This window comes from Phaethon aethereus (assembly GCF_964289735.1).
Source record: "Phaethon aethereus genome assembly, chromosome: 2".
NCBI classification, from domain to species: Eukaryota; Metazoa; Chordata; class Aves; order Phaethontiformes; family Phaethontidae; genus Phaethon; species Phaethon aethereus.
Window position 1 is genome coordinate 124,574,504 of NC_138582.1, and position 65,900 is coordinate 124,640,403.

Below are 65,900 nucleotides of genomic sequence, written 5' to 3' on the forward strand. Positions count from 1 at the left end.
GCAGTATCTTTAACACGCTGGAGAAATAAGTTGACTAATATATGTTTTGATTAAACCTGGTAATGCAACAAAGTATTCCTGATTATTCCTGGTAGGCTCTAATCCTGCAGGATTTTAGCACTAGCGGATCTTACCACCTTACACTACTTCTTCCACATAAAGTAGGAACATCTTTTATATGCTAGTTAGTATAAATGTGAATTAATGGTGCATATGGAATGCAATTATGTGAATGAACTGAAACTAAGTATTTCTTTGCATTCGTGGGGAAGCTGCCTGCTGGCTATGGTGAGGTTAGCAGTTCAAGACAGCTTTAGTTTCTGATGGTTTCTTCTGTTCAGTGACTTCATCCATTTCAGTGGTTTGACTTTGCTTAAAACTTCAGCAGCAAGCATGGCCTGCTTATGACTTTTCCCATCATTAGAATTGCTCTAGGAATAATAGTAATGACTTAAATGGATTCAGTTAGATTGTCATAATTTCAACTATAGTTTTTTTTAAATAAAAAGATTTTGTTTCAAAGAGGGCAGATTCAGTCACTTGCTTCTCCATCTTGGATACCTTCAAATCCAATTGCAGCAGTGCCCAAGCTGGTGATTCAAATTTCAGTCATGTGCAGAAAAGCTTCCACCCACCTCTGCCCTTGTTCCACCCTGGAAGGCTGACCAGCCCTACCAGCAGGCACAGCTTGGGTCACTCCAGCTAAACCACAGGCACGCTCACCTCGGGGCAAAACGTGTCCCAGTCCCCTAAGGAGAGTCACACGTTCGTGAGAGTGCGCAGCACGCCCCTCTCTTGTTCCACTAAAGCATCCCCCTCCTGTCATAAGTCTTGGCTGAACCATTTCTGTTGAGAAGGCAGACTGATAGGAAAATGTTTCTTTTCGTCAGCATTGCTTGGAATAGCTTAGAGCCTAACTGTGGGTAGTACGACTATTTTGAAAAACCTATGCCTAAATTGGTTTGCACAGTTTGCTTTATTATAGACTAGCTATATGCCTGTTTATAGCTATGTATGGAGACAGTTCGCTGTGCAAAGCTTTATAGTCTTTTTTTCCTCCTTCAAAGTCCATTTATCTGAACAAAAAAAAAACGCATGTCTTCTATTTTTAAATTATTTTTTTTTTTTAATCTCAAAACTAAGAGAAATGTAGCCTGGAATTACTTGTAATGAAGAATGCTTATTTTCAGTAATTGCCCGTGCTTCATTGTTCAGCGTGTTATCAGTTTCCTGCTGGCTGCTGAGTCGGAGAGATCCTGTGGGCACACAGCTGCCAAGCACTGGGCATCTTGATGGGATGAAGGCTTCTCCTGGTAACTCTGAGGATTTCGGGTTCAGCTCTGAATGATGAATGCTGAATCTCCCTCGTTATTTACTGGTTTTTATACACACACAAATACAGGTACTATCAAAGGGGGGGGAAAAAAAAAGCATTGCTGATTCTTGCCTTAAAAACAAAAGCTGCTATGTTGGGGAATCGTTGGGACAGACATGTGAGTTTAAAGTAGTTGATTGTTATGTATATCATACACCCAAACCCTGTTCTCAAAAGATAAGCTGATTAATGAACTAATCCTTAGTTAGCCGATAACTACCTGGTTTATGTAAGAAGGGTGTGTATATAAATTGAAAGGTATCTGTTTAGCCACTTCTTCCTATTGCCACTGCTTACACTCTCTTCCTTTCTTTCCTTCGTAATTCCATTATTTCTAGCACATGAATACTTTCTGCTGCCAATGTCCCGCAGGAATTTACGGGGAAGGGGGTGGGTGTTGCAATGTTACAAATGCACTGGCTGTATTCACCCTTGCTCTAAACTTAACTGTAAATGACAAAGACCTCGCGAATGGACCCATCTTCCTCCCTCTCCTTGGCTTTGCCTTTACCGGGACTAAACACGGTTCCCTTGGACAGCAAAAAAACAAGTGGCGAGATGTGAGAGGGTGAAATACCTCAAGCTGCTGCTGTGTACGTTGAGGGTGCTCTCTCACAAAGCCATGGCCTGAGCTGGTCCGACTTCATCTCGCAGCATCGTTGTAAATAAAACAGAAAATTCATTGCTACCATTGCCCTGTGGCTGGGAGAAAAAGTGAGTTAACAGTATCTTGCTAAAAGGATTTGTGCAAGACTTTTGGTGAGATGTTTGGCCCTGCTTAAGTTTCATTTAGCTCTGCCCATGAGTTTGTGTGTGCTGTGCCTAGTGCGGGAATCCCTGTCTCCCTGACTTTTTGGGCAGATGCTGGTGGAAGCAGGGGCTGGAGCGAGGCTGATGTGCTGTTGGATTTAGTTGAACCATGTGTTTTAAAAATGGCCCTGACAGGCTAAATGAGACAACTGATGGGATATCTTGGAAGGAATCGTGTGAATTTGACTTGAAATTCCCCAGAATCCATAGGTTCTGGTACATCTGCCACTGATTTTAATTCTTCCCAACTTTTGTAAAAAACAGGGCTTTCTGAGGGGCAGAGTATAAAAATGCACTAAACATCATGTTGAAAGTTTTGCATGAAAATTTTGACCTGCATTTCTTCCCAGACCAGCCAGTTCTGTTGTAAAACCCTGTGTGAAAACCTTTGAGGCACACTTGTACAGGGCCTGGTCTGAAGGAAAATATTCCCTGTGTGTTGCAAGTAAGGTATAATTTCTACTTCTCTGCAACTCCAGCCAGCCCATAAATTCTGCCATCACCCTTTCGTAACTTGGGAGTTGGCTTTTTCCTCCGTAGCTCTGCTACGTCCTTAACGTTTTCCTACTGCCAGGCATTAGAATTACTAACAAAAATAAGCAAGCATCTAGCTCAGGAAAACAGCTATCAAATACTTCAGTGAGCATCACGGGTTTTACTCCAATGCTTCAAATAAGACTCGAGATTGTGATAGACTGCTAGGAACACAGAGCCTGTCATATGAGACCTGGACACTCATCACACGTTACAAAGGTGGCCAAAACTTCGTAAGCGTATGGGACGCGTACCAAAATTTTCAATGTCGGCAGAGCCACAGGCTGTGCCCCAGGTGCGTTGGGAAGCTGAATGGGAGGTTTGGGAGTGGTTTGCACAGAGGAGATGACAGCAGGGCCGTTGACGGGACTGAGGCAGAGGGGACACGAAGGTGAGTGTCCATCCAGTGATGCCAGCCACAGGGTCCCATCAGCCGGGTCACCCTGTAGCCCCAAAGCAGCAGCCCAGCACAATCAACGTGAGAGGTCACCAGCATGGGGGAGAGGCTTTGAATGCCCCAAGAGATGCTGGTGGTTCTCACCCTCTCCTTCACGATGTCAGAAGTGTATTTAGGACCGCAGTCATTGCGTAATTAGGGAAGAGAGCTGATCGCTTGGGTCTGGATGGTGGAGCGCAAAGGCGGAAGGGAAGGGTAGGGCTGGGGACCACACAGCAGCAGCAGGCTCTGGTGTTCCCTGCTCTTTTTCAAGGGGAGCTAGTGTGTCTTAAGACAAGGGAGATCACCAGTTCCCACCGGGAGAAAAGATAGTGATTCAACCTGACTCCCAGACGTGAGCGGGCACTTCCAAAAACCAGCTCTGTGGTGACCCTGTCTTACTCCAAATGAATCCTTTCGGGCTTATGCAAAAGACTAAGCTGCTTTACCTCAGGAATGGAGCCAGGCTTTTCTTCCCTGCTACTGAGGCTGGACTCAGCATCATAAACAAACTGGTCTAAACGAGAAAATAAAGCCCCCGATAAAACATTAGCCAGCCAAGATACCAGGTTTGGTGGTTAGTTAATCCAGCCTGTGAACTCGCTTTCCAGATGCCATCAAGAGATTTTAGGGTGCAGTAAATACACTGTAGCTGTGTCTACACTGGCCAGTAGTACAGCCCAGGAGCAGATCCGTAAGGCAAAAGCGTGCTGAGATTGCAATGTGTGCACCGTCCACCTTTCATCTGGGAGGAACCCACCTCGTGTGCCCTCACCATGATGCAAACCACAGCAGGGTAAGTGGGGAGGGTTGGGGCATTCACTTCGTAAGCACTCTCCTGACCTGAGCTAACCACTAATGTGTAGGCTCCTTGCATGAACTGGCCCTGTTCCAGCTTCTCTGCAAAAATACTAGGATAAGAAACACATTAAGAAATATCGCTTAATCCCAGAAGCATAATATTAGGCTTTATAGAGACACTCTCAGTATAGTATTAATATATGAATCACGCTGAATAATAACATGCGATAGAATAGCTGGGACTTAACCATTAAAAAAAAAAAAAAAAAAAATCTCTTTTTCCACAGGAGAAACTCCTGTTTTCACAAGCTTTAAGGCACAAACAGCATTCCTATGTAATACACACAAATCTCCATCTTATGAGGTGCTAAGTGACTATGCCAAACCTAAAAGAAGGCTGTCAGCAGCAGAGCTAGGACCAGGCTGCAGATTTTCTCATCTCATCCTAACAGCAGCCTCGTGCCCGCAACACCAACGCAGGGCTTGCCTGTGCAGGAAGGTATCTCAACAGACTGAAGTTCGGAACCAGTCTGACTTTCAGAGGAGAGCTTTTAATTGCAGATGAATGATCAATGCTTAGAAGCTTAGGCTAAATTTAGGAAGGTGGGGGGGAGCTTCCTTTGCCATGGGGTGTTGACCTGGCCAATGTCATTGCTGTTGCTGCCTGTGCTTGGTTTTTCGTCGCTCTCCCCCTAAAGCAAGTGAGTGTAACAGAAATAAATGATGCTCCGACATGATGTTGGAAGTGTGGACCTACTGACAGAGCAATTGCAACAGAAGTTAGGGCAAGGTCTGGGCCAGTGTCTGGGCTTGGGAAAAGGCCCTCAGGGTACGACGTGCCAGATACTGTCCTATCTGTGTCAGTTCACACCAGTGCTTGTACCAGTATCTTTTTTGTCTCCGCAGACAATACAGTCAATTTTCCTCTGCTTCTCCCAGCCGTTAGAAGGAAAATAAATCACTGTAGTTAAAATCACAAGTCCTCGTAAAAACCCGCTTGTGCCCAGAAAGCTAAGTATCAGAGCTTGCCTGAAGCTTAGGAAGAAGTGGCATCTTTTTCAATAAATTTACATCTCTAAATAGATGATAAGTGTTGAATCAATTTCCATATGTTTAAAATAGTAGAGCATTAAGGATTCTGGCACTTCAAGCAATCAACTAATTTGGGACTATTATGAGAATATCTTTCATACTAGTATGAAAATTATTATGAGAATATCTTTCATACTAGTATGAAAATCAGGAACAGTCTGCAGCTCTGTGCCCTTTCAATATCATAAAGGATCGCAAATTGACAAAAAATCCTGTTTGTTTGCCTGAAGAGATTATGGTGCCTTATGACATTCAGGTCTTTGCAAAATCACCTTTCAGCTCTTAATAAGACAATTCATAATATATGCCCCCACTTGGCTTGCCTGGCCCATTGGTCTGCTCATGGCTACACTGATCCAACAATAAATAAGAGTGCTGGCAGGTATTTCCTGGTGAAAAAGGCAGGAACTGGGGTGTACCAACCTCTATGTCCAAGAAAGATGCAAGGCTAGAAGCTGTCCAGTGCTCCCAGTTTCTCCCATCCCCGTAACCAGCCTGGCCTCACCTCTGGCCACGTCTGGCTGGCTGCTTGTTGACCCTCAGCTGGCCGGCCCTAAACAAAGTTCACAATTCTGCATTCCTACCATAGTGTCTATGTTTGACATCAGTCATACCGCTTTCAAAAGGGCACTGAATATTAAATGCGTACGCAGACTGCGCTTCAGAAAGTTTCAAGGAAAATCAACTTCTTTCAAAATCAGCTGGTCTTGTTTTTAACCTGTGTGCAGTAGGATGAAGACTTTGTGCTGGGCTTTGAGGGTCAGAATAAAGGGCGGATGGATGGAAATATCTACAGAGCTTCGGGTGAAGAGATCCAGGGTGAATCCAGCCTCTTGTGTCACCCTCAGTTTGCTGACATTGTATTTCAGTGCACTGCTCACAAATGTCATGTGCCATGGCTTTAACAAATGCATAGCACTATCAAGCCCGGAGATACTCCACTGTTACTGCACAGCACCCAGCAATGTGGTGTGATACCACTGGTCTGGGTGTCAAGAGCAATAAAGACTTCAAAACTGCCTGTCTGCAGGACCAGGAAGATGACAGGGCAGCAGTATATTCTCCCTCACATTTAGCACATGATCTTCCAATTCCTTTTAAAAAGCAGGGACTTGGAAGAGGACAGATTTGGGGGCTGTTTGATGACTTTTTAAAAATTTAAGTTAAGATTTTGGAGCAGGCAATGCCACCAGGGAAAGCTGCTAATTATCAAGTGGATTTTGCATAGCCCAGACCTTCATCACTATTTATGTGCTTGATTTCTTACTGCCAAAGTAATAGGATGTTCAACCGTTGACTTCAAAAGGAGTACGTCAGGATTTGTGGGAGCAGCAGGATCTTTATTCTGTATAAATTTTTAACTAACATTTTTGGTAGTTTAAAACATAATTGAGAAACTGTGCATTTCTAATTCGCCTTCCCTCTACAACATCTTCTTGGTTTGCATCATTCTTCACAGTTTTCTTGCTCTTTCCTCAACTCCATTTACCATGGCAATGGCTTAAAAAAAAGCAACTGAACGCAAAGAGGACAGCCACAGCTGCATTCCTTATTAAAGGCAAGAAAAACACAAATTGCTGTCTAGAATCTCTGGAAAGCTGAGTATCCTCAGGAGTGGGGAAGCCAGGTGGGGAACAATTTGCATGATAGCAGTGCGCTGGCTCCTGGACTCCTCAGGGGATGATGTGGTTGGGGTTGCACGCTGGGAGAGGATGCAGCACCCGATGGGTGGGTTGAAAATACCATAGCAGCCAGGAATTATTCACTTTTTAGTAACCTCAGTGTAGATGCTCAGCAGTTGAAAACTGATCTGCTGGGCAACAGTCACCCAGCTTGGGTCCCTGGAAGAACCCACCGCTGCTGGGCTGCAGCAGGTCGTTTAATGCTGGTACAGCCTCAGTGAAAATGTGTGTAGAGCTGTGCTGGTGCAAGCACCGTTGAAAGCCCTGCATAGACCAGGCTCTTGCAGGGACAGCTGTTTCAGCACCTCTCTCAAGCAAGTGCAATACTCAAGGCTCTGGACATGTGAAATGCATCTTGTGAATGAGCCGGTACTGATAAGAGTAAGAAATACTTTCTTTTTCAAGGCCCATGGTGTAAAGAAGGTCTCTGAGGGGTTGGCCATGATGGGATCAGCGGCCCTCACCCATTTTTCCCCTGCCTAGGATTTCTTGATCCTTTTCTCTTCCAGAGCAAGGGAACCAGTCTTTCCTTAGGAGATCAAACTGCAGAGACAGCGTAGCAATGCAAGCGAACAAGCCGACGCAGCACAGCAATTAAGGGGTATCTCTAATAATTTACTGGAGCTCACCCTCTTGACCTTTCTGTATTTACATCAGCAGGAAGGGTGCGTAATGAGGGCCGCGGGAGGGCAACCGGCTTCTTACAGCTGGTCAGGCAAATTAATGCAAATTGCTTGGCAGTTCACCAAAAGCAGACCGACGAGGGCTCTTCATAAGGAAAAAAGAGAAAAAAAAATCTTGAAGGTGGCCAGTCCATGGGCTGGATTTGTCCGATTTCTAACCTGTGGTAGAGGAGAAGAGTGGTTTGGTGTTTCAGACACCACAGACATGGGCAAGCTGCCTTTGTCTGACACATTCCAGACACCCTTTTGCTCCTCCGCCTTCCACATCTTCTTGCTCCCCCTCCCCTGCATCCCTTTTCCCCACATCATTTAATGTCGCTGTGTCCTGGGGGAGTAAGGAGTAAACACCTAGTGAGGTGCTCTCCCCTCCCTCGCTTGAGTGCAGGGCTGTCAAGTTTCCAGCCTTCAAGACCACGCTCCTCACCAGGCATCTCAGAGGCAAGAGCTTTTGTAGAAGTAACTCCTGGGAGCCAGGTACCTCGTACTTTAAAAACTTTCCCCTCCACACCTCCTCCCATCCATGCAAATGGCAGAAAATTGGTTTACCCACTCAGCCCTCACGCTGACCATTCACCTTTGACCTGACAATTTCATTTCTGGGAAGGTGGAGAACCTGCATAAAACCAGAAGTCACTTATAAAATGATGATATTTATATTTCTGATTCAACTAGCATGGCTATGGCAGGGCACGTGCTCTCCCTTCCAAACGCTCTCCATATGCTCTTCAAAGTGAGATGCCGTTGCCAAGTAGGCGATGGTTACTGGCTAGCGGCATCCCCCTGAAATGATCTAGCAACATTTCCCTGACCTCACCGCAGCCTGGATCGGGGCGATGGAAAACACTGGAGCTGCTGTGTCCTGGAGGGAGGTGGAAATGGAAGTGTATCCCCACAGGGTAGGGGAAAATACCTTCCCTCTGCTGCAGTTTCCCTTCTGTCCCATCCTTGCCACAGCAGACACCTTCTTCACCTCCCCTCTCCTCTGAAGAAGACAGCTGCTCCCCTTATGTGGCCATCCTTCGGGGCACAGATGCTTATGGGTATTTGGAGCAAGTCAGAAGCAAAACCATGCGCGTGATTTATACAGTGTTTTGGAAAAGCTGAGGCATAGTACAGCACCGCTGGCCATCTACCGGTCTACTCAAACGAGCAGAGAGAGCTTCTGCTTTTGACTTGCAGAGAGGCACTTCTGCAGCTTGCTTTCTAGCATTGCCAAAATCACCATCCTTTACCAGGTTGTTTTTATAATCTGCTTTTGGGGTACAGGTGTAAGGGCAAAGAGACTCGTCACATGTAAATAAACAAATAAGCACGGCTGTCTGGTTTGAACGGCTATGCTGTCAGGCGCGACAAAGGATTTTGCAGCGCGTGCTGCAATGAGATATTTAAAATCTCATTTGAAACCTGTCAGCTTCCCTACCCCACAGACGGGAGATAGCAAGCAGCACATACTTCAAAGCGACGTTTTAAGGACTAAAAAGACATTCACGTGGGGCTTTGAAAATGCACATAACTCATAGGTGTTAACACCAAGACCTCATTTATTTGAAATTGTGGCTGCTTGCAATGCAGCCTTGACCGCTCCTTGCTGCGATGGGCCAGGGAGCTGCCCGCCTCCGGTGGCCCCAAACCTGGGTGCCAAACCTCGTGCACGGTCCCACCAGTGAGAGGGAAGGCCAAAGTTTCGCTCCAACCGCCGCATCCGTACCCAACACCAACACCGTCTTTGGAGAGGCAGGAAAACAAGGCTGGATCTCGGGGAAGCGCCAAGAGATGGTGGGATTGGGCTTGACCTTGGCAGCTGAGTGCTGTGGCAAGCCGACAACGTCATGTTTTAGGAGAAAGGCTGTATTTTTCCATGTCCTATTTTCATGCTAATTATGTAAATACATTTGGGGGTAAAAAAACCCCCAACACTCAACACTGAAAGAGTGTTGGAAGTTGCACAGGACTCGCCGCCCTCGCCAAGTCCCCGGAGCCCCGACAGCCTGTGGTCACATCTGGGTTTCTGCAGGACCCCTGCCTCCTTCGGGAAATGGCAAGTGGTTCAGGATTTCCTTTCTAGCTGTTCAGGACTCACCGCTCAGGCCCTGGATTCCATGCAAAGCCACGGATCTTGCATGGGTGCCCCCATGGAGCTCCCCTGCCACCGAGCGCTTTGCAGGTGCTACTGAACCCACCTCCCTCAGGCCAGTGCGGTAGGTAGGAGGCTGATGTTACCGGCCTCATTTCTCCCCCGGCAAAGGCAGGTGTGGTGGTACCAGCGTAAGTACCTACAAGGTACCCCTGGATTCTGGGATTTGAGGCACTGGGTCAGGAGTTTTGCAACATTTGGCATTTTTACTGCCCTTTGCATGGTCAGAGCATTGCTCCAAGCACAGTGAGGGCTGCTCAGCACTCGTCGCTCTAACAGCACCCTGGGAACGGGGGCAATAATATCCGCGTGGAATAAACGAAACGTCCTCTGGTGGAAAAACCAGCAGGCAATCGCATCCAGCGTGCACAAAGGGGCTGAGTTACAGCTGCACGAGCACTCACGTCGCTGGTACTTCCTGATACCTCAGTGCTTGGCTGCAACGCCAGTGGAGGTTTTTCTCTGTGGTATCGTTAGCACCGAGCTCAGCTGTGCTCAGCGCAGCTGGGCAAAGCTGGAGGGGCAGGAGCCGATGATGGCGAGGCCCAGCGCGGCAGCGTGGGTGCTTGGAGCACGGCCCAGGCAGGGTGAGTGCCTCCGCGCCACGGCCTTGCTGGCGTTGCCCCGCTCAGCCTCATCCGCTTCACAGCTCACGACCCCACCGGTTACCTCATCTGCGCTTGGATGATTTACGTGCCAACTAATAGGTATGACGGGAGCGTATGATACGTAAAACAGACCCCATCAGCTGGGCATTTGGTACCCGTGGTGGGAATGCCGTTCAACACCGCTCCGGAGAGACGGAACAGCTGCTGGGCCCTCTTTGGAGGGCGGTGTCGCCTTAGTCCGTGCAGACACTTCTACCTGCTGTCACGTACAGGCTCTGTGCTTCCTGGCACCTCCGGGAGACCCCGGGCTTCCAGCCAAAATCCCACCCAGGTCTGGGGGGATTTGTTTTCCCTCGTGGCGCAGCAGACACCGATGCAAAGCCCTTGAAAAAGGCAGATCAGCTCTCCTGTTTCATACATGTACAGATCCTCCCTCGCGACATGCTGGGAAAGGGGTAAGACGAACTTGACTGCAAACCCAACGGTCCTCGGCGTCGCCGACACAAACCGTAAAGCTTTCCAACGCCACGGGGCGGACCCGCCGGTGCTGAGGCAGCCCAACGCCTCGCATTCGGGCGGCTTGCGCGGAACTGTGTGCCCGGGGCACCGATGTCTTCAGCGTGAAAGGGCGTCGCCAGGCGGGCGCTCTCGTCGCTCAGCGACGCCGCTCGGGGCCGGTGCTGGACGCAGAGCAAGGCGGAAGCGCAGCGACGCCCGCCCTCGCTGGCAGCGCCGTCCCCCCTGGGCGCCCGCGCCCTGACGCCCCTTTCCCTCGCCCGGCGCGCGAGGCGCGGGGCGCGAGGCGCGGGGGGCGGGGCGCGGGGCGGGGCTCAGGGGGCGGGGCGGGGGGGCGCGGGCGGGCACGGGTCGCGGCGGCGGCGGCGGCGGCGGCGGCGGCGGAGGCGATGGCTTTCGAGGCGCTGGCGGAGGCGGCGGAGCGGTGGTGCGCTCGTACGCCCTTCCAGCTCATCGCCGCCGAGGAGACGGAGCGGCGCATGGACTTCTACGCCGAACCCGGCGTCTCCTTCTACGTCCTCTGCCCGGAGGCCGCCTGCGGCGACAATTTCGTGAGTGCCCCGGGAGGGGGCCGGGGGTGGGGGTCACGGGCGTGCGTGGGGATGTGTGCGTGCACGGGCGGGCAGCCCCTGCAACCGCTGTGGGACATCCCCCTCCTCCGTCCGTGCAGGTCCCCGGTGCTTGGGAGAGCAACCCGAAAGGGAAGCGCCGGGAGGGGGGGCGGAGGACGGGGCCGTGCCCCGGAGGTGGCGGGGGGATGCGGGGTTGGAGGGCGGCGGTGCCGAGGGCTGCGGGGGCGCCCGGCGTGTGGGCCGGGGGTGGTGGGTACGGGGCGGGGGGGATCCTCCCCAGCGCGCACCACAGTCTGCAAAATGGAGTCCGCTGCCGGTGGGGGGCGGCCCCGCGGGCAGGGCTGCGGGCAGCTCTCCCCCCACCTCCCCCATCACCCCGGCCCGGGGAGGCTGCGGGCTCGGGGGACGGGGGCGGTAGAAGGGGTGCGAGCCCCCCCCCCGCCCCTCCAGCGCCCCGCGGGGGCTGCACCCCCTCCGTCCTCCCGGGGTGCCGGGGCCCGGCGCAGGGACGGGCGGGGGCTGGCAGGGCTGTCACGGCAAATGGAGAACGGGCAGGAATAAAATGGAGTCAGGATGACAAGAGGGCCGCGCCCCCCCCCCCCCGCCCGCTGCCGGTCCCCCGGGGCCGGGGGGGCCGGGCAGGTGCCGGCCTGGCGCCGCCGCCTCCCCTCCCGCCCTTGGCAGAGTTCGGCGGCAAGTTTGTGCAGAAATGGCAGCGGCAAGCCACCCGCGGCTGTGGGATGGAGCGGTGGGTTGTTGCCCGCCCCGCCCGCCCTCCCCGCCGCGCTCCCGGTGGTGAGCAGAAGTGCAAGAAGAGTTACCGAAAAGCCGCACCTCGCCACCGGGTTTGTAACCTGCAAAGCGCCAGCTGACTGCAATGAAATGATTTATTTTATTTAAAACACAAAAAATAGCTCCTAGCACAGACCGTTATTGCAGGAATGTTGCAGGTCCTTCCCTTCCCGGAGCAACTTTCATCCCTTGACGCGCTTGACAAATGTTAATTAATTCCCTTTCCAGCAGGTAGGTGCAGTATGAGCCCGTTTGACAGATGGGTTCGTGGAAACAAAGAGCAGTGAAGTGACTTCTCCAGGACCACAAATCCCAGCGAGCGGGACTTTTATGTGTTGTGCCGGGCAGATGGTCATGCTGAATTATGAAAAACGTTACCTGGAGATTAGTTATGCATCTGTCCAGGGGTACGTGAGACCTCCGGCCATGGCAGTGGAGCGTCTCTGGGTGCGGATTCTCCCGGTCCATGGTGGGACCAACCCTGCACACCCATCTTCCTAGCACCTATGAGCCTGTCAAACCCCGGCACTCGTTCCCTTCTAGAGATGCCCGTGCCCAAAAGGGGCCGTGCCTGCTGGACTCTAAAGCGGGGCTTACGTATGAATCTGATGCAGGACTAGGCTTAAAGCTGTGAATGGATGCTAATGATAGCAGAAATTGCAAAGAAAGCTCATTATTTTTCTTAGATGTATATTGTCTCTTTATAGGCTGCTCAATAATTGAGCAAACTCTTTCAAAACAAAATCTAGTCAACTTTAAAAAAAAATCTTAAGCAGTTTCAGCCCCTATTCCCATGCTTCCAACACTGGCCAATTTTTGTGGGTTTGCAGCCACATTTTTCCTTTTTTTCTTTTTGGCAAATATTTTCATTCCAGGGTTGCTGTGGGAAGGACTCCTCGCCCAGAGCCGCCAGTAGTAGAGCTGAGCAGAAGGGCCAACTCCTGTCAAATGCAGAACATAAACAGTGGAAAACTAGAAGCAGTGTTTTCTTCTGGCTTTTTTTGGCGTTATTACTTGAGGCACTTTTTTAAATAATAATACTTAAGACAAGGCAGATAGGTGTCATTCTTTTTTCCTGTTGATGGTGTCTCTTTAATACGATTAAGAACCACTAATAAGCTGATTCACCAGCATCGCGTTTTCTGCCCCTAGTGCGCTGTGGGACCTCATTTCTCCTCCAGCTTGGCTATCTTGGTTTTTTTTCAGTCATTTGCTTTTTTTATGTTCCAGAAGAGAAGTTTCCTTTCTACATGCAACTACAGGCTGAAGTTTATTTTAAGGAGACTTAATACAAGCCAGGGGACTGATTCTCATTTGCACTTGAGCCTTGTTGCATGGCTCCAGTAACACAATGGAGTGTGAAAGTGAGTAAATATAAACAATTAACAGTAACACACTTTCTGGCCTTTTTTGCACCCTGTGACTCTTAGAAAGGAACCTCACATTTAAGAAGCATCTGGTGCCCGGTATTCTAGTTCTCTTTCTTTACGTCTTCATTTTGTAATAACGCAACTTTTAAAAAGCTGTGCAGGAGGTGCCAGAAAAGTCCGTGATAACCCACTTGTAAGGAGGAAATGATGGGCATGGTGAACTTAACAGGGAGGAGGAGAAAAACATGGAAAGATTGCCAAGGTGCAATCTGGGGGAGAATAACTCTGAATTTTGTATAAAATCAGAGATTCCAGATCACAACAATCATATAATTTTAATTTCCTGAAAAGGTATCTTTAGGCTAGGTTTTCAACATGGTAGGGCTGCAGAAGACCCATCTAGATGCCTATTGGCATTTTCAGTACCACTTGGACACTAAAACTCTCTGAATCAGCATTTTTGATAGCCGTTAGCTCCTGAGGTTTGTGGTGTTCTCAAAAAATTCATCGAGCTTGTATAGCCATAACCAATGAGGGTGAGGGTTGCGATGCTATTCCTTATAGTTTGTCATTTGTTTTCCCGCTGTGTTATTGCTAGCAACCGATAAAGCAAATAAAAATATGATGCCACCTTGATGCATGATTTCCTGTAAAATATTTTAGAACAGAGTCAGCGAGTCTGAATATTTTCTGCAAGTTGAATTATCCCCACAAACAAAAAGTTTTGCTGCCATGCTCAACAGGTAGGCTGGTTAGAAAAAGGTGGTTGAGCAAGTGACTCTCATCCAGCAACACTGAATAGTCTAAAAGCGTGAGGGAAAGCAAACCCCTCCATTGCCTTAGCTATGTGCTGTGTGTAGATGCTGAACTAAATAATTCAGCCATGATTCTAGGTCAGCTGAGGTGGATATTAGTGGCTCTGTGCTTTTGTAGTGACACAAAGCAACTGTGAGCAAAACTGGGCAAGCTTGGAAAACACATACTCAGATGATGAGGTTAATATTTTTTTAATTGCGCAGCCACGGCTGAGCACTGCGGTCCACCGGTTTGCCAGCAGCCTGCTTCTCCCGCTGCAAAGAGATCCTCGAGCCTGGGGGGGTCCAGGAAAAGCATCTCCAGTTGTGCAGTGTCACTGATTGCTCTAACTTTCTAAGCAGGAGCTGAACCTTGAAATTACGTTTGTGTTTGTTTTGAGAGGCCGAAATGCCCTTTGCAGGTGGTTCTTCTGGAGATGCGTGAGTCAGTGGTGAGACTCAGTTCCTGCACTGCCTCGGTGCAGCGCTGAACGTCCCCAGAGGTGCACCTGAACTTACAGGTGTTATAACCCTCATCTGTCTGTATTACGGTTGAGTTTTCTTGGGGGGAGGGAAGATGAAATCAAGCCATTTCCGAATGAGATGCATGCACTCATGGCACGTGAGACCTTTCGTAGTGCATTTGTGGCTACAGCCAAAGTTTTAAATCTTCTGCAGATGTGGAAATTGTTGGAAGCCTTACTTGCTTATTGCCTTATGGTGCTATGCAAGAAAGTCTCTTCAAAGGCTTAATGATCAAGTTACTCACTTAGGTTTTCCTCCCGTACTAGATCATCTTACTTGGCGCTACTGCTGACAAATTTACGCTGGAGTCTAAAACATGGTACAGCTTGAAAAGAGACTGTAAAAACATGGTAGGACAACACGGGGTTAAGTTTCCCTGGGGAACAAACTAGCTATTATTTATAAAAGGGCAGGGCCTGATTTTCATTTATGTGGAAGCTCCTGTATATAGCTCTGGTAGTCAAAAGAAGCCACAATTTAAACAAGAATCAGAATGTTAGCAGCCATAATAGTTTTATACATACAAACAATTACAACAGGTTTAGCACAAGCCATGAATTGCCAAGCTGCAACACCCAGCTCTTAAGGTTGATGCAAAGTTTAGAAGTAACTGAACGGTTATTGCTAACCGCAAGTATTAAGGAATCTTGGGCCAGACCTCCAAAATCTCGAGGCTGTAAAATGTTGTGATTTGAGTGTGTTCATTTGATATTATAAAGAGGGTTCCTCTGAGTTCACTTCATGTACCTTCTGCCTTTTTAAGCCATAGAAATCACGAAGTGCAGACATCTTAATTTTTTTGTTTTTTTGGTAAACAGAAGCTGAGCTTTGGTTGTATATTTATAGGACTACAAGGCCCATGACTCTAAGATGGCATGAAGTATCATGAGACTTGTGGTATGTGCCTTTGAGAGTTGGCAAGACTGTAAGGAACTTATTTTTATTGCCAGACTGGTTAAGAGATGACTCTGGTTATATGGAAAGAGCAGAACCTACTCACTAAGGCAGGGCTCTCTTCATAACAAAACATTTCACTATGTTTATGCTTGTAAAATGGAATAAGCAGCAAAGAAAATGTAGGTCAAGTGAGGCTCATAGCAAGGCACTTACAGATGTAGCTTAGGTGATGTTAAGCAGTGTTTTCTTTCGATAAGTGTAAAACTGTGTCCCTGGCAGGTATTGACCACTGAACAGGAAGGCGACCTGCAAGCCTCATGTTAGGGATTGAAACATCGGTTGTTCTTACTCTTCCCCTGAATCTTAGTTAAGCTTTAGAGAGACCCTCCTCTTCCCTTGTTTAAGCGTAACTCACTGTTTATAGCACAGTAAAAAGCTGCACAGCACTTTGGGGAAAAGAGCCGCTGTGCAAAAACAGGGGTATAAGACTCGCAAACCAATTTTGCAGTATTGCACTTCTCTGTGTAGCAGACTGCCTAAAACAGTCCTGTGCACAAAGTCTTCAAAAAGAAGGTCTTTAAAAGTATGCATTAGCTTGTGCTGCGTGCTGCTCTTGTCTGCAAGAGCCTGAGTGCTTCCACCGTCGCTGTTTCAAACAACCTCGTAGCAGCAGAATAAGCATCGATCTTGGGAGAGGCTTCACAGAGCCAGGCTGGGTAACCAGCATCTCCGATGCGAGAGCGAGACGAGAGGAATATCCCAAATAGGCTTATATGTGCCTGCCCAGGAAGAGAAGATTTGGGTCTAGGAGGAGTAAACTTCAAAACAGGGAGGGAGGCATAAAGTGTCAGGATGTTGTGAGTGTCCAAATGTCTCCCTTTGGCTCTGTGTCTCACCTGCGGGTATATTTTGCATCTTTTCTTCTGCATTGTCAAGAGAATTACACATCAAGTTCCACCTCCAGGGTCTCATCATGCTTGCACTAGCGCCAGGAAGACAAAGAGATGCTTTAGCTCTTGCTGAGGGCTTCATTGCAGCGGATGATGCAGAAGAAGAGAAAACCCGACGTGACTTCCAGGGCTAAGCAGGGCTGATGTCAAACGAAAATGCGCGTGCGCAAGGCGTGCGTACCCTTCATTGCTGGTGCAGTCATAAGGCATTTTCTCTTCTGGATTGATTTCCCTGCTTTCTGATGCATCGTGTTAATAAAACCAAGGTTCCTCCTCAGAAGCATGGCTTCTGAAACAGCCTATAGTGGCCATCCCCAGTGTGGGTCTGAACTGCAGGAGGCCCAGTGTACTTTGGCAGATGTTTACAACATGTCACCTTATAAAATCACGTGGAAAGGCCAGCGTGAATTCCTATTAATTAATGCCTTTTCTTTCTTGTGTTGCTGTTGGCTTTCAGCATGTGTGGAGCGAAAGTGAGGACTGCTTACCTTTTCTGCAGCTCGCACAGGACTACATCTCCTCCTGTGGGAAAAAGACACTCCATGAAATATTGGAAAAAGTCTTCAAATCCTTCAGACCCGTAAGTGCCTCTTTTTTACTTCTAAACATTGACAGGTACCTGTGACTTTTAATGGGCTAGCACTGGATGGAGCAAGGTGTTTTTTCTTCTGCAGGGACTTACATCTCCAGTCAGCTGCCTGGGTGCAGGGGTGTTAGCACGTAAGCCACAATCAGGTGATTGGAAGTTGTTTCTTGGAAGCCAGCTGGCTTTTTATTTCCATCTCTGCGTTCGAGAGGATGAGATTCCCGCGCGGGGTGGGAGGCCAACTGGTGCGGCAGCCGGTGGCACCGGCTCCCCAGCTGCGCAGGGGCTCCCATCCTGCTGATGCAGTGCTGACTCCGAGGAACGGGATGCGAGTCAGCGCCACGGGACTTTGTGGCAGAGTTATTTCCTGGCACTGGAATTGGAGAGTTTTGCAAGGATCTGAGTAGCGAGAGTAAACCTCTGGGAAGCTGGAAATTCGGTTTCTCCTCAAAGCAGTTTGTTTTGTTTTAGAGTTGGCTTTTTTTTTCCTCCAAGCAGTCCAGATTTTGCTGTTAGGATGGTTGCCACTTGGTATTTGCAAATGCCAGTTTGGTCACTGCTTGAGAAGAAGTTGGAGCAGAAACTGGGTTTTGTGGGGAAGGGGCTTGTATTTTTCTATTTTGCTGCTACTCAGGTTTCTCTGTCCTTGTTTAACACTAAGATTTGGGTCGAAGCCTGGGTTTCATCAGGGGGAGGTGACTTAGGCTGGCTGTTGTCCTTCATTTTTTGCCAAATCCTCCCTTTGCACAGCCTCTCCTCTTGAGGGCCTGGGGCTGGGTAAGGGGCTGGTGCAAAGCAGAGCGGAGGTTCATTGCCAGACCCGTGGTCCCACGATGTCCATGGTAAAGCTGACCGACGGATGTTTTTATACTCAACTGAAAACGTAGACCTTTTTCCCTCCTCTCTTTTCTGGCTGACTAATGGAGAAGATTGAAAGTGTATCCCAAGTATTTAGAGTGAAAGAGAGGGCCTGGAGCGCCGATACGAAAACACTGGCCCTCCCTGTGTTACACCCTTGCATTGCCTTGCCGCAGACCGCCACAGCTGGTCGACATAAAAGAGCATCATTTTAAAGAATCCTTTGAGAGACTGGAAATAAATAGAACAGATGCACACTTTTCTTAGAAAGGACTGGAAATCTGATCTGTCAGTACAGCTGCTTGTAATTGTGAAAACATACAAAAGTATAAATATGTTTCCCAGAACAATATTTGGCTCTTGGATCTTCATAGCTGTTTTCTCCTGCTCAGAAAGGCTGTGTCTTTGAGGAGAAACTTCAATTTTTTTTTTTTTTTAGCTAAAGAGGACTTCAAAAAGACTTAATTAAATTGGTACAGATCGTTTATTTCATTTAAACCACATTTATTTCAGCATAGCTTAAGTTACTGAGAAACTGGCTTCAGTCAAAGCAAGTTAAGCTACTCTTCAGAATAAAAAGGTTCAAAGCAAGGAGAACCATTATGCTCATTTGGTCAGGGCCCATCGTTAATCCATCACATTTCACCTCATGATTCCCACAACCAAGCACATAAATTGTGGTTGAGCTGGAGCGTGCCTTTTCCCAAGACACCCAGTCTTGATGTAGAGTCTTCAGGTGACTTAAAGGATACAGCACTGCTGGGCACTTTTTCTTCTCACTATTAGTTACGCTCCTATGAAAACCTCTTTTATTTACAATCTGCATTTTTCTGGTTTTGCTTCCTAGCTGTTGAATTTCAGTATGCTTTTGTCTGCTCAAAAACCATGTCCTCAATTGTCAGAGACCTCTTGCAGACTTTAATCAAGTACCTCTTTATTTTCTCTTGGATGTACCACAAAGATTAAGTTTCTTAAATTCTCCTTTGACCTAGTGTTGAGAGATTTGCATCAGCGTTAACAAAATCAGGTTTATCATTTGAGGTGTGGTTGTGTGTAGACAAGTCTAATAAGGAATGTATTGACATTTTTCCCTTATGTAATTATTAAAAATAGCACATGCATGGTAGGATAGATTTTTAAAAGTGAAGGGTGTTACAACAGATGTATGGAAACAGTTATTTTGCATCCTGAAGCCTTTGCCAGAACAAAGCCACTTTTCATCAGCAGTATTGGGAAAGTATTTCTTTGGCATTACTTTGCCCTGTCCCCCGTCCTTTCTCTGCTGGACCTGTTCTGCTAATGAAACCACCTTGCTGTCAGTTCAGAGGTAACAGTGCATTTGCAGGGCATTTCCTCTCCACTACCCCAACCAAGTCTGGCAAATTTCAGTTTGAAACATGGCAGTTTAGGAAAAACTACTGCTGAAGGTCAGACTGGGCTCTTGATGAAGTGTCTGATGGTCCTGACTACTCAATCTGAGACACTGAAGAGCGGCCAGGTTTTTAGCATGTGCTTGGTAAGCGCCTTCTGAAAGTCTTTTTCATTTTGGTATATCCAGATGGACATCCAAAATTATTAAGCAGTTTTGAAAGTCTTTGTCAGGGTTCTTCAAAGGGACGTGTTTAGGAGGAGACATCAAGCAGTGCATCTGCAGCTCTCCATGCCCTCGTGCACAGCACGAGTACTTGCCCTCTCTTAACTGAGGGCTCCCAGACTGATTTTTGCCCGGTGACTCAGCTCAGCCCTGCTCCACATATTCATGATAACAGCCCAGCCGTGTCTGCGCAGTCTTACCCTGGGGCTGTGGCATGGGAAGGGACAGGCTGCTCAGGCCTCTGGGCCCTGTGTTTCGGAACCAGTGAGAGCGGGGATGCCCAGCGGTTGGCATCCCTTCTCAGTGAGAGACAGAGATTTCCCCCTGCTCGCTGGGTGCAGGAAGCAATGAGGGTGGTCTGAGGGCTGCTCACCAGCCCTCACTGCTCTCAGGCTTCTCTCCCTTATGTTTTACGGGCATAAACACAGTGCCAGTGCAGAATATTTATTTAGACAAGGCTTTTAAAAAGTGTCGGTTAACCCTCAACAGCTAAACCACATCTCTAAATCCTGCTCTAGACAAGGTCAAGCTGCTTCTTTGCTGAAGGCGATGGGAGGCATGTTGTCTCTGCCCATTACTGCCTTCCTGGGCCGGTTTTCACAAGACTCTGTGATTTGCATTATCATCCACTTACTCAGGGAGCATCCAAAAGTGTCAGACGCCATGCAGGTACCTGAAGTGATAGCAGTAGCACTGGGCTTAAATACCACTATTTGCCTCAGAGCGTCTCAGCTCCTCCGATGCCCCTCTCTCTGGTGCCAGAGGTGTCCATGCTGGTGCTTGTAAGCACATCAGCCTAGAGGCTAAGCCCTCCACACCAGGATTTGACAGAACCATGTTATCTCTGGTGTAGTACCATGTGGACCACTAAAGCTTGGTCGTGTACTTGGTTTATTTTTCAGTGTGTTTGTGCATCAGCTCTTGGCAGGAGGCAATGTCACTCTGCTTTTGTGAGTTTGCAACTTAAAAAATACTAGTTTATTTGTATAAAATCAGGGCACGTTGAGAAAAGAAAGACAAAAAATAAAAAATGCCTAAGGGACATTGCACCAGCTGGCAGAGTTTGCAGAGAACCAAAACATGAGTCTTACAATTCAGTGGCAAATTCCAAGGCTCCCGCATTGAGCTTACCTGCAGCCTGAAAAGCCTACATCGGAACGGGGGAGTCTGCAGTGTAAAAGCCATTTATCCCATACTCATTTTAATTCATACATGTCCCAGTGACCTCTCCTTTACCTCCAGATGGGTAGTTTGGCCAGCAGGAGCAAAGAAGTGTAGTTCAGGTGGTGCTGCCACTGGTGGTTGTCCTCCCTCCCTCCTCACCACCCCACTGTCCTCCTTCTCCCCATGTGTCCCCACCTGTCAGTTTTGTTCCCCTTGCCTATTTGGCTCATGGATCAGCTCTCTCTTTCTATACCTCTTCGCTGTTTTACCTCTATCCTCTTTGTTTTCACTCTCCATTAAAGTCCTTTCCGGTCTGCCACGTAGCTGATACTTTAAATATATAAAGTAGATATGGACTAGAAGCAGAAACCAGTGTGTTTGAAAGAAGACAAAATGGGAGTTGGTCTAGGGTCAACTCAGGCCACCTTCACCATGGGGTTGTTTAGTCTGGAGAAGAGGAGGCTGAGGGGAGACCTTATCGCTCTCTACAACTACCTGAAAGGGGGTTGTGGCGATGAGGGTGTTGGTCTCTTCTCCCAAGTAACTAGTGATAGGACAAGAGGAAATGGCCTCAAGTTGCGCCAGGGGAGGTTTAGATTGGATATTAGGAAAAATTTCTTCACTGAGAGGGTGGTCAGGCATTGGAACAGGCTGCCCAGGGAGGTGGTGGAGTCGCCATCCCTGGAAGTGTTCAAAAAACGTTTGGATGTGGCACTTCAGGACATGGTTTAGGGGACATGGTGGTTCTGGATTAATGGTTGGACTTGATGATCTTAAAGGTCCTTTCCAACCTAGTGATTCTGTGATTCTGTGATTCTGTGATCTTAGTTTGTCCTCATCTTTTATACTCCCTCCTTCTGCTTTGGCCCAAGGTTTGTAGAGCTCCCTGCACTTTGGACCCTGATCCCTGCTCCTTGTCAGGGTCAAGATGTTGGCTGATTTGTCACTGCAGTCCAGAGAGCTGTCAGGGGTTAGCAGTGGTGAGAGACTACAGTCCTGTGGGCAGCGGTAAGATGCGACCCCTAAAAGGGGGACCCGCATGGCCAAGGTCCTTGGTGCCTTGGAAGATCCTAAAGTGTCTGTGAGAGAACAATACTGCGCCTCTTGGAGGAGCATCCCATCCCGTCCCATCCCCATCCTTCCTACGCTCCGTAAAACCGCTAACGTCTGCAGCGTCACTCTGATTTACACTGTGCCAGGGAGAGCAGAGCTGGGTTTCCCGAGGGAAAAGGGAGAGGGAGTGTGTGAAAAACAGGACGTGCTCCCCATCCTTTGGGATTGTGTGTGTCTTTGCGGTTCTTGTGGTGTACGTTGTGTTTTCTGTGCTAATTTTGCATGGGAAAGGCTTACAGTATCCCATAAAATGAAGACTTATATGGCTCATTTCCCTGCAAATCAAGGAGGATTTGTAACCAGAGCTGGGCAAAAAAATGTGATCAAAGCTCTTTCTGCCGGGTGGTATAAACAGAGCAGTACAACACTCACATTTAATTTGAATACACCGAATCAGTTTAGTGAAAATAATACTGGTGGATCAGAAAGTCTAGAGGCCTTGCTTTTGCATTTTAAAAACTGTATATTTTAATTTTAGCTTCAACGTGAAACAAAACCCCCGCATCCTGAAAATGAACCAAGTAGTTTCATGTTCAGTTAAGCATTTGATTTGAAAAATATGCATGCATAGGAATATTTCCTCTTTGTTCTGCTCAGAAAACAAGAACACTTTCAGCTTGGGGTCTCCCTGTTAAGTATTTTTAAAATGCAAAGGAGGGGGTTTAGTCAGCAAATTCTCATTCCATTTCCCTGCAGAAGGAACCCTGCAACTAAAAAACTGGTTTTCTCCCAGGGACAGTGAGGAGTACAAGCTTCATTGGACCCACAGGCTAATTCTGTGCATTGTATTTCTGTCCACTGAATAATTTTGAATGTTGATCATGGACTAAATTAGTTTAGGTCCCTAAAAATCTGCCTTGTCACAGCCTTCTCATTTTCATGCTACTACCTAGTGAGTGTCACCCTCCTCCCGATTTTTCTGGGCTTTGCCTCTTTTCGAGAGCCGACAGCTGCGTCACTCTCCAAACAGGGTGTTGCATGCATCTGTGCTGCTCTTCCAGCCCTGGCAAGCTAAATACGTGGTATTCCCGATAATGCCCAGCATATGATTTTGCTTTGTGGCTATTAATAGCTGCTAGTGTAGGGTTCTAATAGGAGATTTCCACAACAGATGCATTATTTTGACTACTATTTGGTTTATCTGTCTTCCTGACTTCTGTTGGCTTGGCAACCTTTTGGAGGAGAGGGGAAAAGTTGAAACATCGCTGTTTCCTCCTTTTCCTGCAGTGAACAAGTGCCATTGCAGTGATGGGAGGCATTGTCCAAGGAAGATGGGTCGGCAGTTCTTCACAAGCCCAAATCTAATTTGCAGAAATTTAAAGGGACGCGGACAATTTTCAGTTGAATACACAGTATTTCTCACTGCGAGGGCTTCACCCAGCATGCAAGGCTTTGGCTGGTGTGATAGAGTGAAGGGTTCAAGAGAAGCACTTAACACAGTGGGATCTTTAGGTTTTTAGGGACTCCTTGCCTACTCCAGACTAGTCAGTTCTGCGTAAGGATGCTTGCTGCTTTGGCTTTTACAGGGCTGCTGAACACAATCTCAAACCGAGATAACTACTGCTACAGTATTATCACGGTTCTTTCTGAAGTTAAACCACTGCCAAGTCTAAACACTTGACAATTCGTGATACGACCTCAGGGAAGAACGTGAAGCATTTTGCAAGTGCTTTGCTTTGGTTTTATTTATCTTCTGGTCTCTGAGCACTTAATTTGATGTGAGGATGCATTTTGAAATCTTTATCACAGGAGGGAGAAGAAAGGCAGTCAAGATTGTTATGCAATACTATTATTCCAGGGTTTGAGGTTTGCAAGAAGTGGCACCAAGGTATTGTGTGGAGGCAGCGAAGCTGCATGAGTGTGTAATTCACTATTACACAGTTTTTTCTCTTCTTTGTAGTTACTTGGGCTTCCAGATGTTGATGATGATGCATTTGAAGAATATAATGCAGATGTGGAAGAAGAGGAGCCAGAAGCCGATCACCAACAGATGGGTGTCAGTCAGCAGTGATTTTCTGAGAAGCTAAAAAAATTTGGAAGCCTTTGGTACCAGGTGGGGTCAGGGGGTCCCACGTTAGCCTGTTCGAATTAGCACATCACACGGGGATATCTGGCTCCCAGGATAAAAGTTTTACAAAATGGTTTTTAAAAAAATAAATTAATAATAGTCTGTGATGAGCATTGCTAAGAAGTGACCTGAATTTTGCTCCTGCTTCAGTGGGTTTTCTATGGAGTTGTCTTGGTAGCATTCTGCCATTATCAGTCTAGAAGTAGTTTTGTCACTGACTCATCTCTTCGATTTGTGTTCGAGAGTAGCGTTCACTGACATGAATGTAGAGTACCGAGAATGTAGGAAGCGTGTGGTGAGAGTGCCGACTCCTCACCAGTGACCTTCCCGAGGAAACCAGCGCAGAGAGCAAACACAACCTGCGCTTTTCTTTTTAGTTCAGCAGCTATTTTTTTGACAAAGTACCAAACTTGGAGAGATTTCGCCCGAAAAACACTAGTTTAATAGTGGTCGGTACTGCAGAAGTGCACGTGAAGGCTTAACAAAAATAACGGGGAGCGGGAAATCCAGGGGACTATTGGTATCGGACGTATTAATGTCACTTTACTGACACCTGAGTTTACAAGTGCTGGATTAATAACTGGGAGTAATTAGTATCAGTACACATTATAACCAACCCTGGTACTCCGACACCATTTGATCCAAAGCCACATGCTGCTTTCCTACAAATCAATTAAAAAATAGCCATCACCTATCCCATTTCTGCATGACAACCAACTTTAAGCTTCACTGGTTTTAATAAACTGCTAAATTATTACTCGAACATCGCAGCATCATGAATTAAAGTGCAACTTAACTTTGAAGCCATAAAGATATAAACCAGCACGTGGCTTTTAAAATTATGCTGGACCTGTTCCTCTCCCTAGCCTTTGAGCTAGTTCAGGCATTTACACCTTGTCGGAGGGGAGCTAAAATACTACTACTTTGGCTGACACAAAAACTAGTGAGGTTTTACTTAGCTGGGGACTTGCTCCCCAGAGGGGTTTGGTGGGGTCTTGGTATAAAGGAGAAGACGACCTCTTGTATTTTATACCTATTTTGCATAGATTTAAGTGACTCAGATCAGTGCCAGACTGTGAAGATGCAGGGTCTCTTTATTTACTTGCCTTTTGTACTGAAAATATAAGAAGCAAAGGGGATTCTGTTGTAATACAGCTTTTTTCCACAATTGAGCAAAACGTTTCTACATTTCCTCCTTTTTTCCAATTTTTTTTTTAAATCATGAAATGAAGGTCACACGCTTCAAAAGCCCTTTTATACAGAATTAGCTTTATAAAAACAAAAAGTGAGCAAAGAGAAAATGCTTGGACAACTCCCAGAAACAACTCACACTATTTTGAAAACCCTGTTGTTAGCGACAACTCCTTTTCAATAGATTTTTTTAAAGATTTTTTTTTTTTTAAGGTTACTTAAAAGAGTAAGTTTTCTAGGTGGTTTACATTTCTGATGATGGCTTGAGAGATACATAGCACTTGATTTTTCCAATCTAGGGCAAAGACCTTCCGTAATGGGGACGGTGTGTGGTGCCTGAGTATGCACAGAAGTGTCTGCAACACTGTAGAAATTGGAGTTTAAGAATACAAAAAAAAAAAAAAGAGACAAACAGAGCTTAATGCAACTTTGTACATTCTTTCAGCATGCAGGCATAAACATGATAGTCGCAGCACATTTTTATGGACTAGTGACGTGAGAACCGTGGCAGTTCATTGTATAACACTGTACAGCAGCAATAGGCTTTTTGCTTACTAAAATAAAGTGTAAGACCAGTGGTTTCCACCCCTGCTTTAAGTCCCTAAGTTTTTCTTTCCTCTCCAGCTAAAACAGATGCCACAACCTTAAACAGAGCCTGCTTCGGGAGAACCTTTCTCTTTGTGGCATCCAATCCTTTGGTTGCAGCTCACACAAGCAGATCTTTCAGGGATGACTTTCCTCTGCTGTAACATGATTGCAAGACATAATTTGCAGTAGCATAAGCTGGAGACAAAGTCCGGCTGTTGAGGTTTGCTAGCTGCAAAGGTGCAGGTGACTGGCACCCATATGCACGTGAACGCACCCACATGCACACCTGCAGACGCCCCAGGCACGGCTGCATCGTGCACTGGGCTGCGGGGTCGGTTTGGCTGGGAAATAACCTTCTGCCCTTTTACAAACAGGCAATTTTCCAGCCTGATCAGTCCCACCATCTGGTTCAGCGCGTGGCTGCACAGACGAGTGCGGCACAGCAGAGGGGAGGGTGCAAGGGCGGACACGGGTGGTAGCTGAGGACCCACAGCCGAAGGTGCCTTCCACCCTTTGCACGGTGTTAGGGGCCCATGCCGGAGGTGTGGACGCAATCTGAACTGGCCTAAGTGTTGTGGAGGATTGACTCCACAAGGCTCAGTGGAGAATCAGGCTCTGGATGGCAGCGGGACAGGCAGGAATTCATTAAATGAGGAAAGACTGTAAGATCCAGCGCTTGTAATTGCATTCAGGAGGTTGTAACATGTACTGCACTCTGCTACCTTTCCCTGCATATTGAATTGTTCATGAGTGGTTGAGCATTGATGTGGTGACAAGCAAACATAAAGCTGTAAATTATGTAGATATATTTTCTGTATTCACTAACTCACTTTTTTTTTGGAATGCCATATGCCGTTTGGGTGACCTCCATACCAGACGGCAAGTGCTGGACATCCGGGGGGCCCTTCTGCAGTTCCTGCCCCTGCAAAATTCCCACTGAAGCCAGCAAGATTTTGTTCAAATGCAACCTGCAGGACTGGGAGCTCCAGGGGATGCGTGAGGCTTGGTCCTGAGTGTTCTTGTCCCCTCTCACTTTGCTGGGAGCCGAATGTGTGGAGCCCTGCTGCTGAACTGAAGCATGACCAGGCAGCACTGAGAATAAACTGGAATTTTATACACAGAAAATTTAATTTACATGTGTATTAAATGTGAACAAGCATTAATATAGAATGTATTTTATCAAAAAATATTGATTGCTTACTTTGACCAAATACATTTCTGTACTACCATGTTACTTGTTCCATAATTGCCAAACGATGCAGGGGATGCAGAACTGGTTTAGTTGTATGACAAATTGTTTTTATTATTCCCCTACTCCCACCACATAACTGAGGTTAGTAGCCATTCAGTAATTAACCTGGGGTAGCATGACCCAGGGGCTAGGCTGCCAGACTGAGACACAAGATGTGCGAACGCATGCCGTAAACACTTGCAAGCCTGGGGACTCAGTGAGAAGATGTGGGTTCAGAGCTGTGCCATTGCCTTGCCCTGAGTTTCAGGGGGATCTCAGCGGCTGGGAATTCAAGGCAGGCCTCCAGTTATGCATCCAGGCCTCCATGAAATTTCAGTCGGAGCAGGGTAACTCCTTACCTTAAGCCTTTTATAGAAGAGGCCATTAGTATTACTTGCCCACAGTGTAAAAAGTGCTGTTAGATCTGTGGGTGAGAAGAGGTATGCATTATCATTGCCTGTCCTCAAAGCAAACCATTAGTGAAAGGAGACAGAAGAGTCTCCCTTCTCCTCCCTTGCCCTTCTCTCGTAGGTATTTCATGCTCTCGCTAAATATAAATATACCAGAGCAGAGCCTCTTGCAGAACTGGCACTTCTGAATATGAGTGGCATGAATGCAGTGAGCAGAGTGCTGCTTGGTGAATGAGAAATACATGGGATGCCAGAGGGAAGAGCAGATTTCAGAAATGTAACAGCTGGTTTGGTTAGCAGGGGCAAGAGTGAGAAAGGCTCCTTTCAGAGAGGTGCTGGGATTTCTGAGACAGCCCAAACCGTTCTGCCATGTATCTGCTTATTGAACTTACACAGTTTATAAAAAAGCTGCTCTGGACATTACTGGGGCCTTGAGCTCGCTCATGTTTTTCCGTTAGTGTTCTGCCTGATGAATGCATTGAGATAGTTGAGAGAGGAAAGAAAAGGCAAACTAAAAAGCCTTCTCCTCCTCTCTTTCCCAACATTATGATTTATGATATTGTGTGAATAGGTAGGAGCAGCAGTGAGGGAGCACGAAGCTGCTTTATTAGGTGCACAGTAAAATTTCTTAAAAGAACTTGCTCATTAGAGAAAAAAATGGCCAACTGTTTCCTCACAAAAAGCAGGGTGAATAGCACACCCCTGAGCATGATGTCCTGAACCCTGCCAGACTTCTCCAGCTCCACCTCCTGCCCTGGTCTGGGTTGTTTTCCAGGCAGTTTCCCTCTGTGCATAGTGCTGCGCCTCTGAAAGTCGCATGCTTGTAAGAATGCCACTTTTGATGGGAATAGCCAGAGTTACTAGCAGAGTGACCTGCATGCTAGCTGCTGCGTTTTGGTGCTGTGTCCCGTGCACGGTGTGCTGTGCGAGGTGGTGGCTGGGGGCAGTGGGGAGGAGTTTCTGCTACAACATTGCTTAGTAGGTGCCTGGCCGTTCCCTCTCTGGAAGGTGTGGCATGAGACTGGGACAGCAGAAGTGATTGCAATGACATTATGGATGTTGCTTTGGAGACCGGCCATACAGGACAGATTCCCAGCCTCTTTCAGCATGTTCCCTGATCTTTCGCTGGGACCCAGGGCTGAAGGCCATGGCTATTTTACTCACGGTCAGCTTTAGCCGTGGCAGGAGGCAAGGTTACCTGTTCATCCATCCTTACCTTGCGTCCATGCATTACCTGTATCCATCCTTATCTCATCTCCATCTTTCCTTCATGTCCATCCTTACCCCGCGTCCATCCATACCCTGTGTCCATCCTAACCTCGTTTCCATCCTTGACGCTCTGTTCTTCTCAGAAATTCCCACTCCCAGAAGAGGGGAAGTGGAAGAAGGGGGAGAGAAACACCTCTTACCTCCCACAGCTTACGGCCTGAGTGAGGGCCGCAGCTCAGCACAGTGTGTGTCACTGAGCCACCCTGTCCTCATGGCGAGGGAGGTGTTATCCTCTGAAGACTCACGAGTGGTCCATGTCAGACGGGGCTTATGCAGAAGAGAACAGTCATTTTAGGTGCCAAACCCAAGATCTTTTCATGGGGAGCGATGCCTGGCTAAATAATCCAGTCTCTGAAAATCATCAGACATTTGAGGCTTTCTAGGCCGGGCATCCAGAAAATGAGACCTCCCTGGCTGCCGGTCACAGGGGAGCCTGGCCCAGCCTGCAGGTCTCTTGCTCAGCGCTGGCTGGTTTCAGTCTGGCCGCTGGTCGTGGGAGATGGAGAAGGATCCCGTCAGGGGCTCTAGCTGGATGCCCCTTTCTGTAAATCGTGGAGCAGAGGGAAATGCTTTATCTGTGTAGCTCTGGCAGGGCAGGGTCCCCCTCCTCTCCGGCAGCCTGTCCCTGAGGCAGCTGCAGCCGGGGAGTCTTCTGCGTGATGGCCAGGCCAGAGGGATGCCGGGTAGCTGTGCTCAGGCCCCGTAGCAGGCTGGGCTCAGGGGTGTCACTTCCAAGGCAGATACTAAAATGAAGAGATTCCTTACATTTTAAAGAAAGACAATCCCTAAAGGCGCATTTGCATTATTGCAAACCCCAGTTTCTACAGAGCCATGTAGCACTGCGCTGTCAGGATGAGCTTGGTGATAAACAAATATAGAGATTAACAAAAAGGGTGTTGATTCGTCTGCAGAAAAAACCTTCTTTGAACTAGTTACTGCTGACTACAGTAAAGATCACTGGTTTCATGTAAAATACATTGAACTTTGAAATTCCCTTTCTGTACTGATACGCTGTTACTCACGTAGGCAAAAAGATCGGCAGTGACACTGCATGTAAAGGATGTCAGCTTTCATCTTCGGGCCTGGTGGTGGAAATGTCAGCTCTGGATTTCAGTCAATGCAATTTCTTTTTGTTGTCAAGTTCCTTTACTAATGCAGGGACCCGTCAGACCTCAACACGTTGAGCAGAAACCATGTTGTGCCACTCCATGCAAAGGCTGTCTTTGGTGTGCTGTCCACCACTTTTCTGGCTGGAACATCTCTCTGTCTTTGAGACTACAAATCTGTGAAACGGGTTGCCAAAAGATGTTGCCCTTTTGTTCAATGCTTTAGAAGGTATAAGCCTTCGGTGGAGCCCTGCCTTTCTTCTGATCCTCCTTCCCCTCCCCACCACCGAGGCATCAAATCCAGCAGTGTCGTTACACCATGAGCTTGCCATTAAAGACCTTACAAAACTCTGATGACTGATGGAGTCTTTTCTCTGTGAGTAAAATCAACTAAACAGGGATTTTGAGGGGCTCAAGCATAACTACAATGCATGTGGCAAAGGGAACAAGAGGCTTTCATGTCCTGGGCAGTGTTGGTGCGTGGTGGGATAAGCACGGTGTTTGCAGGTGTAAGGAGGGGAAAGGAATCATCTGAGCTTTGGGCATTGCAGAGTAAGCCTTGCTTTGCAGGACAGGACCCAGAACTGCCACGCGGTTCAGTTCAGCACAGTCTGAGGCAGTGGATTTGCTGTTGGGAGATGGGAATTGCTGGTAATATTTGTGGATGAGCCAGTATTTCAGACCTCCCAGGTCCTCTTCTGTTTTGCACAGATTAGGGAGATATCTGTTCTAATTAAGAGACATGTAATGATGCTGAAATGAAATCTGGTCATTCTGTTCAACTAATTTTTCTCTTTTAATTGCTGCTTTGACATCTTCTTACCCTGATTTAGCTGAAGGAATGTTGTCAGTCATTACCTTTTGTTGTGAACCTCTGTCTGTGGGTTGAAAAATATCTTCCAGCCCGTGAAAGAGCAAGTTCTTGAACTTAGCACTTTGCCTTGTATTTTTGGCACTTCCCAGGGCATGAGCACTTGGTAGGAGTATGCCAATTACATGCCCTGTGGTGTGTCCAGAGGCCTCAGCATTGGCTCTAAAGCCATTCCTGCAGCTGGTGGAGTGCCTGCCAGGACTGACTCCCTTGTGTTGATGCATGGTCCCAGCAACACAAGCCCCACAACCTCTTGGGAGATCTTTGTGTATGGTGGAAGCCACTGTGACAATTAGGCTCTGGCTACAGATACAGCTGCTCTTGTGGAAGAGGTGACAGTCCCAGCAGTTCAACTACTTGGAGCCTGCTCCTGCTCAGGTCTCCTGGGTGGATTTCTTCCTGCGTCAGAAGGTCAAGTGAACTTAAACAATTTAGATAGCAGCTGTCTGCTAATATGGACCTCAGCCCAGGGACAACAACCTGCCCTGCTGTGGTGGGGAGCTCCCACACAAGGTCATGGCTGCAGCTGTAGCTTTTGCCCCAGTTTGGGTCTGTCCACACTGCAGCTCTCCAGAGTTATGTCACGCCTTCCCCAGGTCAAGAAATTGGGATATTCCAGGGTTATGGTAGGTTTTGGCTTTGTATCAAGGAGAAGAGATCCATTAGTTGGTGTTGCCTCTGTAGGCTCCCGCCTAATGCCTTGCCTCCCACCACAGCTGTCCTCAAGCAGAGGCAGCTGGGAGATGCAAAGTTTACCCCCTCAGCAGCTCCATGTGCTGTTTTAAGGAGCACATTAGATTTTATGCTTTCTGTCTACAAGTCTTTGTGTTCCTTCTTCTCTGTGACAAAGTTCTTGCTTCCGTCACTTGTTTAGTGAGTGATGAAATGCCATAAAAAAGCACATTTATTTCCAATGTCTAGGCGTATGCATTCATGCTTTCCCCCGAGTAGTGCTGTGGTTGTGACACCAAGGCAAGGTTTTTATGCCTTTTATTAGACAAACTGATACAGAAGAGGGTGAAAGCCACAAGCTCTCAAGCTCCCAAGTGCTTCTCCATGCTGAAAGCAGCGATCATATGGGGCAGTCTGACAGCAGGTCATAAATACCAGGTAATACCTCTCCACAACAACCTTACCTTGCTTGTACACCTTTCTTAAGGTATTGCTGCTGTAATGGTGCTATGGAAGAGGCAGTGCTGGAGACACGTTTTTATTTACAGCCCCTAGTAGTGCTAAAGGGCCCAAAAGTGGGTTTCAGCTATGTTATACCCACCACAGGGCTCCTTAAGAGCATGTGAAGGGCTGTAGCATGCCATGAGCTTTGAAGCCTTTATGCTTTTGGGTTCGTAGCAGTCCCCTAGAGGTCAGCAGAGCCTAAATTTTGAAGCAACTCAAGCCGATGGTAGCATTGCAAAGATGATAAAAGAAAGTTTGCTGCTGGCCTGCAAGACGCTCTTTTGCTCTCTTGCAACTTCAGCTGTTGCTGGAGAAGGAGTCAGGCTGGGAAAAAAGGAATCGGTGCACGGGACAAAAAGTCCCGCTTTGGAGACGGATGGGCTGAGAACTTGCCGTGGAGAAAGACCATGGGGAGGAGGGGGCAGACACAGCCTGAAGATACATGCTGGCACTCTCAAAGCTGTGTAGAGCAGTGGGAGCTGGTGCCTACACCTCTTAGCCGCAGTGGTACCCAGCCCTCCTGGGACCATGGCTGGACTGCACTGCATCAGGAGCAACGTTACGTCAGAGTAAGCTCCACTGCAGCCGTGCTTTGTGTGTGCATCCATGCTCCAGTGTTGCAGTGGCATAGCTGCTGGTCACACTGGTCTGCTCCCAGCCCTGAGCTGCTTCCCCAGTGCCACACTGGCCTCAGCCATGCTGCAGCCGCTGACCAGATGTCACCTCTCTGCATGCCCAGATCCTTGCAATCCCAACCTAGCTTGCACAGGCACTTATTTTCCCTGTCACCCCTGCCCAGAAGTGGAAGTGGAGCTGATTTTCCCTGGACCTTCTCAGCTTCTGGGGTTGGAGTGGCCATGTAAAGGACCCAAGCTGTGCCACGTTCAGATGACTTGAGGCTGACAAGCTGGTCGCAGACAGCCACACCATGTCCAGTCAGCTTTCCATAGTACCAGCGAAGGGACAAGAGTTTTGGCACAAAGGACTGGCACAGACATAGGCTAAAGGGTGCTGAGGAGGTGATGAGTATGCTGTGCATGCCAGCAATCCAGGAGTTGGGCCAGACTCCCAAACCAAGACCCTGATTCCTGCTGCCAGCCCCTGGAAATGAATATGAGCCGGCAGTGTGCCCAGATGGCTCAGAAGGCCAAGAGCATCCTGTCCTGTATCAGAAATAGGGTGGCCAACAGGAGTAGGGAGGTGATGGTACCTCTGTACTCGGCACTGGTGAGGCCGCACCTTGAATCCTGTGTTCAGTTTTGGGTCCCTCACTACAAGAAGGATGCTGAGGTGCTGAAGCGTGTCCAAAGAAGGGCAACGAAGCTGGTGAGGGGTCTGGAGCACAAGTCTTATGAGGAGTGGCTGAGGGAATTGGGGTTGTTTAGTCTGGAGAAGAGGAGGCTGAGGGGAGACATTATTGCTCTCTACAGGTACCTGAAAGGGGGTTGTGGCGAGGTGGATGTTGGTCTCTTCTCCCAAGTAACTAGCAATAGAATGAGAGGAAATGGCCTCAAGTTGTGCCAGGGGAGGTTTAGACTGGATATTAGGAAAAATTTACTGAAGGAGTAGTCAAGCATTGGAACAGGCTGCCCAAGGAAGTGGTGGAGTCACCGTCCCTGGAGGTATTAAAAAGACGTGTAGACATGGTGCTTAGGGCCATGGTTTAGTGGGCATGGTGGTGTTGGGTTGATGGTTGGACTCGATGTTAGTAAAGGTCTTTTCCAACCTTAATGATTCTGTGATTCTGTGAAACAGCCCTGCAGCAAGCAGCCCCGGCTGGGAGACCCGAAACCGGTGCTGCATTTGCTTGCAGGGCACTGTGATCGCATGCGTTACATTTCTTAGTAATGAGAAAATCAGTTACCGTGAGTGGATGTGAGCTTGCGTTCACCCTACATACTGCTCACCCTCTCCCCAGCTACAGCTGCAGGCTAAATAACTGGGAGTGCAGTTGGCAAAATATGCCTCTCTCTCACCAGTTTTTCTCCCACTCAGTGCGCCCAGGACTGTGGCTGCCTGTTTGTTTAGCTGGCCACCCTCCAAGTACAGCTTTCCATTTCTCTCTGCATCCCTTAAGGATAACCATACGCTCAGCTCCAGCAAAGCCATTTGATGAGAACTGAAGCTTGCAGGCTTCATGCAGGAGGACGTGTTGTACTGGAAACACAGCGATTCACACAGAAAAACAGTACCAGTTTTTATCCCATCACATTGTCCCTTTTGGTTGATAAAATAAGGAAATTTTTATATTGGGTCCTCTTGAAGGTGTTTTTTTTATTATTCTATTACTTCTTGTTTGCTGTATTTTTGTGTCTGCAAAACCTTTACCAGGGAAGGTTTTGAACTGCCTGTGAGTCATGTAGCAGCAATGAGGAGTGGCAGCACAGGGCTCTGGGAGCCAAACATGTGAGTTTGTGCCCCACTTATGGCTCATGACAAAGGCTGCTGGTGGTCACCACCCAGCTATCCATGGATTTCCAGGCTGCAGTGCCTAGGGTGGCCAACCATGATGCTGGTCATGTCTCTCCTCCATGTGCTGCTGGCTACAGGAAGTGTATGCTTTAACTATGGTAAGTCCAGCTCTGGTTTTGAGACTTCTTGAGCCTTCTGAAGTCAGTGTGGCAGACCGCAACCAAATTATTTACCCAAAGCCTAAATTACAAAGCACAGACCTAGTGGACCCTACCTCAACTCCATGAAATGTCAGAGCTTGAGGGCAAGACAGCTTTATGGATGCAACAAGCCATGAGCTGGAGATGTAAAGTGGGATGATGAAGTGCTTACTGAAACCACTCAAACTGCAGCAGGACCTCCTTCCCCCCAGTCCCACTGCATGGGTGCGTGTTTTACCAGCTCTGTGGGATAGCAGGAGGCACCTCTCTGGGAACCACCACAGCAAGGCTCTTGCTGAATTCCTTTAGGCTTTGTCAATGGGCAGTTTCTTTGTCAAGTCATCCAAAAAAGGGAGGGAGGGCACTACCTGCAGAACCGGTAATGCAGTCACTAGCTGGGCTGCATCAGCGCTCCCTGAACCCTGCCAAGCACACACGAGCTGTTCATTAGGTAACTGGCCCCGTGCAGCGTCGCTTGTAAAAGATAGATTGCAGCACAGCAGCAGGTCGGCAAAGGCACACACCACCAGCCCCAGGGAACCTGCTTTCATGCATCAGTGCGCAGAAGAGCTCGAGGGAAATTAAGGATAGACTTACCATCTCTGGGGTCTTCAGAAGTGCATAGAAGGTGGTGGAGACAGCAGCTCAAAACTGGGGCAGGGAGGATGTTGTTTTTGGGGGAAAAAAAAGGCATCTTTGTTACTGTGGAAACCAAGCAATGAAGAGCAGTTTGTTACTTCTCTTGCTTCACAGGGGGGATGCTGACATGGTCAGCCCTGGAGGAGCAGTGGCAGTGACCTCAGGCCAGCAGGCTGCAGCTCGAGGCAGGGGGAAAGAGCCCAGGAGGAAGCATCTGGGAGGTCACAAACCCTACCTCAAAGTGGACTGTGGTTCAGGAACTGGCAGCGTACCTGAGACAAGGAAAGGGAATGGTAAAGAGGAGATATGAGAGACCTGAGACCAGGAAGAAGGCATCATAGCAAGGGACTGGTGGAGAAGAGGATCAGTTTGACCTGTGATGGGACTGGAGAAGGCCTTGTGACAGCCGAGTGCAGCCTGGCTGGGCCAGAGTGGGCAAAAGAAATGGATGTGGAGACATAGCAGCATCTGATGGAAAAAAAACACGGAGGGAAACATGGCTATAGCAAGTGCTTGTGAACAGCAATCACGGGACCTCTTCTTCCTCCTCACCATCCCCCAGAGCTGGTGCTCTGGTCCTGCACCAGCCACTGTGGGCTCTGGGAGCTGCAGCCCACCCATGGCCACCTCCCCTGTCACTCAGCTGCTTCTGCCTTTGCAAAAACAGCATTGGCAGGACCCAAAATCCTTGTAATTAAGTACTAGCCTGCTGCCACGGTGCTCCACACCCAGCACACTGAACAGAAAGGGCTATTCACTGCTGTGTGAGGCACTTCTGCAGCTCTATGGTGTAAGTCCCCCGTACCCTTGGCACAGCTTGTCACCACGTTTGCACGGTTCACAGACTTGTACATGTGACTGCACCATTGGTGATTTCACCGCCAACTGTTCTTTCAGAACAATAAAAATCATGTTTTCCTTCCTGATAAAGTTTCTTTCCTCCCAACCTTGGCCCTGCAGCAGGGTTGTTTGTACAATGTACGGCAAGCCTTGCCCATAGACAAGGGACCTGCCCAGGCCTGCAGGTCCCTGTGCTCACCCAGGCTGAGGCCTGAGAATTAACGGGACAACGATGCTAAGAGTTAATACAACCAAAGCAAAGTGACTGAGTCACCTGCAGTGGCCTGACACATGCTGTTGTGTTGGACATTTAGACATGCAAGCAAATTGTACAGAAGACATGAATAACATGTTCCTGACTACTACCAGTGAAGCCAACATGTCTGATGGGCTGCTCACGTGGTCTTGCAGGTCCCTGAACCTGTGCTCTCCTTTGCTTTTGCAGCTGCTGTTTGGCAGAGTAAAGCTTCCAGTCAGAACCTGTCACCTACCCTTCGTTTCTCAAAATGCGTGCACCACTCTTGCCTGGCAGCGGTACTTAAATAGTGTCAATCTGCAATCCCAAATATCCCATAAAATGACTTGTTAGCCCTGATAACAGAGGAGAGCTTCCAAGGAGAAGGGGAAGACTGCTGGTATCACCAACGTTCGTATTAGCTATGCTGGCAAACAAGCCTCTTACATTAAGGAAAACAGATGAGAATTCCTGAAAAATTTCAAGCAGCCTGAATGTCTCCAAATTGAGCCTGTTTTGCCTTGCTAAACTTAGCGCTAGAGCACAATGAAAAAATTGCTGTTTCGATAGGTGACCATTGAGGGACAGTGTGGAGTGCAGCTGAGAGGGATGGGGATGCCCTGTGGTGCTCCCATGCAGTCCTAACCACCAGTAACCACTACTGCTGATGACCGTTGAGTCTTACAACATGTGGTAGCAGCAGAGTACACAACCATTACTCACCTGTCCAGCAGCCAGCCTGCACAGAAGAAGTTCACCAGCGCTGGCCATTTGTAGCTGGACCTGTGGACTTCATGACAGTGGTGGCCACATGCTTCTGAATGGACAACCACACTCTCAGACCTATGTGCTCTACTGTCAACTCCACTGTTGACCCCAAGAACTGGTCACAGTTCACAGCCTCCCTGATGAACAACACAGCCCCTCCTAGCTAAGGTGTGCATTTCTCCATGAAGTCCCCTTTGAAAGGTCCTCTGTCCCTTTCCTCTCTCTCAGCTGCAAGTGCTGCTGCTGCTGCTACAGCAAGCTCTAGCCAACACAGGCTGGCAGAGCTGGCATGTGGCTCACCAAGCCACAGCCAGCCAGAGGAGCAGGTCAAACACATCATGAGGAGCCACTGCCTGCAACCAGCGAGCAGCAACATTGCATGTGGAGCTGTCTTGGCCACAGCAACACACCAGGACTTTGCAAAGTCCCTGGCAGTCCCTGAGAAGCAGGAGAATATGGGAATCCAAATAGGTCTTGCAGAGTTTGATCTGCCAGATGTGCAATGTGGACCCTCCTGGCTATTTTCTCTTTCATACCCTATTGGTACCGTATGAGAGACTCCATGTCAATTAGGCCTGACTCACCCATGGAAGAAAATCCTACATGGGGAGGAAACAACTTGATGCAGTGACTGATTCTGTGTGGAAGCAGCAAAAGCCTGGTTTCATTTCCCTCTTCTTCTGTGACTGTGTGCATTCCTTTGATGCTACGTGACATATTCTTGCGTTCATGCCATCAGGGTTACCTCAGAAATGCAAGTACCTTCTTTATTTCTTAAAGTAAATAAATACATGTTTGGTGGCAAAGTGTAGGGAGTGGAAGTACTCCAGGTCTGCAGGTGGGCTGTTACTGGGGTCACCCACAGGGTTTGCATCCCCTGGGAATACGCTGGGCAGGACAAGCTTAGTTCCTCTGCAGTGGTTCTGACCCCCTGGCGTGTTGGCACTCAGGGTATTAAGTAGTGCCACTGGGTTTGTTTACTGATAAACTTGGTAAGATGTGAAATCTGTGTGAAATGACAGCACATGGTTAAAGCTGATTTTACTGACATAGCTCAGTGGTTATGAGAGCCCCATAAAAGAGGAAAATCCCAGTCTCCTGTTGAGCTTAATCGGTGAACCTGCGAGCTGATTTTCATCCAGCTCCTGACACTCTTTTTGTTCATCTACCCAACTGCTTCACGGCTGCATAGAGAACTCCTAAAGATGTTCTGGCGAAGCCTTTTCTTCTGTCTTCAGGATTTGCTGGGTCATGGAGTCCCCATCATGCTGCCCTGCCATGTGTACGTGACTGACGGAGGTGCCTTGGGGAGCAAATGACAGGGATGCGCCTTGAATGACCTGGCTCTGATCCAGGAGGACTGGACAACCTGCCTCAGAGCCTGGGCAAAGGCTAGGGCGAGAAGCCACATGCTGACCAAACCCTGCTGGAGCCAGGAGCTGGGCAAGCCGCTGTGGAGGCAGAGTTCACCCACCGCTCTGCGAAACGGTGTCTCTGTGTGGAGGTGGCACAGACATGCACTGTGTGCCAAGGCAGGCATGACTCCATATCCTCTGGCTTGCCTGCTCCCTCCTACACCAGCGTAGGAAGTTTTGTCCCCAGCCCTGCCCTTAATCACTTATTCCTGGCCTCTGGCCACGGTTTGCGGCTCCAGGTGCCTCTGGTACAACTACCTGCAGAACTGCACTGTGAAATGAGCTGGGTTAAAAACCAACGAGGGCAACCAGGTTTCTGGTTTCTTCTGAAGGGCTGTTTTAAACCTCAGCCATGTTAGCCACTCATTTACAGTTGCTTCAACTCGAGGAGCAGGGGATGACAGCACAAGGGGACAGGTCGGGGACAGGATGAGTGGGAACGTCTTCAGTTGGTTTTGCTGCCAAAGCTGGCAAAGCAACATCCCTACATCTCAGCCTCGCTAGAAGCTCTCTCTACTCTTCCTGGGCTCCATCACTTTGCTGGCAGATTCCTACATTGCTTGAAGGAGTTGCATTTCCCGTTAGGGAGTAAATGGTTCACGTAGTTTGGCATTTATTCTGTCACGGCATATGTGGGACTATCATTAACTTTAACAGGAATGACACATTCATCCAGCAGAGAATAATCTGCTTAATGGCTAAATAGGAAAGCTGTGTACATTAAACTGCAGGCAGCTAGTCAGCTTCGTGATGTAGTCTTCCCTCTGATAAAATTGAGACTAATTTCAAAACAGCAAATTAATTTTCCCTCTTTTTATTCAATGGATGCCATAAATACAAACCCGTCCCTTGACAACCCATAGAGGTCTCTGCTGTAAGTGATGTATTTCTAGGAGTGGACGTGCTGTAAGTGCCTTAATGTAACACCAGCTTCTGGATTTGTTGGACTGATGGCTTCTGAAGTGACAGATAGCCTGGGACAACATGTGTCTCAGCTCACACTCTGTGCCAACCCATGAACAGCTTTTACAGGCTGAACTCAAGCATTCAAAGTTGCTCCACTGGAAAGCAGGAGAGGAAGGTGGTTTGAAAGAAGGGTGAAAAAATGTAGATGGATGATAAGGTACTCGATTTGCAGAGTTAAGTTACCACCAAGTATTTAGCTGTTCTCAAGAAGAGAGTAAAATCTCGGTGCATTTCATCAGAAAATTGAGATCAGTTGTACTTAAGCCCGTAATATTCTTTCAGCAATGAAAGTTCTGGCTACAAGTTTGCATAAATAAGGGTCAAAGGTCTTTGTTATGCATTTCAATCAATGAAATGGAAATACAGCTAGGGAAAATGAGAACTAAGGAAAAGAGTCAGTAGGGATCCAACAGCAGCAAGGCTTGGGACTATCATTTGAATTGCTGCCTTCTCCATTACACATTCAGCTCTGCAGTAGATGTACAGCAGTTGCTGTTTTTCAGTAGAGTGCATGTACCACTGCACTGCCAACCAGGTTTTGAAGAGTGTGTGCAATAGGCAGCCCCTGAGTGCACAGCAGCATTAGCAGATGATAGCACCCGGATGGCATGCACATTTTTGGAGGCAGTCTAGCTCAAGCGGGACTTCATTCTGCATTTGGCCATTAATTTCTCTCCAGCCCTGCTCCTCTCAGTTGTGCCAGTGAGACTATTTGCCAGGACCCACGACGAACAGGACTGGAGACTTGATTTGTGTTAAAAACAACCTCCTGTACAGAAGAGGTTATTTCTAACCCAGGCTGGTTCACCTTTTGGCCTCACATCAGGAGCTGACGGAACAAGGGAATGTTTTTAAGGGGCAATGAAAAGCAAGGGAAGAAGACACTGCTCAAAGAAATGTGAGTCGAATGACTTAGGCTTGCCAATGTGACGCCCGTCTACAAGGAAGGCCGGAAGGAGGGTCCTGGGAACTACAGGCCTGTCAGCCTGACCTCTGTACTGGGGAAGATTATGGAGCGGTTGGTCTTGAGAGTGCTCACAGGGCACCTGCAGGACAACCAAGGGATCAGGCCCAGCCAGCATGGGTTCATGAAAGGCAGGTCCTGCTTGACCAACCTGATCTCCTTCTATGACCAGGTGACCCGCCTAGTGGATGAGGGAAAGACTGTGGACTTTGTCTACCTGGACTTTAGTAAAGCCTTTGACAGCGTCTTCCACAGCATTCTCCTGGAGAAACTGGCGGCTCGTGGCTTAGATAGGTTTACTCTTTGCTGGGTGAGGAACTGGCTGGATGGCCGAGCCCAGAGAGTTGTGGTTAACGGCGTTAAATCTGGCTGGTGGCCGGTCACAAGCGGTGTTCCCCAGGGCTCGGTTCTGGGGCCGGTCTTGTTCAATATCTTTATTGATGATCTGGATGAGGGAATCGAGTGCTCCCTCAGTAAGTTTGCAGATGACACCAAGTTGGGTGGGAGTGTTGATCTGCTGGAGGGTAGGAGTGCTCTGCAGAGGGATCTGGACAGGCTGGATCGATGGGCAGAGGCCAACTGTATGAGGTTTAATAAGGCCAAGTGCAGGGTCCTGCACTTTGGCCACAACAACCCCATGCAACGCTACAGGCTTGCGCAGGAGTGGCTAGAGAGCAGCCCGGTGGTAAGGGACCTGGGGGTGCTGGTTGACAGCCGGCTGAACATGAGCCGGCAGTGTGCCCAGGTGGCCAAGAAGGCCAACAGCGTCCTGGCCTGTATCAGGAATAGTGTGGCCAGCAGGAGTAGGGAAGTGATTGTGCCCCTGTACTCGGCACCGGTGAGGCCGCACCTTGAATCCTGTGTTCAGTTTTGGGCCCCTCACTACAAGAAGGATGTTGAGGTGCTGGAGCGTGTCCAGAGAAGGGCAACGAAGATGGTGAGAGGTCTGGAGCACAAGTCTTATGAGGAGCGGCTGAGGGGAACTGGGGTTGTTTAGTCTGGAGAAGAGGAGGCTGAGAGGAGACCTTATCGCTCTCTACAACTACCTGAAAGGGGGTTGGGGCGACGAGGGTGTTGGTCTCTTCTCCCAAGTAACTAGTGATAGGACAAGAGGAAATGGCCTCAAGTTGCGCCAGGGGTGGTTTAGATTGGATATTAGGAAAAATTTCTTCACTGAGAGAGTGGTCAGGCATTGGAACAGGCTGCCCAGGGAGGTGGTGGAGTCGCCATCTCTGGAAGTGTCCAAAAAACGTGTGGATGTGGCGCTTCAGGACATGGTTTAGGGGACATGGTGGCGCTGGATTAATGGTTGGACTTGATGATCTTGAAGGTCCTTTCCAACCTAGTGATTCTGTGATTCTGTGATTCTGTGACTGCCTACGATGACAGTCTTTCAGTCCTGTACGTGCTTCACTGCTGTTTGTTTATGGACAAGGATGTTCATCCTGAGCTGTGGCTAACCCTGAACTGCAGGTGGAGGTTACACATGGACAACAACGAATATTGAAGTACTTGAATTCACAACTGTGTTAATTAATGAATATTAAGGTATCATTAAATGTGCAAGAACTGAATTGAAGCTCCTTTTTGTTGTCTCAAGGTCACAAAAGGACCTGGAGAAATCAGGACAAAGTGTGTTTCCCTCCCTACAAATTCACACATCACCATCCCCATCATTCCCACTGGATAAGCTCTTATCCCACTGCTGGCCACCAAGCAGCTCTCAGCTGCTGAAAGAACATACATCAGGCCAGATGTGTGGGACCTACATCTAGGTTCATCTGGGTTAGAATGAACCCCTCGGCCCCAGCAGCTCCCCTGGAGCCAGGGGACAAGTCTGAGGTGGAGAGGAACAAGACTCAGCTTCCCTGACCCCCCTCCTAACCCACCCGCAAGCCTGGGGTGCAGCTCAGGCTTCTCCCCAAGAGGAGCAGCTCAGCTCTGGTTAACTGGGAATGTACCAGGCTCATACTAAAGCGTGGGCAAACCAGAAGCCAAAGGAATATCACCCTTGATATTTTGTTTAAACAACAGTTTCCCGTATAAGCCATATATGCTACAGCCCAATAATTAACAGCTTGTGGGTGGATAATACATTGTGTCCTGTCTTCTCTCCCCATCCCGAACAAGGAGGTACTGTGAGTGCCTTTCAGGGCTGCCACTAGCTCCTAACATGGGCTATGCCCAGCACAGGTTACACCAAAAGGGGATAAAAACCCACTGTGAGCAAGTACCTTAGTCCTCTCTCTGTCCCCTTGTCTCCAATCTGTCTTTGCTGCTTCCGACCTCCCATGGGGAAAGGAGCTGCAGCATAACTCCTTCGCTCTTTGCCCCATCCTGGACGCTCCCGGGGCAGCGAGGAGGGAAACCGGAGCCAGGGTGGTCCCATCCGGCCCGTCCTCGGCTGCTGCAGCCGCAGCCCTTCACCCTGCAGGGGCAAAGCTGCTGGGCGCTGCAGTGCGAAGCCAGGGGAACAGAGAAATTGGTGCCTTGCAATTAATATACAACCTGGCTTCTCTGACGTTTCTGTGAAAATGTAATCATCTCAAACGCTACTGCCTCTATCACCACTTCTGAAATAAAATTTTTCTCCTGGAAAGCATTTTTCTGCCCAGCATCAGGACAAGAAAGCTCACCCACAAAGCAGAGGCTCTTTAGAGCTTCAGATTATGAGTAGTGGCTCTTCTTAACACAAGTAACAGGCAGCATTCATAAAAAAAACCTTAGCATGGAAGCAGGGTTGAGCTGAGAACATGGATATTCTGCTGCTTAAAGAGTACTAGCCTGACACAGACTTATCCTGGCTTCTGCAGCTGCCCAATACAATTTGAAGAGAGGAAGAGGGAAGATCCAATGAAGAAGGAATGGGGTTTTGGCTGGTGGACGCACTGGATACCGGAGACCTTCACAGATACTGCTCCTTGTTCCCAAGGGAGAAGGAGCTCAGGGCTGCAGGTGGCTTTGGGCAGTTTGCGATTGCAAGGAATCGTATTTTATTTTTCGCTTGTGGCCAAGTCAGCTGCTGTATTCAAAAATGACCATGAGCAAAATCGGTGCTGGACACAGCCATGATACGGGGAGAAGAAACCATGCAGTAGTACATCTGCTCCCCTGGCACACAGCCCGGCACGTTAACCGGCAGTATTGGGGAAGAGGAGGGAAGGGAAGAAAGAGCTTCCAGAGGCTTCCCCGTTCTGGCGACGAGCCTTTCTTGGGCAAAATCTTCCCATGTTGGGTGAGTTTGTACATCCCTGTGCAACACACTCTTAAGACGTATGATTAAATGGGTTCCTGAATAGGAGCAATCTCAAACGTGTATTTATAGGCTTTAGTCTTCATCTGTTACCTGGGACCTGTGAAAGAGCAGGGTGTAAGATGCTCGAGGGAGCGTGTGGGGGGATGCAGTTACCAGGCTTGCCAGCCTGTGCAGGCGTACTGGGAGGTAGCCAAGCAGGGCCGTGAGTTCTGGGAGCTTCCCCAAGGGTGCCCTGGGGTTGGCAGCAGCCAGAGCAGCAGGACCCTACTCTTCTTCTGAGTAACAAACTTTATTTGCCGCAGGGAAGCAGATCCCACTGTGCTGCCTCATCCCGCTCGTCCTACCAGCTGCTGGAGACTGCAGCAAGGGGAATCCCAAAGGCAACGATTTTGGATCTGAAACCTCCTGACCCCCACCAGCTCCTTGCTAGAGCTGCACGAGCTCTCACACATGCTGGCAGTCCCCAGGGGACATTAATTGTAGGATGGATTGGGGTCTTGCAGTGTGAGTGCTCAGGGAACTATTTCTTTGACTGTATTTCTCTGCTGCCGCCACGGAGGGGAACTGATCTCTGCCTGGGAGCCCTGTGTGCAGTCACTGTGTCAATATTTAATCATGGTAATTAGTAACAGGCTGGGTGGCTCAGGAATTCACAGCTCAGCATTTACCTTGTTCACCTCACTCACCTTTTGGGCACGTAAGGGATATGTCTATGGTAGAGAGAAGCAAAGGCTCATGTAAATGTAGCTGCCCCATTTTTTTGGTAAACATTTTATTTATAGGCTTTCACAAATGCATCTTCCTTTTGCTCTGGTGCACATGACACTGTAAACCTAGGAACAGAAGAACTGCATTCCAGGTCGAAACAAATTATTTTTGTACTTAACTCATGGGCAGCTGCCCTTTGCTACCAGCATTTTAAGGCTTGTTAAACACATCACGGACGGGTGGCAGTGCAGAAAGCAGCCTCTTTCCTCTGAAAACTCGAGTAAGGCAAGAGCCTGCATGCCTCATGTAGCTCTATCCCTGCACTACAGCAGAGCAGAACACGCATCCAGTCATGTCGACCGATGCCCTGCACCTCTCCCAAAGGCATCAGCTACCAGGAGTGGGTCCTCTCTCTCTTAAGGCGCGAGGCTCAGCCAGCAGACTGGGGATAGCTGCTTCTGAAATGTTTAGGGATTTCTGTTCAGGAGAGTTATAAATTAAGCTCTCCTTGAGGACTTTGTAAATCAGATCCAAGGCTGCCTGCTTTGACGCGGCTTTCCAACACGGCAGAAGGACTCTCACTCGTGGTGTACATGAACTAGGGCTCCAGGATATACCGATTTTTCGGCTCTGAAAGTTCAAGTTAATAGGTGAATTAAAATGAAAGGCAAATGCAAAGAGTTGCAAGGGGAACGGGCAATAAAATGGCAGATAAAACTTTACATTGATAAATGTTTCTGGGATTCTCTTTCCTGCAAAACAAAAAGCGCAAAGGGGGATACTAAAGGTTTGTAAAGTCGTGAGTGATGTGAAGGTGAAGAGTGGGAGAAAGGTTTTCACTTTTTCCTGCGATACAGGAGGTAAGGGCCATTACAAGAAACTAGCAGGAGGCAGGTTCAAATAAGTGAAAGGTGTTTCTTCACCCAAAACGTACTCAAGTGGTGGAATATGCTACTTAACACAGGAGGATGTGGGTGCCCAAAGTTTAGCTCAGCAAGGCAAATTTGTAAAACAGCTTTATGGAGGGACCTGAAATGGCTGTAGTGTCCCCCTATCCTCTTTTTAGCCCATTCTCTTTTTAGTGGTAGAGGAGAAGCTGCACGCAGCCATCAGGAGCTGCGAGTCCTGAACTGGAGAGACCTGTCATCCAGGGAAGCAAAATTAGCTGGTCATGTAATAGTGATGGACTGAAAACATACATCTCCATCACATATTGAAGCCTCTGTTGTCAGTGCTTACTGCATAACGGAAGATAGTTACTGAGTCAATGTCCCCTCCTCATCCATCCTCACCCTGTCCCATCTCTCCACCAGGACACTGGTCACACCACATCAGGTGTCTGGCATATATGGGTGTTTAACAGGAGGTACACGTTTGAGTTGGACACACCACTCACCAGTCTCAGCCCTCCACAGAAATACGGATCAGTGGGCAAAGTACTGATAACAGTGCTCCAAGACACACGGTAAGCCAGGCTCCTGCTTTTTTAGAGTGCAAATACTGCAAGACATTGCAAATACAGAGCAATCAGCCTCTCTCCTGCCCCTGCCCAAAGGTGCTGGCCTGTGGGACCGCAGGCTGGGAGAAAGTCTATGGCACTGTGGTATAGCAAAGGGGGCAGCAAGGCAGAAGGGAACCAGCTACTTGCCTCTCCCCTTGCACATCTGTACTGATCTGTTCTTCTCTGTGATACCTGGTGAGATCCACCTACCACCAGAGCACTGGCCTGCCCACTGTCTCGCACCATGCAGAAGATACTCAAGATAGCATTATCACCTTTCTTTAATGCCTGTCTGTACATGCTAGTGCGTATGCATTCGCTACGGTCATGTAAATACCTACATATGTATTTTTATATAGATATAAATAGCTATTTGGGGTCTGCTGTGTTCCGAGGAGGTGAGGATTTGGAAAGGGCCTTTTTTCCCCAGAGGAGGCAATTAGTCTACCTATTTTAATAAGGGCTGTATCCTGCTCTGCCAGCAATCGGTGAGAACCACTGCCACAACAGCCGAGCGGTGCAGCTGGCGAGCATTTGGCTTAATCATTTTTCGACAGGACCTGGTCTCTGTGGAACATTCACAAATAATTAACCTGCTGGGGGTGTGGGACCCAGCTCATTGCTGCAGACCCACAAAAAAACAGACAACAAAACCCCAACCAAACCCCGAATCTTTTCTAATCAGTGGCGTAAAGCTTCCTACCAAACCGAGCTCAGAACGGAGCTTCTTATTCCTGCTGCAGAGGAGAGGGTACAGCATTAGCATCCCTGGGGGCTCATCCGTGACAAGGAGAAGGAGGGGGAAATATCTGGATCCCCAATGAGCGCGGATGACAGGAGGTGAGTGAATAGGGAGCTTCGCTTGTAGCATGACAGCTGCAAAGCTCCACATCTCCTCTGCTCCTGACAGCAGTGCCTCCTGGAGCTTTTGTTCCTCTGCAGCCAAGATGACAGCCTTGTGCATCTTTTCATGGGGGTACACCTTCCTTCCAGACGTGGGTGCTGTGCATATGGGATCAAGCACTGTCAGAGCCTGACAAACAACAGTGCATTAAGGGAAAAAATAAAAAGCGGCTTTCTTCAAACACAGACTTTCTCATTTCCGAGTGATCTGGCTTTCAATGAGAGCAGCTTACCTGACTGGACCACCCCTTGCTGCTTGAAAGGAGAAGGAAGTAGTCAGGGAATATGCCCTGTATTGGCAACGATTAGGAAAAAAAGCTGCCTTCTCAATGCAAATGGAAATTGGTAACAAGGGAGCAATACACTCAGAGCATTCCAGGTCCTGCCTTCTCATCCCCATCCTGCCACCCTTGCGCACGTCAGCATCCTTCCTGCGTGCTGACCCTGTGCTGGCGCTGTCATCACATTGCTGTGACCCCTCTGACCTCAGCGCTGCGCCTCCTGACCTAGCGCTGTGTCAGTGAGAGATGGAGGGGGCTGCACTCAGCCGCGCATCTTGTGACGAGGCAGCGGAGACATGCGAGTTGGGGCTGACATGCCCCTACAGCAAGGCAGTGTTTGCTTTGCCGGCTGGTTTCACTTCTGAACCCCACTCCAGCATGGCAGAAAACCACCCATGGAGGACTTCAGGTGTGTATCTGAGCCAAGGTCCTGATTTAGTGTGACATTGTACAGCCTTCATCACCCTGCAGACTTCTTAAGGCTGCAAATGCTGGAATAGCTGCTGTGGTTCTGTCTGGAGCAAACCGTGAAAGCTCCCAGTTGGGCTGGGATGCAGGAGGGTTGTTTGGGAGCTGGCTGCAACTCTGTCAAGAACTCCTACAGACAGCCTGTGGGCTTTCCTCTGAACCCCTGCCACCTGCATTCCCATGTCCTTTCCCTGCTTTTCACACAGTTCTCTAAAAGCAACCTCTTCTTGCCTGTTGCCATCCCTGCCTCTGATCCGGAGGGGGACTGCACAAGCCATTTTACTTCTGTAGCTCTTAGTCTTCCCACCCACCAGAAGCTCTGCAGAAAGACCTAAGGGTGACGGTGCCCAGTTTAACCTGCATGGACTATATACCATGCTGCGGTGAAAAAAGGGAGATACTTGATTCACACAGATAAGTGAGTGTCATCCATCAGACACTGTGAGCCCCACAGAGCTGCTGGAGTCCAGTATTCGGCATCTAAAAGCACACACACAAAAAAAAGCAGTTGATACATATCAGTAGTTCCGGGGAAAGCAATGACCCAGGAGCAGAGGGGTGTCTATATAACACCACCGGTGGGAAAAGACTATACAAATGAACACCGCTCAGTGAGACAAGAAAGGAAAATAGAAGATTGAGAAGAACAAGGACTACAGCTCTCAAACATGCTGCTGCTGTTATGCAGAGAATAGTCTTTCCATCACAGGCAGGACAAGGAGAAGTGAACTTAAACTGCAGCAAGGGAGACTTAGACCAGAAAGTTAAGTTTCCTAAGTCTAGGCACTGTGAGACAACGGAGGAGATTGCCTGGGGTGCTTATTGAATCTCTGTCGCTGAAGGCTTCTAAGAGCAGACTAGGAAAACGCCTGTCAAAAATGGTTTACATCTAATTGATTCTGCCTTGGAGCAGAAGGATAGACTAGATGGCTACTAAAGGCCTGAAGCAGTCCTATTTCCCTAGGTGCTTTTAGATGTGCTAATGACCTAAACAGTTCATAAGAGCTAAGTATTTGTTTTTAATACCTAGCATACCTGGCATGTTTGGCATGCTTTTAACTATGGTCTGGCTACAAAGGGAAACTTCTCTTTCAGTCAGCTAGCAATGTCCCAAGCAAATCATCTGTATGAAAAATGCCATTCATGGCACATATTTTTAAGAGCAGCATATTCATCAGGTTGCCAGCCAGCCAGCTTCAGGACATGGAGCACACAAAATCCTTGGCTCACACATTTATGAAGGCTGTGTCCCCATGTCCTTCTTAAGTTAGCAAAGATTTGTGATTTATGACAATAAATAGCTTTGATTGGACTTGACCAGGGCTGGGAGCGTTCACGCGAGCAGGGAAGGTGGCAGCTCAGAGGGGTTGGGAACCCCCAGTACAGACTGGAACAAGCACCAGGGACACTCCGCTCTGAGGATTTCCAGTTACTTTCCAGTACAGCGTGAGCTAGCCTGGCTTGGCCTACTGTACTTACCAGAAACACAAGAGTCCAGATGAGGCAATGCACTAACCTGACACCCAGGGGAAAACGAAGAACAAAAAGATACTTGCTTTCTGAGGATGGAGCATACCACAAGCTGAGATGGCGTGCCCACCTGTGGGTGACAGGCAAGCCTCCATAGAGAGTGGTTTTGCAGCAGCTGTCAACCAGTTCTTGATGCAATCTGCAAAAAAATCCAGGTTTCCATTAACCCCTGTGGTGCTGGACTTGGGGTCTCTGCAGAGGAAAACCTGCCGGGAAAACCTTGTCACTACACAGGTTCTTCCCCCATGCTCTCCTGTAACACACATCCTTCACAGATCTTAATAAGTCTCACTTCACATTGCTTCCCCAGACTGTTCCAACTCCAGCACCATCTACAAGATGCGGAGAGGAAGGTAGGAAGCTGGGCCAACGCCACTCAGGGTCACAGCGCAGGCCAAGGGGCAGAGCCGGGCACAGCCTGCTGTGCATTGGTCATGGGTAAAACTCCCATTTTGTCCATTATTTTGTCTGCTCTGCGAAAAACCAGCTCTAAGCACAGTCCCGCCTAGCTTCTGACCGCTTGTGAACAACCTGTGTTGTCCACATGCCTCAGCGTTATCAGGTACACCAAGGACCCCCACTAGCTGTGGACAGCTGAGTCCATGCCCTTGCAGGGGAGTCAGGTCTGAAGGGTGGCCATGAGGCAAGGTGGACCTGGCCACAAAGACCAGAGCTTCAGTCCATATTCCTTGTATGCTACCCTGCCTCCTCTGCCTGCTGCCAGCTGAAGGCCGAGGTGCTTATTCAAGTTACTCCTGTGGAGAAAAGCATAGAAGGCGGCCAAAAAGCAGGTGGTTTGCTGCAGATTACTACTTCTTGTGAAAGGATTTCAGGGGCAGACTTGTGGGCTCCGTAGCTCAGACGGGCTACTGAGACCCAAGGAAGAGATGGACAGTCCTTCTCCTGAGCAGCAGCCACGGGCATCCCTCTAGCAGGCTGAAGCACAGCACAGCTTGTCTATGATTCTCCTCTTCCCAGCCACAGCTCCTGGAGTCCCATCAGAGAGCTGCAGGAGAAGTAAGTGCAGGCAGGGCACCGCAAAGCCAGCCATCTGCTTGCAGGGCCAGCCCGCTCCCACCATGTGTGTGGACCCTACAAGAATGTGAGGCAGAGAAGGACACACAATTGCAGAGGAAATGATCTCCCATTCGTGAATGAAGAAGAATGAAGAAAAACCCTATCTCCAAACTCATGCGGTGAGTAGGATGGTGCTAAGCTCTGCCCTAAGTCTCCTTTTGTCTCTAAGTCTCACGGATTCTGTGGCAAGCCAATTTAAATATGAAAAGGTACAGAGTAAGTATGAAAATTAATACACAATTCAGAGATCTCCATACTGGTCTGCAGCTCACTTCTGACACGCTTACACTAAGAAGCAATTAAATTGAAAATGACCCTATTGGACCAAGAAAGCAAGGCAAAATTTTCTGTCTGACAGCCATTTCAGGCAATTTCAGTTCTTTTACACTATTTCAACTTATTCTATTTTTCATCTGCTATTATTGTGGCTTTCCCCAAAACAGTGCGCAACCTTGAAGTTCTCAGGCTTTGAGGATTTGGGGAGGGTATGGATGAACTCATTAGCAGAAGCAAAATGATCACTGAATGAAATAATTTGCATAGACATTTAAATGGCTACTTTTAGGTTGCAGAGCTCTTCTTTTGCTAAAAGGAGGAGAACAGTTTCCTTTTGAAGTTACTGCCTGAAACTACCTCGCGCTCCAGAAAACAGCTTTCTGGCAATTCACACTGAGTTTTCAAACCAGTGATGTCTAGTTTGAAAACAATCGAGGTGAAACTTCAGCAAATGCCCTGTTCCCACTCACTTACACTGGCTCCTGAGCTTCTCTCTTGCTGAAAGCTTTCGCTTCCTTGTCTCAGTTTCCACATCCCAGTTTTTCAGCAAGGTTCACAGAATCACAGAATCACAGAATCACAGAATCACTAGGTTGGAAAGGACCTTCAAGATCATCAAGTCCAACCATTAATCCAGCGCCACCATGTCCCCTAAACCATGTCCTGAAGCGCCACATCCACACGTTTTTTGAACACTTCCAGAGATGGCGACTCCACCACCTCCCTGGGCAGCCTGTTCCAATGCCTGACCACTCTCTCAGTGAAGAAATTTTTCCTAATATCCAATCTAAACCTCCCCTGGTAAACTTGAGGCCATTTCCTCTTGTCCTATCACTAGTTAATTGGGAGAAGAGACCAACACCCTCGTCGCCACAACCCCCTTTCAGGTACCTGTAGAGAGCAATAAGGTCTCCTCTCAGCCTCCTCTTCTTCAGACTAAACAACCCCAGTTCCCTCAGCCGCTCCTCATAAGACTTGTGCTCCAGACCCCTCACCAGCTTCGTTGCCCTTCTCTGGACACGCTCCAGCACCTCAACATCCTTCTTGTAGTGAGGGGCCCAAAACTGAACACAGTATTCAAGGTGCGGCCTCACCAGTGCCGAGTACAGGGGCACAATCACTTCCCTACTCCTGCTGGCCACACTATTCCTGATACAGGCCAGGACGCTGTTGGCCTTCTTGGCCACCTGGGCACACTGCCGGCTCATGTTCAGCTGGCTGTCAGCCAGCACCCCCAGGTCCCTTACCACCGGGCTGCTCTCCAGCCACTCCGCCCCAAGCCTGTAGCATTGCATGGGGTTGTTGTGGCCAAAGTGCAGGACCCTGCACTTGGCCTTATTAAACCTCATACAGTTGGCCTCTGCCCATCGATCCAGCCTGTCCAGATCCCTCTGCAGAGCACTCCTATTCTCCAGCAGATCAACACTCCCACCCAACTTGGTGTCATCTGCAAACTCACTGAGGGAGCACTCGATTCCCTCATCCAGATCATCAATAAAGATATTGAAGTTCGGAGACTTTGGCCTCCGAAACTTGCTGTGTTGCCAGCTGAGCACAGAAATAAGTGTAAGCCTTTGGTAAAGGAAGAGAGACAGATGCATTAGTTACCTGACAGAACAGAAGATGACCGAGGGTGTCTCCGTCTGACCCAGCTCAGCACCATGCTGTTTTGCACTGTGAAGGTGCAACGTCTGCACTGGCACTCAAGCCTGCCTCACTGGTTTATTGTGTAAATAATAGAATAGAAAAGGCAACCGAAATCTTACACCCCTTCTGCTGCTGGAAGCCCGGGCTGCTGCAGCACGGGATGAGCTCCTCTCCCTTGATGATGGCACGCTGGGGTGTGCCCCTCTGAGCAGCTCTGAGTTCACCAGTGCTCTTACAGGGTGATGCTCACGACACAGATTCACCAGCTGCTGACAGCAATTGGGTCCACCATGTGGACTTAGCTATGAGGAGTCCCTTGGACAATATGCTCCAATGTCCTTATCTCATTAATAAAATTACAGTTCCTGAATAGGTGCATGTAATATTTCCAGTGGACAAGACAATGCAGGATACATATACTTATGCCCACTGAATACAGCTACACTGATTAACTACGCATTGATTATGTGTACATTCCTTATACTGTTGATGACATACACCATGAGTACTACATAAGCAGCAAGGGCACAGCATCTGTGATACAGAGGCGTATGCCTGGGCAGTCACGGTACTGCACATTGTTGGCTGGTGAGCAGTCACAGGTTGCTCAGCATACATGGGAAGGCAGCAAACATGCAGGTTGCCCCTCATATGATAACTGTACTCCTCGTACAGTCATTGCTGGGTCACCCACGACACACAGAGGAACAGCTAAGCAAGTGGTTGGTCCTCCATATGAATCCAAATGAAGTCCAGGAAAAACAAAAATACACCACCACCACTCACAAAGCTCCACACACTCAAGGGCACTGGGATCAGGCAACTCTGCTGAACCGAAGGGCCTTTCATGCCACTACATGTATACGTGTGAACTGCTCCCCCGTGAATCGCTAACTTGGCCTTTAGGAGCAAGCGAGATGAATGAGGTTCCAATATCAGAGCTAATGCCCCTTTGAAGTGTCGCTTTGCCTTTGTGTGCTTCTGTCTCTGCATTATCAGAATGTCTTCCACGAAGCTTTATTATCACTGCTAATGAAGAACTAAGAGGCAAAATTCTCTATTCAAGGACTGCGTAGCTAAAAACCCCCAAACTTCCCTGGATACTGGGAAATCAAATAGAAGACTCCAGGGCAGAAGGGCTAATTAAAAAAAAAAAAAAAAAAAGCCTGCTTTACTATGAAAACCCTTGAGGGGAGATAAAAGCTGAAGGGAGGTGCATGCTTGAATAATAAGGCCTTAATGGGTTTGGGTCCATGTCTAATACAAAGCATTGATTTTGGCTGCTTGATGAAGTTAGTTATTCAATTAGAAAAATCTAATTTAAAGGGACACTGCCCACTAAGATCACTCTGTTGGAGGCGTCTGTATTGCTGTCATAAGAAACTACTCATTTTTTTGAAAAATAAGAGACTAGTGTGAAAAAAAATCCTTTGGCTAATACTTTATTTCATACAGCTGGCAGAATTAGTGGTATGTCTTAGCTTCTCTCTTTGCTGTATCCACTCCTTCTATGCTTTGTTTGGTCTCCCAGTGGCTCACTGGGAATAGAAGAAGGATAGAGAAGTATAATTTAAAAAATAGTAAGAAGATGTGACTGTAAAACAGCAGAAAAAGGTAGAAGCTGGCTAGATAAAAGCCAGGGACAGGAGGCCTTTCCATAAGATATTTTAAACACTTTATTTGAAACTGGGCTATTTCCAGTTTGAGTGTGCCCACTTAAGTAGGTGAGAATTAGACACATCATTCTCAGGGCAAATGTATTGCTTTACTTAGAAATGACAGATCAGGAGTGAGACTGGGCCACTGACACACCTCAAGATATTAAGAATAGTGCTCGACTCATCTAACTTTATGTTACAATATAAATGTCTTTATCTGAGCTTGTGGTTTGAACTTCCTTTGTAGTCATTGGGAAGAGCGTGAGTCATCTCACCCCAATGCAGACATCTAAAAGAGGGCAGATGACTCATGCCTTACAAGCACCTACTTGTCTTCACTGATGATAAAGGCCAGCTCACATGGAGACATCTGATGTCAGGTGAGATGACTCCCACCTTGACTAGTCAGACTGTTCTAAGATGCAAAATATGAAGTTAGACAAAGAACAACACGCACAGACTGCTTAGCACCTATACGATACATAACCCTAACTGGTGATCAAACTAAAATTGGTGGTCAATCTTAGTCTGAGCATCTGTGAGAACCATTCCAATAGGCACAGCAATACACAGTGTAGGAACAAGAATGTGAGCAAAGCAGCAGAACCAGGCATCCATCCCCTTTTTCAAACCCCTTGTTTTCAGTCATCTTGCCTTGTCCTTCTCAGACTGTGACACATGGTGACAGTAGCCACTGGTTCATCCACAGCTGGTGAGATCCAACTGCAAGGGTCACTGAAGAGATCATCCAGAAACTCCTGTTTGTTGGTGGCTGTAGCACCGTCCCATGCTTAGGAAGCAACCTTTGTAGCATCACCCAGGAGCTCAGCTTAATCATTAGTATCGAAAAAGCAGGTTTTTCCCTAGGCCAGTGTTACAATCTCCCTGAGAGGCCAGCTAAACAGCAGTTGGCAAGCGTATCAATCTTGGTACCATTCCTTCAAATCAGCAGTAATTGCAGCATTTCAAAAAGAAACCTGTCATTTAATCATCTACAAAATTGGAATGAATGAAGGATTCAGGGCTCATCCAAAATGACTGCATGTCTGACACTTGTTATTTCTGCTCTCGTCCCTGGATGGTAATCTTGCGCTCTACAGAGTTGTGTAACCCAGCTTCTGCAAATGCTTCTGCAAATGCTACCCGTACTGGATCCTGGGTATGTATGTGCTGCATGGACATGTCATTAACGCGGACACTCTCTCTTGGAACTGTTACCTCAGTGTTACAAGCTGATTATTAAGACCTCAACAGCACTGGGACATGCATTCAGTGAGGATGGGTGACTCTGGGCTCCTGAGCAGCCCTTTCACAGCTAGTTAGCTTGGGGCAAAGAACGGCTAGAGGCCAAGATAATGTTTTCAGGATAACCTGAAATGATCCCACTGAGCCAGTCGAAGTTAGTAACTGGAAGGGCAAAACTTTGGACACAGGCATCTAGAGACAAATCTGTGACCACAGCTTTTGAGGACAACCTGGAGGGCAGAAGAGAGGAGAGGGTGCTTGAAGACAATCAGTTAGCCACTTTTGCAGACATCTAAAATTCATGTGTACAGCCTGTAGCTGTGCACGTTCCTCACAGACCGGTGTATTTCCATGGGACTGCACAAAGAGTTGGTGCACTGGCTAAAATTAGCTACATCTAGGAAACGGGCAGTATCACAACACCCATTAATCTAATAATATTTGTCATACTTCCCCTTGTTTCTGAAACAAAACCTGTTTAACCATTCAAACGTCACAGGGAAATTCTGCTGTTAGGTTGCGCTATCATTACAAAGCAGAACCTGGTGCTGTAGCTCGCTGCAAGTGGTGTCTCGGGTAAGCACATTACAAGCAGCAGAGTAAATGGACATTGAATTCCTACAGATTTGTGTCCTATTTCCCCTTATCTGCCTTCACAGCACTCCTGGCTTCCACCTAGGTCATCTGATAAAGCAACAACGTCTACGATGCTATTTCTTCTGAGTCTTCTGAGTTTCTTCTGAGTCCATGCACTGAAGGCAACTAGGATTATGCAGATCTTACCTCTAAATCACATATAGGTTGAAATTTCACTACTTGTGGAAGAAGGGTGGGACAAAGGGAAGGGTCATGGCATGCGATTTTGTACTACTGCAGAATCCAATATGGTAAAATATAACACTGCAGACACAAAGGCTTTGCCTCTGAGACCAGAGGAGAGGAGTTGTGTGTCAAATTGTTTTTTCGATATCACTGACGAGTGTTTTGAAAACCTCTCATTTAAAACCACTTGGGCATATTTGTTTTCCTTCTCTCAGGCTTGTTGGTGATGTTCAGTTTTGAACTCAATTCTCAGTTTGCTCCATCCCTGGCAACTACTGAGTGCCACCTGTGTGCCAGCACCCGCACCTGCTATGGACAAAAGGGTTAGAGATCTAACTCGCCAAGTCCTACATTGCTTCAGTTCAGAGGCTATCAATTTTTATAAGCACTCACAGATTGTTTGGACTGGTTTTCTTGACTATGCAAGTTCCCAAATAGTGATATTATTATTTATATCCATCAAGTCTCTCATTAGTCCAAATCCTGCCCTCTAACAAAAAAACACATGATGCCTCCTAAGACAGGAGGTTGCTTCTGAGTCATTGGCAGAACAGCTTGTTCTCTGGTCTCATGGGCTCTCCAGTGTATCTGACCTTTATTTCTCTCACTTTCTGGTTTTACAAGTCCTCTCTTGGATTAAAATCATCCGCCAGAGTCCTGCAAGGTGGCAAGAAGTGAACAGGAATGTCTGGGTGTTTATCTTAGAGCTGCCAATCAGAATCAGTGTTGAATAAATGACCTGGTGCTTGTTCACACTGCCAAGTAGCACTGAACATGAGTTTAGGGCATGTTTCAGCAAAGAAACCTATAAATTAGGGGTCTGTCCTTATTTCTGTAATTTGAAGGCTGTTGGTCAGAAGTGATTAAGCATGGAAGCGTGCATGTTATAACACGGCACAATAACTTGGCTAGCCATTCAATGACCTAGCTAATGAGGAAAGATGATCTGTCTGTTTATGAGAAGCAAAATGCTTCCAGCACTGTCCAGATGGCAAAACAAGTTGGTGTGTGGTAGCATCTCGCTTCCACATGGCTGGGTGAAATACCGTGTGAGAAACAACCATGTTGGGCCTGAGTCCTGGAAATCCTCACACATGTGCTACACTACCAGCATATGGGCAGTGCTGTTTGAGTCAAGAGCACAACTTTAGCCTCTCCTTTGGCCTCTCCTTCAAACACAGTAGCCAGGCTTATGATTGCCTATAAAGGCAAGTTACATTCAAAAGCTTCTTGCTGCTGGAATATGAGGACCATGGTGGGCCATTGCTGTTGTGATGTAGGCAGAGAGGTGTGAAGACTTGCCATTCTCTTGTTACAGTGATGAGTGCCTCTAATGAACATCAGACCTGCTCCCCACCCCGCTTAGATGAAGGCAAAGAGCATGCCTGACAACAACTGTTAGCATCACTGCTCACTTTCTGGCAAGCAGAATATTAACTCATCGTGACACTGGGAACAGTAGGATTTGGTTTGTAGTTTTTGCTTGTTTGTTTTATTGCTTAAGTTGAGAGAACTGTAATGAGATAAAGTACCCTCTGGAAAAAGTTAATTGTATTTGAATAGCTTAACTGAGATAGTCACCTACATAAAACCTTATTTTTTCCAAATAATGGGGATTTGCAATCTACAAAGAGTCAAAATCAGCACATGTTTTTTGATACAGTGCTCAAGTATTGATTAACCGTAACATTATTGGTGGTTGATGAGGAACTGGGCATAGTTCTTCTGTTAAGGCTCTTACTGTTCAGGTAGGCTATCTGTACATTCAAATGTCATGAGCCATGCAGCAAAATACTCAGCGCTCAGAACAGGGGAAATTTTTAGTTTGTTTTTTTTCTTTTCAAAAAAACATAACCCAGTTATAACAGAAAATTAAAATATGACAAAATGATGAACAGCCAACTGACACCAACTTTATCGTTGAAGTGCTGACCTTCATCTGAAGTAAAAGCATTTCTTATTTAACCTGTGGAATTTATTCTTGCAATTATTGTTAATATTGATTAAGCTGATGAATTTACACTTGTAGCACTCTTGGTCACAGTTTAACAACAGTGAAAGAACATTTGTGCCGCATTCCTGCTGCCTATTGAAGTAGGAAAAAGATATTGCCTTATGGTAGTAGAGGCATGGCTGTTCTCTAAACTGTCACCTCCCATAGCCTCCAGGAACTACCTGAACCACATAATGCTTAGCTGATAGTAAATTTTATAAAAGTCTTTCTCAGAATACCCAGGGGATTCACAGAGCAGTAGCAGAATTACCCCTCCCTTGGACTCCACAGGAAAGGCATCAGAAGAGAAAGACTGCTTTAGGCAGGGGAGGACACCGCTGGCTTGGGAGGGACTTGAGAGATACAGAGAGAAATATCTTAAGATACACATTAATGAAGCTATAGGCTTTCCAGGATTTCCTTTCACCCATCTGCTTATCCTAAAGTGTGCCCTGCCAGACTGGTACAGTGATGGACCAAGGGGCAGAGTTAAGGTTATAACGCTGACATTTATGGTGCTCAGTCATGATACTCTACCATTTTCTTAATGTTAGGTGGGATGTTTCTATGAAATACAGCTCTTCTGTTAAGTTTCAATAGGGTCTTCCTCAAAAGGAGATCCCTGCTCTTAATCTTAACTGGGTTCAATGGACCCAGTACTTCAGTACCTTCTGAAGTCCCTGTAGATGTTAAGGGAGCTTCAAGCTGTTGAGTCAGCTGTAACGCTCTCACCTCCTGAGATATTTCTGACTATGTCTGTGGTGAGGGATTGCTTAGCAGAGTTGAAACAGACTTTTGTTTTTGCACTTGCATATTGCCAATTGTGGTGCTGACAGACTAGCTCTATCACAATGTTATGAAATTAGACATGATTTTAATTGTCTTGCAGGGTTTAGATTTTTGCAGTGCTTAATGCTTATCCCCTCTGTGTTGATCTCTTTGGAGATCAGGTTTACCCTGAAGATCAAGATGAGGTCTCTTGTTTCAAGTGCAAAGTACAAAAAGAAGCTACTGTGCAATAGTCCAAAAGGACATCTCCTCCCATTATTTTCCCTTTGACTAGGAGACAAAGGAATCCATGGCTGAATTTCTTGTCAGATGTCAGATGTCTTTTTGGCTACCCTGCTAAACTGCACAGGATGCTGTACTTTGATTTTCTTTCTCTTTTTTCCCAGTCATAGTGAGCTAACAGTGGGAGGAAATACTTGAATCTGGTTGTTCAGCAGATTTCTGGACATTGTAACAAATACTTTGTGAAAAGTCACATTGACCTGGTGAGGTGTAATCAAGTTGTCTTAACGTCAATCTAATATTTCAGACTTCTGCAACTCTGTTGAAATTTTATCCTCCCGCAAACAAGCTCAGAATCCCTTTAACCAATGTTACAGCTTTTTAAGTCAACAGACACAGCTTCTAACGTACATGCAATCTAACCTCGGTTCTTGTTTTCTTTTTTTTTCAAATCTCCTTGTTCATTTTCACCACCACATTTAGTGCATTGGTCCTGAATATCATTAACAGAGTGAATATGTTAAATGTGTTGTGCTCTTGAAGCAACTTATGAGAAAGAGATTTTCCCTGGAATATAAATGACACCTTCAAATTTGTCTTCTTTCCATAAATAAATCTATTCTAATGAGGTCATTTGTGCCAAGAGCATTTTCTTTTCTCCAGTGTTAATCCCCTTGCAAGTCTCTTCAGGCCTTCAGAGTAATCAGTCACATCATTGCTGGTAATCAGTCACAGCTCTTCTGAACAAACATGGGCTGTGGTGGCACATAGTCCCGCAAATCAATGCCAGGCTAATGAGGCAGTAAGAGCAGGGCTTTCTTATTTGATTGAACTTTGGGAATGTGAATTCCCTTCTCGCCATCCTTAAGCAATTTGTTTTTTGACAGATACGGCAAGGAAACTCTGGCCCAGAGATAGAGCTCTCTTTAAAATACTACCTGTACTTTATCATGAACATTTGCCTACCAGAATGCCCAGGTTTTCTACTGTAATGTGTAAGCATAAAAATGGAAAGTCCATGCTGGGACAAGAAACCTGATTGTACTTGTATGCAGAAAGGCACTCAAGCACACTTTTAAGTATGGGTGAAGTTGCCAAGAGGAAAGACCTTCCTAACTCATGTTCCAGATCGGAATAGATGTAAACTTAGTGTGCTCTTCCTGTTGACATGTATTTTATAACGGACAATTTTATTTCCTGCACCCTTTCAAAACCAAATGAAAGTTACCACAAATAATAAATACGTCTGGCTACCTCATTCTGACCCAACCGAAGTATAAAGGGAAGTTACTGAGCTACCATGAGATGTGATCAATGGATTACTTATGCCTAGTGTTGCTGTTGCTAGAAATGCCCAAAAGAAAATGAAAAGAAATAGTAACCTGTACCTGTATGAATGATGCCACTAGGCTGAATAATTAGGACTGTATTGTGCAGAAGTTTTTTGTTAATGGTGGATCAAAAAAGACAATTTAGCTTAACTTCTTAAAACTGACACAGGGCTAATTAACTGCAATGCCACAGCACCAAAATGCAGAATCCAGTTTTTCTTTCCTTTTTTTAATTAATACAAAGTTATCCTGCAATGAGGGGCTGAAAACACCCTTATCATACCTGGCAATCACACGAGCACTAGGGGTAAAAGGATTTAAGACATAAGTGGAGCCTGAAGTGGTCAGCCAGCTGACCAGGAGTTGTACAGAGCGTTCCCAGCAGATATCCGTTTCCCAGAGTTAACAGAAGACCTTGGAAAGCAGAAGATAATGTAGCACAGCCTTGAAGCTACTCTGCCTTGCCTTAGAGGGCTGGAAAAATAAAAAACAGAGCTTTTCCTACAACCTCGCTCCAGTAGGAAGAGGGCCCAGTTTTTACTTAGAACAGGGCCTTATGTCTGATCAACAAATTTATACAACTTATTTTACAAATTTACAGTCACAGAGATTAACAAAACACATAGGTGACAAAAGTATGCAAATTAAACTCTTCCTCAGCAGCCATTAATGCTACTGCTTTTCAAATGAAAAGCGTAAGATTATATACTTGACTATGTTTGAATATGTACAAGAATAGCTGCTATGTCTGCAAAATCTGCATTTGCATAACAGCCAACTCCTTTTCTGAGAACTCTTATAAAAAGAAACTATTAAAATAAAACACAAGGTAAATGAATAATTTAGACATCTTATTTGTATGAATCTACTTCATAAAATATGTGTATGTGTGAAGAAGGAAGCCAACTGACCATAAGATAAAGTAAAAAGCCATGAGTTCACTGTGGAAGGAAAGCTATTTTTAGTCAAATTTAAAAGAAATGCTTTCTATTCAAGGCTTCATATCATGCTCTATTAAATTATAAGGGTGAAAACAGGTTCCGATTTAAGAAGAGATGGCACAGCAAGATGCACTGTGTCAGAAATGTAATTGTATATTGTATGCTGATGCTCTGCTTGTCTTCAATTTGTTGGAGGCTGACCAAACGGGGAAGCTGTTCATAGCCAGGAGAATCTTAACCCTCAAGAGTCCAATCCAGCAGCTCTTACACAGAGCAGTAATATTTCCCCCTTGTGTAATCAATAGGGCAATTTATGTTAGTTAAGAATTCACAGGATGTAAATCCCCCAAAGTATAGTTAGAGTCACTGGGGCTGGAGGCGAGAGCTGTCTCTAAAAATTAGGCCATAAAGATCAAACCCACAAATAATGTAGGCTGATATAGTCTTTAAGATGGATGAAAATCATCTGGTGAGAGTCCTCCCCACTATGCAGTGTGCCTCTCAATGGCAAATGAAGCCTGGGTGTCTTGCAACTAAACATATATTGCAGATCTGGCTCCGAGTACTGGTAACACCCGTCCCTGCCTTACCATGTTCCAGCAGAATTAGTGACCCTGGTTCACCAAATCTCCTTATTATCTCCAAGGAGCTTGACTTGTCCCCAGGACACTCCTGACTTTTCTTGTGAGACAGCAGCCTCTTCCAGTCCCAGCACCACCCAGGTCTTTTGTGCCTTGGTTCCCAAAACCTGACATTCAGGCAGCTTGAGTGGAGGCAAAGAAATGTACGTATAAATAAGAAATGAAAGCTATTTTTCAGTTTAAAAGCTATCTCAGACAGAAAGTTTTACAGCCCTGGTATTTGAAAGGAAGAAAGGAAAGACAGGTTTTGACTGCTGTGATCCAGAACAGCCAATCTTTAGCTCCTTACAGTGTCAGCAGAGAAAGGCAGTGCCCAGGAAACAGAGGTTGCAATACCAAAGGAGGGGTTACAGCAGCCAAGCTGGGTGCAGTCTGTGGTGATCATGCCTAAAGTACTAAGAAAATCTCGTCATGTAGGAGCGCATTCATTTTACCCAAATTTAGTCTTCTAGATATCAAGAATCTAAGCTAACCTTGGTACAGAGCCTATCTCTATAGTCAGCGGGGAGTGGCCACCACTGGGGACAATTATCACATCCGAAAAAATGAGTGCAAGCTTGGTGGGCTGAATGGCTTTTGGAAGATACCTATCACTGACCACTGACTCTAAACAGAACCTAACTACATCAGATAAGGTTAAGTGGAGGATGCCAACCTTTTCCACCTTAGCCCCAGGACAGATCCTCATCACAAAACTACTCTTACGACTAAGATTTATAATTTCAGTTGAGTGCATATGTTGAGAAAAGAGGGTACATTGCAAAAGATGCCTCCTTGCCCAGAGCCTTCCAAAATCACTTGAACCACAAGAACTTCAGTGTCTGCTCAAACTTTCAAGAATTGCTGAGGTCCCCAGGTATCTCTGGGGTGATGAAGGAGAGCTGAGCAGGCTGCTCAACCCGATTCTTCTCTACAGGCACTGAAAATGGACTTCCACGCTGACAGGAAAGTGGTTTCTTGAAACCCACTTGCCTTTTATCCTGCTTCTGAGGTTACTGCTGGTGCAGCAGTCACAGGCAGGTGGCTGGAGGCTCAGGCTACAACTTGCCAGCAGAGGCTCTTTGTACAGAGGCTTTGTACAGAAGCTCTTCTATATTCTCTCAGCGGTTAAATAATGGCTTGTATGCGTAAGCTATACTGCTTTAGCCATTCCAGCATGAACACAAACTGGTATAGCCAACCTGGAGAGGACATACAGGACATACATCTGTGCTGCACTAAAGAGCACTGAAAAAATACCTAAATTGGCTTTATAGGTTATCCCTGTGTCTCTTTCTGCCAAGTCAGAAAAAGAACTCGGTGCCCTACTGACAGCAGCAAGTGACTTTTAATTGGAAAATAGATGCTGTGGTGAGCTCTGAGGGAGTTATAGGAAAATGTTGGAAAACTAACAGGTCCTTAATACTTGTGCTCTTATGGTTATAACCACAGTGAGGAGGACCTGAGAGAGATCCTCACCATGCCAAAAAATTGTCTACATTGTTCAGAAATTAGGACATCATGAAGCTTCAATTCATAATGCTTTGCTACTGAACTGCAGTGCTCAGGAATGGAACTGTTCAGGAAAAGTCACCCAGAAGAGCCAGTACGTGGTTTCAAAGTACTCCTATTTACCAGGACAAGAATTAATGACTATCCTGAATAGGTAACAAATCTAAAGACAACAGGAAAAAATGGGGGGGAAAAAAAAAGAACTGAACGTTTAACTCAATAAACATCTCAGGAGGCTTGCCTGAGATTAGTTGATGAAGACATGAGCTGGTTCGTGCGGTACTTACGCCAACCCCTACTTTTGTTCTAGGCTCTTCCTCTTAATCCATAATATGACAGAGTCATATTTATTTGTGGTTGTCCACAAGGCTAAAGGGCATTTGATGATGGATAAAAAATAGAGAGAAAACCTCAAGAAATGCCATTTGTGATCTGAGGGAGGAATAACAGAGTGACTCACTTTGAGAACAGTGAACTTTCTGAGCCAATACAAGACCCTCTCCATTTACCAGGGGGTCTGACATAGCTGGTCATTGGTACAAAACTTTGCCTGTGGTTTCTGTCTTGCAGAGGTCCAGGAAAATGAGTTGGAAGGAAAACCAAATCAGGTGGTGTATTCTTCTCTTGCATTCATGCTGCCAAAGGAATATATGAGCAAAACATGTAAAACGTCACAGGAGCCCTCTGGTTCCCTACAAATGGCTTTGTGCTTAGCACTGGTTGTTCTGCAAGTCATCTGTTGTATATGACTTGATCATTTCATCACAAGCATGTATTCTACATGCTATAGAATACAATATTCATTTCCCTCAAAATTCCTCTTGTTGAAGGCTTGCTTTTCCTTTAAAATTGCTCACAGGCTTTGAATGCACAGAGTACCCTGTGTCTGACCACTACTGCATTAGACATAGCCAGGGCAGATCTAGGGATATAATGGGACAACAGATTGGCCGGTATGTGCACAGATTTGCAATTGCTCATTCCTGCCTCCTCTGGAAACAATGGAGGAGCAGAAGCAGCTGGTATGCACAGGATAAGAAGCAAAACATCTCCCTAGGAGTGCCGATTGCCCAAGCACCTCTAGTCCTGCCAGTCCTGCGCTCTATGCTGGTGAGAGCAGGCAAGCTCAGATGTCCGTTTTCAAGGCTGTAGTCTATTCGTGTCTGTATAACATTTGCTGCTATTGCCCAGCATGGGCATCTTGCTTTAGTCCACAGAGTGCTGTTCGCTGTGCATTGCAGCGCTTATCCATGTGTTGGTTCTGAAAGTGGCAGCAATGATGCTGATAGGGTTGGGCGTTATAAGCTGCTTGACAACCTTGTAAGCCAAATTTGGTCCTTAGTGTGTTACAAGGGGAAAACAAACAGCATGGAAAGCACCAAAGTGCAGCTTACACAAAAAGGCTTAATAAAGAAACATCTTTCTCCATGTCCTCAGCTGGACTTGCTGGCTTCATTGACTTTGATGGAGTTATTCCAGCCTACACCAGCTCAGAATACAGACCACTGGACTATGCATTGCCACGTAAAATTCCTGTGAGCAGTACAGTTTATTTTCTCATTTGTTGGTTCTGCCATCTGGTACAGACTTCTTATATCCTTCTCCATACACTATCCCCTGAAAACATCTTTTGTGATGTCTATAGACATGCCACTTTTCCTTGCCAAATTATTAGCTTTATGACTGAACACTCCTTCCAATTCCTTTTGAAATCACTTCACAATGTTACCTTTTTCCCCCCGACAACACCCTCAGGTGTCTATTATGCAATGTTGTGTGTATGGGTTAAAAGGATACAGCTCCAGTTTTGCAAACATTTGTGCAGCTTCACAGCTTTAATGGATCCCAGTGACTATAAATAAAAAAGGAAAACTAAATAACACACTCCTTCCTGTGAGTCACGTGTAGGTTGGCTATGTTTCTGAATTGACCTCCTGAGAGAAGCAGCTCTGCCTCCATTATAGGACAGACACATATCAACCTGTGATGGCACTGCAGGGTCAGACTGTAGCTGATGAAAAGTCATGGATGTCACATGTACCAGAATGAGATGTTTCAATTCAAAACTCTTGTGATTGATACAAAACACAGTCTCCCACAAAGGCCTGTGCTTACCTACTGAGGGTTGGCATTAGGAATTCCCCTGCAAAGATTCCCACATTTAATTTCCTTTGACTGGATAGCTACAGGAGCTCATTCCTGAAGATCTAGATGCAGAACTCCAGGAAATCTCCTGGGCTTGCTCTCCATCCTCAGTTCTCTCTGACTTCAGGGACACTTATGGTTGTCCACCCCCCTCAAGAGTCAGTGGCTTTGGACTTTCAAGCTTTGGACTTTCAGGTTGATAAATACACTAGATTATAGACTTCCTCCCTCGAAGTGAATGGTAACCTGCTCCACAAGTGGCCCCACTGATGCCAGTGGGAGTACCTAAGAACTAATAGCCCCTTAGCAGTGATGGAGGGCACCAGATTCTGATGAAAAATTACATCAGGTTTTACTTTTTCTGTTTTGAAGGCTAGTAACTAGCTCCCTCCTTCTCATTGTGGCTCTGTGGACTAAGGAAAAAGAAAAAGCTTTTCTAACTACATATAAACACCATCTCAACCAGTTAAGTGTAGAGTACTCATCCCACTGAAACTACAACAGGACTTTTAACAGGACTCCACCAGTTGTCCTTCATGGCTTTGTTCTCATGGCTCCCAGGATCCTGTACACAAGTCTGGAGAAAGATGCAGACAGAACTTGGTTCTGAAGCCTTCAAGCACTGAGGTTAGAGGGAGCTTTGCTTTCAGCTAAGATAAAATATTTGCCTAGGAAGAACTTGTCAGCTAATGATTTCAAGAGGGAGAGAAAGGTGATCTAAGACAGATCCCTGAAAACTG

General features: G+C 47.1%; 1 protein-coding gene across 1 annotated transcript; it reads left to right on the forward strand.

The window, feature by feature from the left end:
• Positions 1 to 11,060: 11,060 nt before the first annotated feature.
• MTURN (maturin, neural progenitor differentiation regulator homolog) lies at positions 11,061 to 23,897 on the forward strand (the record flags this gene model as incomplete). The annotated part of the gene is made up of 3 exons (XM_081996977.1): positions 11,061 to 11,222; positions 17,029 to 17,151; positions 23,787 to 23,897. 3 exons carry the CDS (start codon positions 11,061 to 11,063, stop codon positions 23,895 to 23,897), a joined length of 396 nt encoding a protein of 131 aa, XP_081853103.1.
• Between the last annotated feature and the right edge of the window lie 42,003 nt (positions 23,898 to 65,900).